Source organism: Bufo bufo, chromosome 2, assembly GCF_905171765.1.
Source record: "Bufo bufo chromosome 2, aBufBuf1.1, whole genome shotgun sequence".
NCBI classification, from domain to species: Eukaryota; Metazoa; Chordata; class Amphibia; order Anura; family Bufonidae; genus Bufo; species Bufo bufo.
The window spans coordinates 16,114,108-16,186,196 of NC_053390.1; the positions used below are offsets into that span (position 1 = coordinate 16,114,108).

The following is a 72,089-nucleotide window of genomic DNA, read 5'->3' on the forward strand; positions in this document are numbered from 1 at the left end:
TCAGGCACTTTTAAAAGCTCTCAACCCAGTTTTGGAAGAATTGTCAGAAATCAAAAGAGAGATGAGACAGATTGGCTATAGAGTGGAAGCATTAGAGACCACCCAAGCCGCCATAACAAGCTATACAAAACAGGCCGCAGACACATTGGCTATTTATAAGAAGCATATTAACCATTTATAAGATTATATTGAGGACCAAGATAACTGTCACGGATGATGTTGCAGATAGCTGGAACTTATGAATAAACGTCTGACTGGCTTGATCCCAAACTAAGGAGCATATAGGTGAGCCCTATAAAACCCTAAGAGCTCTCCCTGACTGCTATGCCCATGCAAGGGTTTCAATGGTAGTCGATTGCATGCCCACGTACCTAAGACTGTGTGACACAGTGAAAACCCTATAATAGTGAGGGGACACGACCACCGGCTCCCTGCACTTAATACGGAAGGAGTCAGGGTCACCTAGAATCAAGCCAGCAAGGAAACACAATACATGAAAAGACTTATCTGAGTAAACAGCAGCAGCAGCCTCCAGCAGTGAACACTTCATCCAGGAAGTAGTATAAACCGCAAAGTGAGGCAGTATGGGAGGGAATATAAAGGGAGACGATTAGTCTAAATAGGTGACACCTGGGAGAAGGAAAGGAGATGACAAAGGGAAACCAAAACAAAGAACATCATGCAAGAGGTAGAGAAGGACGTCTGCCAGACCTTCTCACAGAACTGGCGGTGACAATAACAGAGGAAGGAGAAACAATATCCCTGAATCAGTGGCATCTGACGTGATACCTAAAGCAATGTCTGTAATCTGTCAATCACTACTGGGAGAAGATTTCACTGACCCTATTATTATCAAAAGAGCCCACAGAACTTTACAGCCCAAGCCCAATGACCCACCAAGAGATATAATATGCAAACTCCTCAATTCTGCACAAAAAGAACATGTGATGAAGAAAGCCAGAGAATGTACTCCAATTGGATACGAAGGCTCTCCTATTTGACTCTTTCAAGACCTTGAACCTGCTACCTTAAATAAGAGACTCTTCCATAAACCACTGACAGACTACCTAAGGCATAAACGTTTCCCTTTGGGATGCTGATCACATGGAAAGAACAGAAGTACATCATCAGATCTCCCAAGGATCTCCCGGACATCTTCGCTGCATTGAAGATTAGAGGCTGTGGATATTCCAGACTGGTCAGCAACGAATGATGTATGCATCCCTTCTAAAATTTCTCCATCAACACCTTGGGAAATGGTCGTCTCTGGTAAAGCACAGAGAGTCAAGAAGAAACAAGAAAGACTGACTCTTTGCCGCATTATCACGGAAGAAGATTGAGGGCTCCCTTTGGTCTATTGTTTTAGTCTTTTTCACAGAGGCTCTGGTGCGGACGGTTATCCCGTGGCACCACAGTTGCATTAGGTCATCTTGGTCTACTGGGGTGTATCTGTGTCCTACCTCATCTACCAGTACCTTGGTGGTTGATGCCTAAGGTGGTTTATTTCTTGGTGGGAGGTCATGGATGCACATTAAACTATGTTTTCAGTGTTGGCCATTAATTATTATCTGCAGTTCGGCCTAGAATAATTAGCCTATTGTGCTTTGTTACATATATGACACTACCCCTTCCTAGGATACTATGTACATGAAGCTTACTGAATCTCTAGTGTGCTGCCAACTTCTGTCTCATTACAGAAGTTTTGACCAGACTGGTCTCATATAGGGTTTAAAGAACTCCCTATGGTTATTCTGTTTTGGAGGTTTATTTGCAATAATGTTAATATGTGTTTTTGTTTTATATGTCTTAGCGCTTCTCCTCCCCCGCTTTCCCTTCCATGTTTCACTGGGTCCAAGCATCAAGCATCTCCACTCGTCTGTAGGGTAGACATACTGTAAAAGGACAAACCAGGAGAAGGTATGAAGGCGATACTCCTTACTTTCCTGACTATATGTCATGGCTGAAATTAGAATAGCAACTTATAATGTAAGAGGCTTTAAGACCCCTGCAAAGAGGAGCCAAATACTTCAGCAGTTACATAAAGAAAAGGTCCACATTTTAAACACAACCAAATTCCAAATCTCTCACGCTCCCTTTATAACCTTTGGTTTCATAGCTCTTCAGGTTGGGGGTGAGTGTGGGTATCCACAAACATACTGACTTTACGTTGGTTGATGTACAAACTGATAGAGATGGACGCTTTATACTGGTGAAAGGGAGAATCAATACACAACTGTATACCTTTGTTAATGTATACGCCCCAAATGTAGCACATAAACAGGGGTTTGAGGAATTTTGGCAACAAATGGAGGAGTTCAGAGAGGGACTAGTTATCCTAGCAGGAGATTTTTATGTGTCATTAAACCCTAGTGTAGACGCCTCCTCTGGTAGATCTGATATTCCCAAGAAAACACTAAACTGTATAAAAAAAATGAATGCATAAAAATCGCTCTTATTGATGTTTGGCGCACACTTAATCCAAATATCAGAGACTATACACATTTTTATCCCCCAATATAACTCTTACCACAGAGTAGACTATGTTCTTTCCTCAGCGGCACAAATACACCTATGCAGAGAGGCGCGAATTGGCTCAATAATCCATTCAGATCATTCACCCAGTATACGTTACATACTGTCCTCCGGACTCTTCTCCCAAGACCTACATCTGGCGTTTGAGACACTATTAGATAGAACAGATATAAGAGAAAAAGTAGAAAGAAGGCTGAAGGAATTGTTCTCCACTAATGAGACAGGCGATATATAACCTCATATATTATGGGAAGCCCATAAATCGGCTATAAGATGGGAGTTTCTCTCTGTAGCCTCTCATCTCAATAAAGAACGACGTGTGAAGATAGCACTATTATATGACAAGATTTCTAGACTGGAATGTGCCCACAAACACACTCGGAATAGGAACAGGTTAGAGAAATTATCAGCGGCAAGAGCTGAACTTCAAAAGATCCTGAATGCGCAGTCTGCAAAATTATATTTATCTTTCAAACATAAGTTCTTTGCCCATGGGAACAAATCCACATAATTCATGTTAGCAATGTTGCGACAGAGCAAACGCAAGTCAAGAATCCTGCTATTAAACACACAAACAACCTGCTACTAAGAGATGATGTTAGTATAGAGGCAGCCTTCCAAAGTTTCTACTCTGAACTTTATAATATCAATGAGACAGATATTGAGAATCTTACGGCTAAAAAAACTTGAATTAATGTAAGAATTCTTAAAAAAGATACACCTACCTTCTATAACTACTGACCAAGCTTCTAAATTATGCACACCTTTCACAATAAAATAAATAACCTCAACACTGAAACAAATGGCCAAAGGGAAGTGCCCGGGACCAGATGGTCTACCACTTCTATATTATTCTACCTTAAAGATATTCTGTCGCAGTTTAGGCTTCAGACATTTGATTTGGCCTTAATAGGCTCTCCCTTTCCACCTCAAACTTTAAACACCCACATTACACTGATCCATAAACCTCGTAATGTACCAGCTAAATACCCATCTTCTTGCTGAATTTAGATCTCAAAATATATGCCAGAATACATCTTCCAGAATATTTACATCCCGATCAGACAGGGTTCGTACCAGGCCGAGAAGGCAAAGTCAACACATATAAAATAGTGAACTCCATTGCTCTGATAAAGAGGAGAAATAGCTCTATGGTCTTATTGGGAACAGATGCAGAAAAGGACTTTGACAGAGTGGCTTGGCCCTTCATTAACTGTACTTTGGCTAGGATGGGATTCCCTGAGATGTTTATCAGAGCAGTTTTCACAATGTAACACCCAAGCGCCTATATCAAAGTAAATGATGTTCTCTCCCAAGCTGTTAGAATTAACAATACAACTAGACAGGGATGTCCTCTATCACCTATCCTTTTCATATTGACAGTAGAACCCCTTCTGCAGCACATTAGCCAGTCCCAAGAGATTAGAGGAATAACCTGTGGCGGATTAGAATTCAAACAAGCAACTTATGCGGATGACCTACAGTATTATTGATGGTCACTAATCCCGCTCAAGCCTTCCCGACCATTGTTGAGATATTTCAGTCCTTTGGCTATATCTCCAACTTTAAAATTAATATGTCCAAATCCCAAGTGATGGGAATAAACCTATCATCTATAGAATTAAAGAAGCTACGCACAGATTCTCCTTTTGACTGGACGACCGCGTCATCGAAATTTCTAGGTATCAACATCTATCCAGATCCCAATATGTTATATGATCTTAACTATCTACCACTACTAAAGTCCATTCCAGAGTTACTTAAGGCCTCTTTCACACGGACATCGCATGTGAGGGCCGGATAGGATGCGGGTGCGTCACAGGAAAATCGTGCGATGTTATAAGGGAGAATTATACAGTGAATAGGGGTTGCGCATCCCTATCATCTCCTAGAAACCATGCATGAAAAAAATCGCACCGCATCCGCACTTGCTTGCGATTTTCACGCATCCCCATTCATTTCTATGGTGCCTGCGTTGCGTGAAAACCGCAAAATATAGAGCATGCTGTGATTTTCACGCAACGCACAAGTGATTTGTGAAAATCACCGCTCCTGTGCACAGCCCCATTGAAATTAATGGGTCCGGATTCAATGCGTTCACGTCACCCCAAAATCACATACTTATTACAAGTATTGCCAATAAAAAACTCCCCTGCCGTTTCTTTGACTCCTTCCTCAAAATATGCTCCTCTTATGTCTGGGGTCCCACTAAACCTAGGATCTCTAACTAGATCCTCCTGCTCCCGTTTAATAAGGGAGGAATCGGCTTCTCATCCATAAAAAGGTATTGCAGAGCAGTTCACCTTGGTGGGGTGGTTGACTGGATTAGAAGGCCTGCCTATAAACACTGGGTGTTATTAGAGGAAAGCTTAGCAAAGAATCCATTGAGAGCCCTTGTGTTTTCTCTCCCACAGATCCCTAAAGACAACTCTCTCTTCCAGGCAACCTTCTTGATCTGGAAACTTCCTGAGATAAGAGAGCTGTGCTCTAAAGACCCCTCACCCCTTCTAACCATAGGAGACTGTCTACCGCCCTCGGAGAGTGGCTACTCCTCCCTACCTCCTCAAATAAGAGACTCCAAGGCTCCACCACAGGAACTACTAGACCAGGATGGGGTTATCATAGACGCATCAGATCTAAGTTTCAGCTTACACATCTGAATGATTTACAATATGCCATTATTCGATCATCCCTTAAGAAAGCTTTAATCCAGACAAATCCATGGCGCACACACATTTGGTTTGAGAAACTGCTAGCTCAATCACAACACCCTAATAAACTAATCTCTAACGTTTCCCAAAACCTAATTTCAAAAGAAACTCCAGCTTTTCTTTACTACTTGAGAGAATGGGAAAGGGACCTAGGAGTGAAATTCTCAGATACAGACACCCAATCTATTTTAACAGCAGCCAAACTTGCATCGCGCTGCACCACCATACAGGAGAATACTTATAAAGTTATATCCAGATGGTATTTGACACCTGCTAAGCTAAAAATGATGTCTTCAGAAGAATTATGTTGGAGATGCACTACCAAGAAAGGCACCTTTCTCCATATATGGTGGTCCTGCTCGAAGTTAGAGATCTTCTGGAAACAGATCTTTGACTGCATAAATAGCATTTTCAAGCAGGGTAACACCAAATGACCACTTTGTCCCAAAATTGCGCTACTCAATTTAATACCCGATATGCTTACAAAGCCAAAAAAAAGTTTGTTGGTAGCAGCAGCAAGACTTATGATTGCTTCCCATTGGAAATCTTAGGCAGTTCCTTCTATTGCTCTATGGCTGGATAAGGTTGAATCCATTTCTAGATTAGAAGAACTTTCACACTGGGAACAAAGATCACATCATAAATATACTAATATATGGAAGCTGTGGACAGATTGGAGAACCAATGGATAGACTTTGGTGGTCTTCACTCCTTCCCTCGTTTGCGTTGGCTGCGCCCACATTCACTTTCTTAACAGCCTGTAGTGGTTAGCCCCCACAATGATGTACTAGAGAGAGGCTGACCAGCGGTAAATAGATACGACCTACAGACTTTCAGATTTCTCTCCCACCTTCATTAGGGAAGCTTCACATACTCGAGCTGCTTACAAGACCCCCCCCCTCAACCTTCCCCTCAAACTCTCCCTTGTCACCCCCCCGTCTTTGTTGTCTGTTTGTATGCCCAAGTTACTTCTTAGCTAATTTGCGAAACTACAGTCAAAAGAATGGTCAGAGAACACCCCAGTTTTCTTTGATTGGAGGGACAGCTACAAGTCCTCGTTCCGCACACTGACCTCCGACTAAAAGTAACTGTTTCAGATATACCAACTGTATTAGAAACCTTTGATTATTTGCAGATGTACCAATATGCGTTTAACATTGTTTGTTCATCTTTGGAAATTATTAAAAAGATTAAAAAAAGAAAAAAAAAAAAGAGTAACCATGGGCGTGGGAAGAGCAACCATCTCAGCAAGTTTAGAGCAACCATCTCAGCAAGGTTTAATGAAAGAAATGACTGGGACATAACCATACCAGGGTACTCTTTATACAGAAGAGACAGAGAAGGCAAGAAAGGAGGAGGAGTGGCCCTGTATGTGAAAGATAGCATTAAATCTAACCTAATACAAGTTGGTGAGGCCAACATAGAGTCAGTTTGGGTTACGTTGCAGTTTGCTAACCATGCAGTAACTCGTGTAGGTGTGATATATAGACCACCTGGTCAAGTTAAAGAACTAGATGATCTACTAGTTGAAGAAATAGCTAAAATGACAATGAAAGGAGAAGTTATCATTATGGGAGATTTCAATCTTCCAGATATAAACTGGAAAACCAAAATAGCAAGTTCTACCAGGAGTACAGATATTCTAAATTCCCTACTGGGGTTATCTCTACAACAAGTGGTTGAGGAGCCAACCCGGAGGGAGGCCATTTTGGATTTGGTATTCACAAACGGGGATTCGGTATATGATGTCATTGTAGGCGAAACCTTGGGATCTAGTGATCACCAGTCAGTGTGGTTTAATATAAGAACTGTGAAAGAGTCCCACCACACAAAAACAAAAGTTTTAGATTTTAGAAAAACAGACTTTTCAAAAATGAAATTAGTCATAAATGAGTCCTTATCAGACTGGAACGGATTACATGGAGTCCAGGAGAAATGGGACTACTTAAAAGGTGCATTATTGAAGGCAACAGAAAATTGCATTAGACTTGTCAGTAAAAGCAAAAAAAGGAAGAGACCACTGTGGTACTCAGCAGAAGTGGCCCAAATCATTAAAAATAAAAAGCTAGCATTTTGTAATTATAAAAAAACCCAGAGCAATGAAGATAAGGAAATCTACAAGATTAGGCAGAGAGAGGCCAACCAAGTTATAAGAACTTCTAAAGCGCAGGCAGAAGAAAAACTAGCTCAGTCTATGAAAAAAGGGGATAAGACATTCTTCAGATATATAAATGAAAAAAGGAAATTAAAACAAGGAATAACTAAATTAAAAACAAAGGACGGAAGGTATGTAGAAGAGAATAAAGGGCTAGCCGACTGCCTTAATGAATACTTCTGTTCAGTTTTTACAAAAGAAAAAGGAGAAGGACCTCCACTAGAAAGAATGACTAATAAATCGTTTGATGCATGTATCTTTACAGAGGAAGATGTTCTAAGTTTGCTGTCTAAGGTGAAGACAAATAAGTCACAGGGGCCTGATGAGATACACCCAAAATTATTAAAAGAGCTTAGTGGTGAGCTGGCAAAACCGTTAACAGATTTATTTAACCAATCATTAGTAACAGGAGTCGTCCCGGAAGATTGGAAATTGGCAAATGTCGTGCCCATTCACAAGAAAGGTAGTAGGGAGGAATCGAGCAACTATAGACCAGTGAGTCTGACATCAATAGTAGGCAAATTAATGGAAACCCTATTAAAGGATAGGATTGTGGAACATCTAAAATCCCATGGATTGCAAGATGAAAAACAACATGGGTTTACTTCAGGGAGATCATGTCAAACAAATCTTATAGATTTTTTTGACTGGGTGAATAAAATAATAGACGGTGGAGGTGCAGTAGACATCGCATATCTAGATTTTAGTAAGGCTTTTGACACTGTCCCACATAGAAGACTTATCAATAAACTGCAGTCATTGAGCATGGACTCCCATATTGTTGAGTGGATTAGGCAGTGGCTGAGTGACAGACAACAGAGGGTTGTAGTCAATGGAGAACATTCAAAACAAGGTCATGTTACCAGTGGGGTTCCACAGGGATCTGTACTGGGACCGATTTTGTTTAATATCTTCATAAGTGATATTGCAAAAGGCCTCGCTGGTAAGGTTTGTCTTTTTGCTGATGACACAAAGATATGTAACAGGGTTGATGTTCCTGGAGGGAAACGCCAAATGGAAAAGGATTTAGGAAAACTAGAAGAATGGTCAGAACTCTGGAAACTGAAATTTAATGTGGATAAGTGCAAGATAATGCACCTGGGGCGTAAAAACCCAAGGGCAGAATATAGAATATTTGACACAGTCCTGACCTCAGTATCTGAGGAAAGGGATTTAGGAGTAATTATTTCAGAAGACTTAAAGGTGGGAAGACAATGTAATAGAGCAGCACGAAATGCCAGCAGAATGCTTGGATGTATAGGGAGAGGTATAAGCAGTAGAAAGAGTGAAGTGCTTATGCCGCTGTACAGAACACTGGTGAGACCTCACTTGGAGTATTGTGCGCAGTACTGGAGGCCATATCTCCAGAAGGATATAGATACTCTAGAGAGAGTTCAGAGAAGAGCTACTAAACTAGTACATGAATTGCAGGATAAAACTTACCAGGAAAGGTTAAAGGACCTTAATATGTATAGCTTGGAAGAAAGAAGAGACAGAGGGGATATGATAGAAACTTTTAAATACATAAAGGGAATCAACTCGGTAAAGGAAGAGAGCATATTTAAAAGAAGAAAAACTACCACAAGAGGACACAGTTTTAAATTAGAGGGGCAAAGGTTTAAAAGTAATATAAGGAAGTATTACTTTACTGAGAGAGTAGAGGATGCATGGAATAGCCTTCCTGCAGAAGTCGTAGCTGCAAATACAGTGAAGGGGTTTAAGCATGCATGGGATAGGCATAAGGCCATCCTTCATATAAGATAGGGCCGGGGGCTATCCATAGTATTCAGTATATTGGGCAGACTAGATGGGCCAAATGGTTCTTATCTGCCGACACATTCTATGTTTCTATGTTTCTATGTTTCTATGTTAAGTTTAGGGCCAACGTGTGATGTGCAGACAACTGGGTCAGATCATCTCCACAGTGGCCGGTCTTATGGGGTGTTGTGGGTATGTAGCGGTTATTACCTAACAAAAGTGGCCCAAGGAAGGACAACTGGTTATCTGGAGACAGGGCCATGTGTCCAAGGCTGACTGATGTGTGGGGGGTGAAGACTATCTGGTCCAATAAATGGCAATTGTACTACCGGAGCCAAGACCGTAAACACAGAACCCCCGAGGGGAGTGGAGAAAGGGAGCTAAAACGTAACCTTTACTTCTAATCGCTAAAACATGATAAAAGCACCAAAGTAAATAAACAATCTGCATAAACACAAAACCCCCCAGTGAAGGAAAATTATTTAAGAAATGAATCGGAACGTCCTTGCCAGTTCAGACGTACCCCGTACACGACAGACCAGGCAATAGTTCAAGCTCAGAAAGTCTTGTCAGATACTGTGATGATGTAGCCGGGTTTCTTTATGCATAGACAAAGCAGGGAACAAATATCCCTATTCAACCCTGGGTATGGGGGAAGGGGTTGCTAGTGTGACCCTGCCTGTCTATACAGAGCACCCGCCCCGAAACTGGCGACCCCGTTCCGGATACCGAACCCTAGGATCGGGCGGTATCCCTGGATCGGGGATTCTGTGTTTACTATCTGGTCCGATCCCACAGAATAGCTACTGTACAGAAAAGAGCTGACAACATCACTGCTGGTGATGATAGAAAGGTGTTAGGAGACACAGGACATCACTTGTAGTGTAGCCGCAGAAGGGTCACAGTATCCACGATGGCCCCTGTCCACCAAAAGTGTGCGCCTGAGCATCAAAAATGGAGTAACTGAAGAACACAGCCTGGTCTAATGAATCAGGTTACATCATGTGGACAGCCAGGAGATTTTGCGTCACTTACCTGGGGAAGAGATGGCACCTGTCATGCCCCACTCTGACGATGTGCGGAGGTCGGCCAGGATTGCAGCACGAGTTTAGTGTTTGTTTTGGAGTCGTGCTGGATCCGCCCCTCATCAGGTGCACTGGGTGGAGTCATTAGTTTAAATAGCAACTCAGCTCAGTGCCCTGAGCGGATTATACTGTTCATTATTGTCTGGGAAGTTTGGAAGGAAGGTTGGCTGTTTGTTCCTGCTCTCAGCAGATAAGTGTCTTTTCTTGTTTGGTTGTTTATGTCATCTTACCCATCCAGGTTCTGTGCGAGCAGGCTGCTCCTTTCTCCCCACTTCACCATCTCAGGGAGTTCAGGGTTCTGTTAGTATAGGCTGGTGGACACAGCAAATCTACCATCAAGGTTTGTCTGTGGGCTGAGCATTGCAGGGAAAGAGGTCAGGGATAAATTAGGAGGTGACCCTTCCCCTGCCTCTCGTCCAGAGCCTGGTTGGTGTGTTATCTGTTTAACTGTGCACGTCCGCCGTGACAGCACCAGGTTCACTATGGGAAGAAGACAAACCTATGTGACATGTACCACCAAGTACCACCATTCATGGATGCCTCCTAATGGCAGTGCCCTCTTTCAGCAGGATAATGTCTGGCCACACTGCAAAAACTGTAGGACTGAGGAACATGACATAGAGATCAGGATGTAGACTTGTCTCCAGATTCCCAGATCTCAGTCCGTTTGTCATCTGTGGGATGTGCTGGAAAACACGTCCCATCCATGGAGGCCTCACCGAGCAACTTACAGAACTTGCCTTAGAAGCTGATCTCCCCTTGTCTGTAGACATAGGCTATGGTCACTGAATGAACGTGAGGAGAATCGCTCTAAACTCTCTCCCATGGTGAGAATCCTCCTCCTGAGCCGTATTCTACCTCCCCTGAAGTGGGAAAGATGCAGGTAGCTCCCATCCTGATGGACTTGTATCTGAGGCAGTTACTATGGGATCCCTTTTACCCATCGCTCTCCGTCATCTGCTCAGCTTGAATCTGTCCACCTTCTGTTCTGTCTATTACACCTTTTGTTATGTCCTGTACGCCATAATGTTTCTTCACTGTGAGGGGCGCTGATGGCGCTTGTGCAGGGGAAGGAGTCACAACATTTGGAACGTGACAGCACATAACGGACCTACACTATTCGTGTGAGGAGTTTATAAAAGGGTCTGTTTTGGCTCCATTGGGTGTGGAGTGTCATAGACAGAGTGGGGGGATGTATTAAGATTGACGCTTCTTACACCAGTCTAAATAGTGAACCCCGCTGGTGTACGATACGCCCGAATTATTAACAGGTAATAAGTCTGGAGCATCTTCTGAGGTTCTGTCTGGCAGAAAATCTACAGCTGCTCGGGAGCTGGAGAGGATTTCTGGTCTACTGTGCACATGCTGTTAAAGGAGTCGGGCCGCAGAGACGTTAGTGCAGGAGAAACACAGGAGGCGCCACTGACTGACTGCAGGTCTGAGACAGGATGGACAGTAAGGACCATAAGGGCGTTACAAAACTGTGGCTAAATAGCAACACACAGTTCAGCTCTGTACGCCACCCGCACCGATATCCCTACCTACTGGCATGATCCACCCTGACTAACAGCCCACAACTCAGCAACGGTCCCTAACTTGACTAACTGCAGGAGCCTAAACCTAGTGGGGTAAAAGAGTAGTAAGACAGAAAGAGGTCAAAACCAGACAGTCAAAACAAGGACTGGATCAGAATCCAAAAGTAAGTTAAAATCAGTCCAAACCGGAGAGATACGTCACAGCACAAACAAGATACAAACACAGAGTCAAATACCAGATGTGGTCAGAGCCAGCAGATAACCTCAGAGGAAATATTCAGCAATCAGATGCAAGGTCAGGGACAATCTAAAAATCAGAATGCCAGGGATCTAGACAGTAGTACAACACACGCCAGTGAGGCTTAGGGGAGCAATCACAGGCACCTGTTGCCAGCAACCGACTGTTAAAATGGCCCACCTTTATGTCAGGCAACACATTCCCGTCTCTTCCCACTAAATTCCCTGATACACGGATTTCATGGTTAGAGTATGAACAACTAAAATCCTTTGTTTTGTCTTGGGGAGCGCAGTGTTCCTTCGGGACCACACTAACCGAGATTGAAAAGCTGTTCACTACATCCTCTCCAGCGACTCGCAGTTGTATCAGATTCTATTGACTGGTTCATGCAAAGACAATCCAAATTTTATCGCTGATGGGAATTGGAATTAGGAATTACCATAGAAAGAGCGGATCTACAAAAAGCATTTCTATTTTCCTATAAGCTTTCTATGGCTTGTGCCGCGCAAGAAAAAAACTATAGGATCTTATCCCGTTGATACCCAGTGAGACGACATAGAATCTTTCCCTCGGTATCAGATTTATGCTGGCGCTGCAACAAGGAAAGAGGTTCAATGCTTCACGTTTGGTGGGGGTGCGACTTAATCAAGCCCTTTTGGGACTCTAGATTTAAAGCTTTCAACAAAATCTCACGAAGAACAGTTGATAATTCCCCGCAAATAGCGCTCCGCTCCATCCTTCCGGGCTCTATTTTATCCCAAAAAGGGAACCTGCGGAGATTCTTTATTACGGCCACTAGAGCAGTAATTCCTAGACACCATGTGCCCACCATGAGAGAGTTGTTCCAGGAAATGCAGCAGATAGCTAGGAAGGAGGAAATTGCTGCGGAAGCCTCAGACCTGTCCTCCAAATCCCACAAGACTTCATGGTTGGATAGATGCGCAGGTATCCCCCGACTTCCTTTCTTTATTGGAGGTCTAATCTGATCTCAGTTGAGCCGAGATATCAAAATATAATATATGATACCCAATTAAGACTTACTTCTTCCCCCCTCCTTCTCCCTCTTCCCTCCCTCGCTGCGCTTCCCCCCCCCCCCTTATCATCCCTCTTTCCTATTTCTTCTCTTTCTTTCCACTCACTACTTTGTTCCTTTCTTCTTCGTTTTCAATATTAATGGTTTGAAGGCAAATTGGTTCACTGGGTTACATTGAGATTTGATAAAGCATGTTGTTTTATGCTATTTACTGTGGTACAATGTTACCTTAATTCTCACTGATAGAGCAGTTCTTATACACTTGCTAAAAATGTGTTTAATTGCCTTATTGTACTTTGTCTTTCTGAAAAAGTTCAATACTGACAACAACCTTAGATTCTGACCCACTGCAGGAAGATGAAGTCCACAGCTCCAGGGTGGAAGACCCAGCACATTACAGGAAGGCACCTTTGGAAGAGACAGACGATGGATCCTCCTATCCTCCTTCCCTAGTAACTGGTCCTCCATTACATGTCACTGCACACACGTGTATACACTGCACATGACGGCTCTTACCTTGTGATATAAGAGGCTGGTGCTCCTCCATTACATGTCACTGCACACACGTGTATACACTGCACATGACGGGTCTCACCTTGTGATATAAGAGGCTGGTGCTCCTCCATTACATGTCACTGCACACACGTGTATACACTGCACATGACGGCCCTTACCCTGTGATATAAGAGGCTGGTGCTCCTCCATTACAGGTCACTGCACACACGTGTATACACTGCACATGACGGCTCTCACCTTGTGATATAAGAGGCTGGTGCTCTTCCATTACATGTCACTGCACACACGTGTACACACTGCACATGACGGCTCTTACCTTGTGATATAAGAGGCTGGTGCTCCGCCATTACATGTCACTGCACACAAGTGTACACACTGCACATGACGGCTCTTACCTTGTGATATAAGAGGCTGGTGCTCCTCCATTACATGTCACTGCACACACGTGTATACACTGCACATGACGGGTCTTACCTTGTGATATAAGAGGCTGGTGATCCTCCATTACATGTCACTGCACACACGTGTATACACTGCACATGACGGCTCTTACCTTGTGATATAAGAGGCTGGTGCTCCTCCATTACAGGTCACTGCACACACGTGTATACACTGCACATGACGGCTCTTACCTTGTGATATAAGAGGCTGGTGCTCCTCCATTACATGTCACTGCACACACGTGTATACACTGCACATGACGGCTCTTACCTTGTGATATAAGAGGCTGGTGCTCCTCCATTACATGTCACTGCACACACGTGTATACACTGCACATAACAGCTCTTACCTTGTGATATAAGAGGCTGGTGCTCCTCCATCATGGCCTCCTTGTACAGATCCTTGTGTCCTTCTATATACTCCCACTCCTCCATGGAGAAATAGACAGTGACATCCTGACACCTTACAGGAACCTGACAACACAATGACACCGTCATCACCCAGACCCCTCCAGTGCTGTTACTGGAGAATTTCCCAGCATTCCCAGCAGTGTCACCTCTCCAGTCAGCAGCTCCATCATCTTGTTGGTGAGTTCTAGGATCTTCTGCTCATGTATCAGGGGGTGAGGGGGAGGCTCTGTGATGGGGGGAGGGGTCCTGCTCCGCCCTCCTGACTCCTGGAGATGGATGATGGGAGTCACACAGTCCCCCGATGTCTTCTTCACTATTGTGTACTCCTGTGGATGGAGAGAGACACTTAGGGAATAAACCCTTCAGGGGCCATGTGCTATCCTCCGGCCCTCTCCTCCTAGTACAACGTGCCTACTTACCTTCTCATGGCTCCTACAATATGACTATTGGTCACTGGTCACATGACACATCACTCACCATATTGGGGCCTGATCTTCAGGTTCTCCATCACTTGGAAGGTCTGGAGGCTGTTCTCCAGGACCCTGGACTCTTCCTATCACTTCCTATGATGGATTCTCCTTCCCGATTTCTGACTTGTTACAGAATACAATAAAGAGGAGAGAAATCTAGAAAAGTTTACCTCTCCGCTCAGCAGGGAGATGATTTCCAAGGTGAGGTCTAATATTCTTCTGCTGATCTCCTTCCTGTCCATCCTTGGTGGTCATTCAGGAGAAGAGGAGAGAACTGGAGGAGCTGGAGGCTTCTAGTACTGCAGGCGCCTTTATGAGAAGAGGAGAGAACTGTAGGAGCTGGAGGTTTCCGGTATTCTAGGACCTGTGGTGATGTCACTGTCATCTGATCCATTTTGCTGAGCCCCGCCCCCTACTGTGATCACGTGATAGTGATGTCATCACAGGACCTTCACCTTCTAATCCCTCCACTATTGAGCCCCGCCCCCTGCACTGATCACATGATGCTGACATCATTCCCACGTCTTTCTACACCTAATATCTTCTTCACTGCTCAGCCCCGCCCCCTGCACTGATCACATGATGGTGACGTCACACCAGGTCCTTCACCTCTGGCAGTGCAGCAGATACTGGGCAGGTCCTGGTCTCTTCTCTAGTAATTCTGGAAGGTTGTGACTGAATCCTATACTCCGTAAGGACCTTCTCCTCACCAGTGATAGGAGATGGCCGACTCTACAGGAGTAGGGATGAGCGAACCCGAACTGTATAGTTCGGGTTCGTACCGAATTTTGGGGTGTCCGTGACACGGACCCGAACCAGAACATTTTCGTAAAAGTCTGGGTTCGAGTTCGGTGTTCAAGTCTAATTCTGTGATTAAAGGTATATCTGTCACACAGCGCGTAAAAAATAGGCCTGACATTTATATTCAACCAAATCTGTCATTACTTGTGTGCCTGTATTAGTGTAATACGGTACCTAAATAGATAGCCAGACAATGTTAGGTGTCTGTAAAAAAAGGCCTGAATTTTAATTCAATACATTGGCCCGAATAATATTTTTCTTATTGTGGTGAAACGGTAACAATGAGGAAAACAACTAGTAAGGGACGCCGACGTGGACATGGTCGTGGTGGTGTTAGTGGACCCTCTGGTGCTGGGAGAGGACGTGGCCGTTCTGCCACAGCCACACGTCCTAGTGTACCAACTACCTCAGGTCCCAGTAGCCGCCAGAATTTACAGCCATATTTGGTGGGGCCCAATGCCATTCTAAGGATGGTAAGGCCTGAGCAGGTACAGGCATTAGTCAATTGGGTGGCCGACAGTGCATCCAGCACGTTCACATTATCTCCCACCCAGTCTTCTGCAGAAAGCGCAGAGATGGCGCATGAAAACCAAGCCCATCAGTCTGTCACATCACCCCCATGCATATCAAGGAAACTGTCTGAGCCTCAAGTTATGCAGCAGTCTCTTATGCTGTTTGAAGACTCTGCTGCCAGGGTTTCCCAAGGGCATCCACCTAGCCTTTCCCCAGGGGTGGAAGAGATAGAATGCACTAACGCACAACCACTTATGTTTCCTGATGATGAGGACATGGGAATACCACCTCAGCACGTTTTTGATGATGACGAAACACAGGTGCCAACTGCTGCGTCTTTCTGCAGTGTGCAGACTGAACAGGAGGTCAGGGATCAAGACTGTGTGGAAGACGATGCGGGGGACGATGAGGTCCTAGACCCCACATGGAATGAAGGTCGTGCCACTGACTTTCACAGTTCGGAGGAAGAGGCAGTGGTGAGACCGAGCCAACAGCGTAGCAAAAGAGGGAGCAGTGGGCAAAATCAGAACACCCGCCGCCAAGAGACTCCGCCTGCTACTGACTGCCGCCATCTGGGACCGAGCACCCCAAAGGCAGCTTCAAGGAGTTCCCTGGCATGGCACTTCTTCAAACAATGTGCTGACGACAAGACCCGAGTGGTTTGCACGCTGTGCCATCAGAGCCTGAAGCGAGGCATTAACGTTCTGAACCTTAGCACAACCTGCATGACCAGGCACCTGCATGCAAAGCATGAACTGCAGTGGAGTAAACACCTTAAAAACAAGGAAGTCACTCAGGCTCCCCCTGCTACCTCTTCTGCTGCTGCCGCCTCGGCCTCTTCTGCTGCTGCCGCCGCCTCGGCCTCTTCCTCCGCCTCTGGAGGAACGTTGGCACCTGCCGCCCAGCAAACATGGGATGTACCACCAACACCACCACCTGCGTCACCAAGCATCTCAACCATGTCACACGGCAGCGTTCAGCTCTCCATCTCACAAACATTTGAGAGAAAGCGTAAATTCCCACCTTACCACCCTCGATCCCTGGCACTTTCTAAACTACTGGCCTATGAAATGCTGTCATTTAGGCTGGTGGACACACACAGCTTCAAACAGCTCATGTCGCTTGCTGTCCCTCAGTATGTTGTTCCCAGCTGGCACTACTTCTCCAAGAGAGCCGTGCCTTCCCTGCACAACCAAGTGTCCGATAAAATCAAGTGTGCACTGCGCAACGCCATCTGTGGCAAGGTCCACCTAACCACAGATACGTGGACCAGTAAGCACGGCCAGGGACGCTATATCTCCCTAACTGCACACTAGGTAAATGTAGTGGCGGCTGGGCCCCAGGCGGAGAGCTGTTTGGCGCACGTCCTTCCGCCGCCAAGGATCGCAGGGCAACATTCTTTGCCTCCTGTCTCCTCCTCCTCCTACTCAGCTTCCTCCTCCGGGGCCTAAATGTGTGACAGTGGCCTGTTCCAGTGGTGGGTGACGTGAAGCCTGATTCTCTGCTATGACATGAAGACTGATTCTGTGCTGACATAAGGCCAGATTCTCTGTTACGGGCCTGGGCCTAAATATGTGACAGTGGCCTGTTCCAGTGGTGGGTGACGTGAAGCCTGATTCTCTGCTATGACATGAAGACTGATTCTGTGCTGACATAAGGCCAGATTCTCTGTTACGGGACCTCTCTCCTCTGTCTGGGTGCCGGGGCCTAAATATGTGACAGTGGCCTGTTCCAGTGGTGGGTGACGTGAAGCCTGATTCTCTGCTATGACATGAAGACTGATTCTGTGCTGACATAAGGCCTGATTCTCTGTTACGGGACCTCTCTCCTCTGTCTGGGTGCCGGGGCCTAAATGTGTGACAGTGGCCTGTTCCAGTGGTGGGTGACGTGAAGCCTGATTCTCTGCTATTACATGAAGACTGATTCTGCGCTGACATAAGGCCTGATTCTCTGTTACGGGACCTCTCTCCTCTGTCTGGGTGCCGGGGCCTAAATGTGTGACAGTGGCCTGTTCCAGTGGTGGGTGACATGAAGCCTGATTCTCTGCTATGACATGAAGACTGATTCTGTGCTGACATAAGGCCAGATTCTCTGTTACGGGACCTCTCTCCTCTGTCTGGGTGCCGGGGCCTTAATATGTGACAGTGGCCTGTTCCAGTGGTGGGTGACGTGAAGCCTGATTCTCTGCTATGACATGAAGACTGATTCTGTGCTGACATAAGGCCAGATTCTCTGTTACGGGACCTCTCTCCTCTGTCTGGGTGCCGGGGCCTAAATGTGTGACAGTGGCCTGTTCCAGTGGTGGGTGACGTGAAGCCTGATTCTCTGCTATGACATGAAGACTGATTCTGTGCTGACATAAGGCCAGATTCTCTGTTACGGGACCTCTCTCCTCTGTCTGGGTGCCGGGGCCTAAATATGTGACAGTGGCCTGTTCCAGTGGTGGGTGACGTGAAGCCTGATTCTCTGCTATGACATGAAGACTGATTCTGCGCTGACATAAGGCCTGATTCTCTGTTACGGGACCTCTCTCCTCTGTCTGGGTGCCGGGGCCTAAATGTGTGACAGTGGCCTGTTCCAGTGGTGGGTGACGTGAAGCCTGATTCTCTGCTATGACATGAAGACTGATTCTGCGCTGACATAAGGCCTGATTCTCTGTTACGGGACCTCTCTCCTCTGTCTGGGTGCCGGGGCCTAAATGTGTGACAGTGGCCTGTTCCAGTGGTGGGTGACGTGAAGCCTGATTCTCTGCTATGACATGAAGACTGATTCTGCGCTGACATAAGGCCAGATTCTCTGTTACGGGACCTCTCTCCTCTGTCTGGGTGCCGGGGCCTAAATGTGTGACAGTGGCCTGTTCCAGTGGTGGGTGACGTGAAGCCTGATTCTCTGCTATGACATGAAGACTGATTCTGTGCTGACATAAGGCCAGATTCTCTGTTACGGGACCTCTCTCCTCTGCCTGGGTGCCTGGGCCTAAATATGTGACAGTGGCCTGTTCCAGTGGTGGGTGACGTGAAGCCTGATTCTCTGCTATGACATGAAGACTGATTCTGTGCTGACATAAGGCCAGATTCTCTGTTACAGGACCTCTCTCCTCTGTCTGGGTGCCGGGGCCTAATTATGTGACAGTGGCCTGTTCCAGTGGTGGGTGTCGTGAAGCCTGATTCTCTGCTATGACATGAAGACTGATTCTGTGCTGACATAAGGCCAGATTCTCTGTTACGGGACCTCTCTCCTCTGTCTGGGTGCCGGGGCCTAAATGTGTGACAGTGGCCTGTTCCAGTGGTGGGTGACGTGAAGCCTGATTCTCTGCTATGACATGAAGACTGATTCTGTGCTGACATGAAGCCAGATTCTCTGCTATGGCATGAAGAGACTGATTCTCTGCTGACATGAAGCCAGATTCTTTGCTATGGCATGAAGAGACTGATTCTCTGCTGACGTGAAGCCAGATTCTCTGCTATGGGACCTCTGTCCAATTGATATTGGTTAATTTTTATTTTTTTAATTTTTATTTTAATTCATTTCCCTATTCACATTTGTTTGCAGGGGATTTACCTACATGTTGCTGCCTTTTTCAGACCTCTAGCTCTTTCCTGGGCTGTTTTACAGCCTTTTTAGTGCCCAAAAGTTCGGGTCCCCATTGACTTCAATGGGGTTCGGGACGAAGTTCGGGTCGGGTTCGGATCCCGAACCCGAACATTTCCGGGAAGTTCGGCCGAACTTCTCGAACCCGAACATCCAGGTGTTCGCTCAACTCTATACAGGAACTGTCTATGTCCCATCATCTGTAGGGACCTCTTCTTCTGCCTCGTTGATCTGGTTACTGAACTGTGTTAGGATTTAGTTGCTTCTCAATGACTCGGCTAAATCCCCTTGTCTTTTGGGACCTGCTAATTAAACATAGTAACATAGTACATAAGGTCGAAAAAAGACATTTGTCCATCCAGTTTGGCCTGTTATCCTGCAAGTTGATCCAGAGGAAGGCAAAAAAAAACCTGTAAGGTAGAAGCCAATTATCCCCACTTAAGGGGGGAAAAATTCCTTCCCGACTCCAATCAGGCAATCAGAATAACTCCCTAGATCAACGACCCCTCTCTAGTAGCTATAGCCTGTAATATTATTACACTCCAGAAATACATCCAGGCCCCTTTTGAATTCCTTTATTGTACTCCCCATCACCACCTCCCCAGGCAGAGAGTTCCATAGTCTCACTGCTCTGACCGTAAAGAATCCTCTTCTATGTTTGTGTACAAACCTTCTTTCCTCCAGATGCAGAGGATGTCCCCTCGTCACAGTAACAGTCCTGGGGATAAATAGATGATGGGAGAGATCTCTGTACTGACCCCTGATATATTTATACATAGTAATTAGATCTCCCCTCAGTCGTCTTTTTTCTAAAGTGAATAACCCTAATTTTGATAATCTTTCAGGGTACTGTAGTTGCCCCATTCCAGTTATTACTTAAGTTGCCCTTCTCTGGACCCTCTCCAGCTCTGCTATGTCTGCCTTGTTCACTGGAGCCCAGAACTGTACACAGTACTCCATGTGTGGTCTGACTAGCGATTTGTAAAGTGGTAGGACTATGTTCTTATCACGGGCATCTATGCCCCTTCTGATGCAACCCATTATCTTATTAGCCTTGGCAGCAGCTGCCTGACACTGGTTTTTACTGCTTAGTTTGCTGTTTATTAAAATTCCTAGATCCTTTTCCATGTCAGTGTTACCGAGTGTTTTATCATTTAGTATGTACGGGTGACTTGCATTATTCCTTCCCATGTGCATAACTTTACATTTGTCAGTGTTAAACCTCATCTGCCACTTATCTGCCCAAGCCTCCAATCTATCCAGATCCCTCTGTAGTATACTGTCCTCTTCAGTGTAAATTACTTTACACAGTTTAGTGTGATCTGCGAAAATTGATACTTTACTATGCAAGCCTTCTACAAGATCATTAATAAATATATTGAAGAGAATAGGGCCCAATAAGGACCCCTGAGGTATTCCACTAGTGACAGTGACCCAATCTGAGTGTATACCGTTAATAACCACCCTCTGTTTTCTATCATTGAGCCAGTTACTTACCCACATACAAATGTTTTCTCCCAGTCCGAGCATTCTCATTTTATATACTAACCTTTTATGTGGTACAGTGTCAAATGCTTTGGAGAAGTCCAGATATACGACATCCATTGATTCGCCGCTGTCAAGTCTAGAACTTACCTCCTCATAGAAACTGATTAAATTAGTTTGGCATGACCGATCCCTCATGAAACCATGCTGATATGGCGTTATTTGCTTATTTCCGTTTAGATGCTCTAAGATAACATCTCTCAGAAAACCTTCAAACAGTTTACCCACAACAGATGTTAAACTTACCGGCCTATAGTTTCCAGGCTCTGTTTTTGGACCCTTTTTGAATATTGGCAACACATTTGCCATGCGCCAATCCTGTGGGACATTGCCTGTCAGTATAGAGTCCGCAAATATCAGAAATAAGGGTCTGGCTATGACATTACTTAATTCCCTTAGGATACAGGGGTGTATGCCATCTGGTCCTGGCGATTTGTCTATTTTAATCTTTTTAAGTCGCTGTTGTACTTCTTCCTGGGTCAGACAGGACACTTTTAATGGGGAATTTATTTTTACATTCTGCATGTCATCTGACAGTTTATTTTCCTCAGTTCTATACCCTGCCACAACTCCTGCGCGGTGTGGGGCCTGTCCCCCAAACACATCAGTTTTCAGAACGGCCTGCTGACATTTACCCCTGGCTGTGCTGAAGTTGGTGGTGAAGGTCTGTCGCTGACCGGATGAGGAGGTGGTAGAAGAGGAGGAGGAAGCCGAGTAGGAAGAGGAGACAACAGGAGGCAAAGAATGATGCCCTGCTATCCTTGGCGGCGGAAGGACGTGCGCCAAACAGCTCTCCGCCTGGGGTCCAGCCGTCACTACATTTACCCAGTGTGCAGTTAGGGAGATATAGCGTCCCTGGCCTTGCTTACTGCTCTACTTATCTGTGGTTAGGTGGACCTTGCCACAGATGGCGTTGCGCAGTGCACACTTGATTTTATCCGATACTTGGTTGTGCAGGGAGGGCACGGCTCTCCTGGAGAAGTAGTGGCGGCTGGGAACGACGTACTGTGGGACAGCAAGCGACATGAGCTGTTTGAAGCTGTCCGTCTCCACCAGCCTAAATGACAGCATTTCAAAGGCCAGTAGTTTAGAAATGCTGGCATTCAGGGCCAGGGATCGAGGGTGGCTAGGTGGGAATTTACGCTTTCTCTCAAAGGTTTGTGAGATGGAGAGCTGAACGCTTCCATGTGACATGGTGGAGATGCTTGGTGACGGAGGTGGTGGTGTTGGTGGCACATCCTCTGTTTGCTGGGCGGCAGGTGCCAACGATCGTCCAGAGGCGGAGGAAGAGGCCGAGGCAGCAGCAGAAGAGGGAGCAGGAGGGGCCTGAGCCCTTTCTTGGTTTTGAAGGTGCTTACTCCACTGCAGCCCGTGTCTCGCATGTAGATGCCTGGTCATGCAGGTTGTTCTAAGGTTCAGAATGTTAATGCCTCGCTTCAGGCTCTGATGGCACAGCGTGCAAACCACTTGGGTCTTGTCGTCAGCACATTGTGTGAAGAAGTGCCATGCCAGGGAACTCCTTGAAGCTGCCTTTGGGGTGCTCGGTCCCTGGTGACGGTGGCCAGTAGCAGGCGAACTGTTTTGGCGACGGCTGCTATGCTTTTGCACCCTGCTTTTGCTACGCTGTTGGCTCGGTCTCACCACTGCCTCTTCCTCCGAACTCTGAAAGTCAGTGGCATGACCTTCATTCCATGTGGGGTCTAGGACCTCATCGTCCCTTGCATCGTGTTCCACCCAGTCTTCCTCCCTGATCTCCTTTTCGGTCTGCACACTGCAGAAAGACGCAGCAGTTGGCACCTGTGTTTCGTCATCATCAGAGTCGTGCTGAGGTGGTATTCCCATGTCTTCATCAGGAAACATAAGTGGTTGTGCGTCAGTGCATTCTATGTCTTCCACCCCTGGGGAAGGGCTAGGTGTATGCCCTTGGGAAACCCTGTCAGCAGAGTCTTCAAACAGCATAAAAGACTGCTGCATGACTTGAGGCTCAGACAGGTTCCCCGATATGCACGGGGGTGATGTGACAGACTGATGGGCATGGGTTTCAGGCGCCACCTGTGCACTTTCTGCAGAAGACTGGGTGGGAGATAATGCGAACGTGCTGGATCTACTGTCGGCCACCCAATTGACTAGCGCCTGTACTTTCTCAGGCCATACCATCCTTAGAACGGCATTAGGCCCGACCAAATATCGCTGTAGATTCTGGCGGCTACTGGGACCTGAGGTAGTAGGTTCAGTAGGACGTGTAGCTGTGGCAGAACGGCCACGTCCTCTCCCTGCACCAGAGGCTCCACCAACACCACCACTACAACCATGACTGCGTCCCTTATTAGATGTTTGCCTCATAGTTAGCGTTCACAAAGCAAAGTAAAAAGTGGTTAAGTCTGTTAAAAATAATTAACCGCCAATAAAAACCCTGATGTAGGGTATTGCACTAATTTTTTATTTTAATCTCTATATGACAGCGGTATTTGTGGCCTAAATTTCACAGTCACTTATGCACGTCTAATCCCAGATGTGCAGTATATCAGAGGGTTTTTTCACCCCAGTAAGCACAAAGATGTATTTCTGGCCTAAATGTGACAGTCACTTATGCACGTCTAATCCCAGATGTGCACTATATGAAACAGATTTATTTTTTTCACCCGAGTAAGCACAAAGCCGTATTTCTGGCCTAAATATGACACTCACTTATGCTTGTCTAATCCCAGATGTGCAGTATATTACAGGGTTTTTCACCCCAGTAACCAAAAAGCCGTATTTCTGGCCTAAATGTGACAGTGACTTATGCACGTGTAATCCCAGATGTGCACTATATTTAACAGATGTATTTTTTTAACCCCAGTAAGCAAAAAGCAGTATTTCTGGACTTGCAGACATGCAGATATCCTGTGCTGGTGCACTATCATTGCATAAAATGGCTGCCGATTATGTATTGATATTGACTAACTGAAGGAAAAAAAGTTTGTTTTCAGCAGTAGTTGGCTCAGGGCAGGCTTAAAAAAATTGTGCACTGCACCCACAAAACACTTTTTCTGTAGATCGCTGAGTAAAGAAGCAGTTCTTCATAAGATTCCTCCCTGATCTCTCCCTCACAGCAGCTGCAACCTCTCCCTACACTAATCCGAGCAGAGTGACGGGCGGCGCTACGTGACTCCAGCTTAAATAGAGGCTGGGTCACATGCTGCAGTTGGCCAATCACAACCATGCCAATAGTAGGCATGGCTGTGATGGCCTTTTGGGGCAAGTAGTACGACGCTGGTTGATTGGCCGAACCCCGAACCCGAACTTTTACGTAAATGTTCGGGTCTGGGGCCCGAAAACCCTAAAGTTCGGTACGAACCCGAACTTTACAGTTCGGGTTCGCTGAACTCTAATTGCAATATATTTGGGCATATATTTTTCAATACATTGATTTCAAATATATATTTATGCATGCATTGTGAAATATGCTGTCAATATATAATAGAATATATATTACATGCATTTATAAATACATTTAGTAATATATTACTGTGGCCATAAATATACGGTATATGAAAATGTATTTTGGAATGCATTGTGAAATATGCTGTGAATATGTTCTGGATTATTATGTTAAATGTACTTCTGAATGCAAAATATGTGCGGGAGAAATATAAAAAAAAAAAAACACTACTATTATATTCTGAAATGCATTTGTAATGTATTTTATACATCATAGGCCTATAAAATTGTCAACTATTTGGCCCCTTCCACACGGACGAGAATTCTGCGCAGGTGCAATGCGTGAGTTGAACGCATTGCACCCGCACTGAATCTGGACCCATTCACTTCAATGGGGCTGTGCAGGTGAGCAGTGATTTTCACGTATCACTTGTGCGTTGCGTGAAAATCATTTTTCACGCAACGCAGGCCCCATAGAAAAGGATGGGGCTGCGTGAAAAATCGCATAGCATCTGCAAGCAAGTTCGGATGCAATGCGATTTTCACGCATGGTTGCTAAGGAGATGAAAGATGAGTGACCCAGGACCCGATTTACTTTATTTTTCCCTTATAACATGGTTATAAAGGAAAATAATCAGAATGCTTACCAAAATGTGCCTTGAGGGGTTAAAAAAAAAATTAACTCACCTCATCCAATTGTTTGCGCAGCTGTGATCCTCTTCTTTGTTCTTCTTGAAGGACCTGCTAAAGGACCTTTGATGACATAATCGTGGTGATGTCAGTGCAGGTCCTGCTGAATGAAGATAGAAGGACCTTACATCATCAAAAGGTCCTTTTGAAGGTCCTCAAAGAAGAAGAAAGAAGACAATGCCTGGCTGCGCGATCAAATGGATGAGGTGAGTTAATAAAAAAAAAATTTAAACCCCTCAAGGATCATTTTACTAAGCATTCTGTATTAAGAATGTTATACCCATGTTATAAGGGAAAATAATAAAATCTACACAACACCGAACCCAAACCCGAACTTCAGTGAAGAAGTTCGGGTCCGGGTACCACATTCAGTTTTTTCTCACACGCGTGCAAAATGCATTGCACTCGCGCGGAAAAAACTAAACAACGCAATCGCAGTCAAAACTGACTGAAATTGTGTACTCACTCGCGCGGGTTTCCCGCGATGCACAGAGGACGCATCCGGAGCAAATTCGGAACACCCGTGTGATAGAGGCCTTTCTGGTAGTAATTATAATATACCGTTTTTCCAATGCATTTCATATACTCCACTAAGTTAAAAACTGTATAGTATTCAAGACAAAAAACAGTACAATAAACAAATCTTGTATTATTATTATAATAATATCATGTACAACATGTACAAAATCCAATAGAAAAACAATTGTGCAACACTCTTAAAATTTTTGAAACTTAATTGCATTATAAAAATTATTTCTGTAAATCTGCTGAGGTCTTCACCGTTTCCTTCAGTCGAAATTTTAATTCTGCAATTTTCCTGTTGACGGCATCACTTATGACACCTTTTGAAGTCCCCGGAAATTTTTCTAAAGTTGCAGCTTTAAAAAGTAAATGGAAAATAATAAACTTATTAGATGTTCAAAAGCTCTGTAACAGATGCAAGAGTAACGTAAACTAACAATTAGGGATGCACCGATACCACTGGTTCCAGACCAAGTACGAGATACTTTACGATGCCAATTACTAATACCTTTTATATTTTTGTTTAAACAATGCAGACTAATGATTTTGGAACAGTTATGGAGCACCAGGGCCCAGTCCTAGCTGCAAATGTTGCACCACTAGTAGTTTGCCACTGACTCCAAGCTGTAGGGGGACTACAAATCCCAGCAATGCTTTATACACTAATGCAGAGTAATATGAAGCTCCAAACTATGTGCTCCAGGATGCTTGCCTGATATCCCAGGAGGCTAGGTTTCAGGAGGGCTCTGTGGGATCTTAGTGGGCTGTGCAGGGTCTCCGGAGCAAGGGTGCTGAATTTATACCATCCAAAATCAGGTTGTCTTTTCTATATTTAGCCCTGCTGCGGACTAGCAAGCAGCAGCCAACACTATTCCCCGCCCATCATCACCACCACTTTCAAGGTTCATGCTCATCTGTAGGACCCGGGAGCATGGCAAACATTTCAGGATGGAGAGCGGCGGGCAGAGCAGAGAATGTATGATCTCCTTGCTGATCTCTGCGATCCCAGTGCCAACTGTCGCAAACTGTACAGGAGATTGAGCTCAGTAATGAGCTTGATCTTCTATGTTGGAGGGCAGATTCTATAAAGATAACCTGTCAACTCCAAACACTATCATGTAGGGGCATGTTAGCCTCTATATGATAGCAATAAACTAAATAAAAAACTAAACAATAATCAAAGTAAAAAAATGTTTAAAAGTTAAAAACATGTAAAAAAAATAAGAAAAAAATTAAACCAACCTCCCCACCCCCACCATCGTGATTTGATTAAGCAGTGTTCTCTATCACGTATAATGCAAATTTAAGGGTAACTTCACTTTTCTTAAGGCATTTTGGAAAATTGAAAAAAACAGCTCAAATCTAGCCCTTCTCCCCATCCCCCCTTCCCCAGTGCTAATACCTTTCAGTGAACTGTCCTCTCTACTGCCATGGATGTACTATTTGTACCGCATACAGTGCAGCACAGTCAGGTGGCCATGGTGACCAATGAGAAGTGCTTTCTGAACTGTCCCAATAAGGTTTTACTTTAAATACATTTTTATATATCAGGACAAGTAGTTTGGGCCCCTGCTTTAAGTATTTAAATGTCCACACCCATGCAGGAGGCTGTGTGGGGTCTATGGTGAGCTTTGCAGGTTTTATGCTGGGCTGCTCAGACTCTTATTGGATTATGGGGGTCTATGGTGGGCTATATGGCATCTCAGTTGGCTGTGTAGGTTCTTTGGTGGGCTGTGCAGACTCTCAGGTAGGCTTTGCAGGTTTATGTTGGACTGTTCGTGCTTTCAGGTGGGCTGTTTAGGGTCTATGGTGGACTGTAAGGACAGTCTGTGCAGGGTAAATGGTGGGCTGTGTGGACACTCATGTGGGCTGTGCAGGGTAAATGGTGGGCTGTGTGGCTCTCAGGTGGTCTTTGCAGGTTCTGTGGTAGGCTGTGTGGACTCTCAGGTGGCTATGGTCTGCTGGGCTGTGCAGGTACTGTGGTGGGCTGTGTAGACTCTCAGGTGGTCTTTGCAGGTTTTGTGGTAGGCTGTGTGGACTCTCAGGTGGCTATGGTCTGCTGGGCTGTGCAGGGTAAATGGTGGGCTGTGTAGACTCTCAGGTGGTCTTTGCAGGTTTTGTGGTAGGCTGTGTGGACTCTTAGGTGGCTATGTTCTGCTGGGCTGTGCAGGGTAAATGATGGGCTGTGTAGACTCTCAGGTGGTCTTTGCAGGTGCTGTAGTAGGATGTGTGGACTCTCAGGTGGCTATGGTCTGCTGGGCTGTGCAGGTACTGTGGTGGGCTGTGTAGACTCTCAGGTGGTCTTTGCAGGTTCTGCAGTAGGCTGTGTGGACTCTCAGGTGGCTATGGTCTGCTGGGCTGTGCAGGTACTGTGGTGGGCTGTCAGGTACGGAGGTAGCAGGGTTAACGCTAATGCTTTATGAGACGTGTTATCTAAACGAAATGCCGCTAAATGCGTTAAGCAATTGCTTTTCAATGGCTTTCGTTCCAAGATAACCCGATGAGTTAAGAAATTTAAGAGAGTGTGTGTTACCCCTGCTACATCTGTAGTTGTGCGAGCTCTATGCAGGGCAGAAGGGGCAGGCTCTGCAGCCCTATGCTGTGCTAGGAGGTCTCACTTGTGCTCCCGATATTGGTGTATCCCTACTAACAATATTAGGCATGCATATAAACAACAAAATACTGTAGATCTTTAAAGGGGTTGTCCGGGTTCAGAGCTGAATGCGGACATTCCTCCATTTCCATCCCTGCAGCCCCTCTGATAGGAGCATCGGAGCAGTTTATGCTCCGATGCTCTTTTGCCCTGCGCTAGATCGCGCAAGGCAAAGGCTCTTTTGTTTACCATAACACACTGCCGGGCAGAAGCTTCCGCCCGGCAGTGTGTTCGGTGACGTCACCGGCTCTGATGGGCGGGCTTTAGCGCTGTCCTAGCCGTTTTACTGACTAAAGCAGCGCTAAAGCCCGCCCATCAGAGCCGGTGACGTCACCAGGGTTCCTGGCAGCCCCATGGAGAACTCGGTGCGTCAACGGAACTACAGAAAATGCCTTTGCCCTACGCAATTTACCACAGGGCAAACTGCTCCGATCAGGAGGGCTGCCGGGGTGAAAATGGGGGTATGTCCGAGTTCAGCTCTGAACCCCTTTAATAATCAGTCTGAATTGAACATAGTCTAGTTACAGTCATAATGGTTCCCGGTCTACCTGTCAGAGCTGATGTTTTCACAGGGTCTAATGGCACCCGTTTCTCTCCATCTGTCAGACGCTTGGAGGCACCACCTTTGAAATTGCTTTTTAGTAATGTGTCAGTGTCAAATAAACACATGATAACCGCTCTAACAAATGCAGACGCTGTACTACATTGCTGAGCGGCCGCCCACTGCGGCGCAGACAAATACACCCTGGTACCAGGATGAAGCTCCATCTGCAACAAGATAAATGCCGGATTAAGAATTAGATATTAAGCAGAAGAATTTAAATAAAAACATTTTTCTGAAAAAAAAAGTTGAATGCTGTGTTAGCAATTGTAACTAATAGATCTCTGTATGTTTCTGTAAAATATGTAGTCAGATATATTAATCTGAGCCCTGAGCCGAGTTAGGCTACTTTCACCACTCTCACACTCGCGAGATCCCTTTCAAGGCTCTCAAATGGATCAGTTTAGCCCAACACATTCTGAATGGATCCGTTGGTTGGGCTCCATACCGCTTCCGTTCCGTTTTGGAGGGGGGACACTAAAATTCTGCAAGCAGTGTCCGCATGGCAATGCGGAGCCAAACAGATCTGTCCTGACTTACAATGCAAGTCAATGGGGACGTATCCGTTGGCATTGACACAAAATGGTGCAATTGCAGACGGAGGCGTCCAGCCCATTGACTTTCAATGGGGGTCAAAACAGATCTGACTTAGACATTTTAGAATACAAACAGATCCATTCTGAACAAGTACAGGACGGTTCCGCACAGAAGGCCTTAGACTGAAAATGAAGACTAACAAGACGGTGTCTTCATACAATGCCGCAGGTTTCTTATTGAATGCTGCAGGCTTCTTATTGAATGCTGCAGGTTTCTTATTGAATGCCGCAGGTTTCTTATTGAATGCTGCAGGCTTCTTATTGAATGCTGCAGGTTTCTTATTGAATGCTGCAGGTTTATTATTGAATGCTGCAGGTTTCTTATTGAATACGTTGAAGTGACCTGAAACTTGCTAATTCTGTCCTGTGTGAATTTGTTATGTGCAAGGAAATTTAGGTGTAGGAAAAAAGCAAACCAACCCGTTTAGGCTTAGAGGATGCGGCTTGATTTTGAGAGGAGTGCAACTCTTGAGATGAGATGGATTCTGATGAAGAGGATGGACCCAAACAACTGCCCCCATCATTCTTCAGTGCTATCAGCTGCTCTGTTGTTGTTTTCAAAGTATCTAAAATACCAGGCAAGTCTGCGGAAAATAAAATCCCAGTTAGTTACACAACCTTTTAGAGGTCGGGCCTGAGAAATGTACCTAGACACAATAGAAGGGTTTATTCACGTCTGCCGCTGGCCGCTCACTACTTCAAAAATATTTCAGCAGAATTTTAGATTCGGTAAAAGTGAGGCCGTCCCACAAAACAAACAAGCAAGCTTACTTGTGTATATAATCAGTGGACTTAACCTGTGTAACCTCAGAACCCACATTTGTCCTTGGTCATTAAGTAGTGACCCACGTCACGCCGCACTGGAACACATGGAAATGCCATACCCCTCATTCCAGTGAGTGCAATTGAACTGCGGTTGGGAGGTGCGTTTGGGTGCGCCATATGTAACACGCCGTCCCTACCAGAATGCGCGTTAGGTGGGATTGCATGGTAAGGTTCATTAATCTCACTGGACTGTGCGACCTCTCAAAAACACTGACAGATACACTCAACCACAGACACAATTTCGCACAGTCTCACTCTCAGACACATGCCCTAAAACCAGCCAAATATTGGTTCTTTTTTAAAATCTAACAAGTCTCCCTATTTTAGGAGGACTGGAGTGGATCCTCATTCTGGGCTCCAGTGTGGGTTTCTGTGCTATGACTAAACTCCATCAATATGTGCATTGCTGGTACAGCGCTCCCTTGCTGGGAGCCAGAATGTGACCTCAGTCCAGGCACCTCCACAGGACATGTGAGGGATCTGGAAGCAATGCAGATATGGATGGTGCTTCCATGTGGCCATACTGCCAGCCAACCTCACCTCAACTTGGAACGCAGGGACTGGCAGCATATTTTGAATGGCTGCTCGGTGCGAGAACTGACAGTGCTGCACTAGGGGGAGGCAGAGGAGTAGCTCACCTAGAAAAGTGGAAGGCATGAGGCGACCCACTGAACGTGGGGTTTGAGAACCAAGGCTATAATCGATGTAGTATCCAGATAATGCCAAGTTTGTGTACTATTGCTAATCTTTCTCTTAGTCGAATATTATTTCCACACAGAAAATATTCCAATACGTGGTATTGTGTGGCAATCCCACAGTGGAATTTAGTGGTTTGATTACCTAGGACTCTCAGCCAGATAGACTGTGGTTTTCTGGATTTTGCTGGGAATCTGGGTTCCAGGAGATTTCAAAGAGAGTTGGAGAGATGAGATCTCCATTCCTGGGTCCATGTCTTGGTAGTGGCAAGCACTTGATGATTGCACAGGTGTGCACAACACTTAAGGAAAGGGTGCTGGCTAGGGGAATTAGCCCCTGCTTGGAAATAGGAACAGACGTCATTCAGGGATCAAGAGGACTCCTCCGGGAGTCAGAAAGAAGTCAAGAGACACACAAAGACAGCCACGTAAGCTGGGGGAACTGGTGAGGAGCTACCAGCACAAGTGTTGGACAGGACTACAGAGTGGACCTGGGAGTAAAAATTATTACTGTTAAAGAGGACCTTTCATCAGTTTTGACATAGGCTAACTGTCAAAACCTTGTAGTGCAGTCCCCACTGATGCGATGTGTGTGTGTTTTTTTTAAACCCCCCCACCCCCCCTGTTCGTCTGCTGTGGAGGCCTGTTCTGTATTGTACCGACCTGTAAACTCGCAACAGGGCGAAGACGCCATCTTCCGCTGTGGGCGTCTTCTTTTCCTTGGCTTTGATCACGATACAATCGGAGCGGACCACTCAAACCAGAGTGAAAGCCAGAAGGCTATACCTGTATGGTTTTGAAAGCAGTGTATGGACGCCATACTGAACAACCCCTGCGAGAGGTTCTTAAAGCTCTCTACACGTGCTAATATCCCCAAACATCAGAAGTGGAATTAAAAAAAATTGGATTGAGATCTGTTTCAAAGGTTTAAAACTATACTGGAACAAGCAAGTAAAGGGTGTAGACTAGCCGGGGGCGAGGAGAAAATACAAGATCACACAAAGATGACCTTACAACAAATCAAAAACACCGGAAATATAAAGAGCAAGTGCTCACTTCTTGACCTGCCAAGCTTTCTGAAATGTAACTACGTGAGCTGAATGATTGGTCAGATTGACTTGCCTGTAACAATCAACTGCCTCAGTTGTTTGTTCTCTTCTTCTAATTTCCTAATACGGCCTTCCATTCTTCGGCGTGTTTCTGGAGCTTCATCATCACCTTGGTTGTCCTTCACACCATTAACTAACTGCTTAGCAGCAACTATTTCTGCCTCTTTGCGTATTGTTTTCCGTGATTTAGCCTACAAAATTTTGCAAATAGTCACTAACACAAAGGAACAGGTCACATTCTAAACTTAAATTCAGGATTAATAAAATTATCAGTAACAAATCTGTAATCTATCCCCACAAAATTCCACTGGAACGACATGTTCTTAGTGCCAGACTCATTACATTATTACTAATGGCAACAACCTTAGATTCGCACAAACAATAATTAGGATAGTTTTGGGATACATTAAAGGGGTTGTTCGGGCTTTTTTTTTTTTTTGATGACCTATCCTGAGCATAGGTCATCAATAAAAAAATCACGGACAACCCCTTTAATAGACAGGTTTGGCTGCCTGGGTTTTTCATGATTCTGGACTATAATTCTTCCAGTGTGACATAAAAGTATTTAGGGTAAAGATCATTATCATCCCTACATTCATGATAGAGGCTCTACCTGAACATCTTCAGCAGCAGATTCGTCCTCTGATGCTAATAATTGTTCAAACCTTCTTTTTGAAAATCTTTTTGTGCCCAAGTTTGTTTCTTTTTCAGCAACAAGCATGTTTATTTTATTTTTTAAAGAAAGTTCTCGTTCTAAAAATAAAAAGCATATATTCTCATCAGAATCTTGACTTTCAATTTCAATATCTTCATTTAATAAAAATTGTATATAGTTTAATGCTCACAGCATACAGTATATTTGCACCAGCTGACAATTTTTTATTTATTTTTGTGTAGTGCTACCCCCAAAGGAGCTGCTGTAACATGCCCAGTTCATCATCAACTAGTCTCTCTAGAATACTGCATTACTTTTATTGAGCATCTTCACACTAGAGAGAGAGGGTATATGATCCTAAGCTTAAAGGTTGTAACAGACATAGACTCCAGACTCACCAGATCTTTTAAGCATCTCAGTGTAGATCCACTTGTGATATAGTGGATAGTAACTGAAGTAGCAGACAAGCATAAATCCTTAGCAAGAGAGACACCAGTTATGCCCCTGAAGTCTTTTGAGTTCCAGGTAACTTCAAGAGCCATCCATTGTTCTGTCTCTCCTATGGAGGCAGGAGACTCTGAGCTCCCTGTTTATCTAAAAAGTAGGGTTCTCCCCTGTGTTGTAAGGGTATTTTACATACATAATGAAGTACTGATTTGTTCTGTCTCCTTTTATTCTTATATTACCTTCTATATCTCTTATGTATATAAAAATGAGTTTCTGTCTGTCTGTCTGTCTAGACGTTCTTTATGCGCGACCAGACGACTGGACCGATCTTCACCAAATTTGGCACACAGTTACATTAGGTGTCCGGGAAGGTTTTAGACCGGGTCTCAGCTCTCTAGGACGTACCGTTCCTGAGATATTCCCAAAAAATCCCCCCCCAATACAAGCCTTTCCCTTCAAATCCCAACTGCCATAAACACAGTTTTACTCCAGGTTTCCATAACGACACAGCCATTTTTCTTTACTGCTTAAAGGGGCGGGTACTGTGGAGGTCACTGTTTTTAAAGGGGCGGGCACAGTGAATGTCACAGTTATTAAAGGGGCGGGCACAGTGGAGGTCACTGTTTTTAAAGGGGCGAGCTCTATGAAGGTCCCTGTTAAAGGGGCGGTCACGGTGAAAGTCACTGTTAAAGGGGCGGTCACTGTTAAAGGGGCTGTCACTTTGAAAGTCACTGTTAAAGGGGCGGCCACTGTGAAAGTCAAATGATCAAATTCACATTAAAACATTCCCTTACAATGAGTAGTACAGACACCTGTATATCACGGCACACACATGTATACACTGCACATGACGGGTCTTACCTTGTAATATAAGAGGCTGGTGCTCCTCCATTACATGTCACTGCACACACGTGTATACACTGCACATGACGGGTCTTACCTTGTGATATAAGAGGCTGGTGCTCCTCCATTACATGTCACTGCACACACGTGTATACACTGCACATGACGTATCTCACCTTGTGATATAAGAGGCTGGTGCTCCTCCATCATGGCCTCCTTGTACAGATCCTTGTGTCCTTCTATATACTCCCACTCCTCCATGGAGAAATAGACAGTGACATCCTGACACCTTATAGGAACCTGACAACACAATGACACCGTCATCACCCAGACCCCTCCAGTGCGGTTACTGGAGAATTTCTCAGCATTCCCAGCAGTGTCACCTCTCCAGTCAGCAGCTCCATCATCTGGTGGGTGAGTTCTAGGATCTTCTGCTCATGTATCAGGGGGTGAGGCTCTGTGATGGGGTGAGGGGTTCTGCTCTGCCCGCCTGACTCCTGGAGATAAATGATGGGAGTCACACAGTCCCCCAATGTCTTCTTCACTATTGTGTACTCCTGTGGATTGAGAGAGACACTTAAATGAACAACTGGATGACAGTTACTGGTAATTTTATTTTCATGAGTCCTCCACGGCAGCTCTATGCCGATGAGGCCCTCCTCCAACCTGGCAGGAACAGGAAGAATAGATGTGACCCTCCTCTGGTTCCTTCATTGTAGAAGGGTCAGTGATGACTTTTGGAAGTTGATCATCCAACCCAACTTCTGTAGCGTCTTCAATACAAACTGCAACTGCCTATGAAAGTCCTGTTTGGCATTCTCTAAAATCAATAGGTCATCTAACTATGGACTTATCATAACAGAACGCAATCAGATCTGACATCACCTTTGCGAAGAGCATCGGGGAGGATGAAAACCCAAAAGGACAGGCATGTTAATTGCTAGTGTAGTATCCTTCCCTTGTTTTTCATTGCAAAATCTTGAAATCTTTTAGTGGTCTGGATGATTTGGGATATCACAGTACTCATACTTCAAATCTAATGTCACCATCATTGCCTCCTCGTGTATCATTGAAATGGCTGATCTTATTGTTTCTATTAAAATATTTTTAAAAAGTCCAATGCGGTGAGCGGCATAACAAAAAAAATTTTTTTCGATTCGCCATTTTTTTTGTCACCTTGTCCCCCCAAAAAATAGGATCGGACTGTTCTATTATGGGCCGGACATTCCATAAAATGCGGATGCTAAAAGGATTATCCTTCGGCGCAAGGACGAATCGGCCAATCATTAAATATTTATTGGTTCACTACGCGTTTCGGGGATAGCCATTCGCGATTCTTCAGGTGAATACAATAGTATTTATGTCAGCAAGTTTATATACGGAGCCGTAACACTGATTGTCTAATACCGGCGAGGGTCACATGATTGTGGGGGGAGTCACGTTACTGAGGAAACGGACGCCGGACCTGCCTGTGCCTGCGACATGCAAAGTCTCCACACTGTCTACTGGGTATGGCCTTGGGAAGGGACAGTGGGAGGGAGAAAGCCTCCCAAAGTCTGGACAGAGCGGGGAGCCACATGACCACATACAGCCGACCACGTGACAAGCTACAGGAAGGCTCCGGAGCTGGGGCGTTGTGGCTCCCAGGGTGACGTACAGTACAGACCAAAAGTTTGGACACACCTTCTCATTCAAAGAGTTTTCTTTATTTTCATGACTATGAAGGCATCAAAACTATGAATTAACACATGTGGAATTATATACATAACAAGTGTGAAACGTCCTTGTGGAAAACAAGGATAACACTTATAACCCAGTTGTTGGGTTTTGTTTTGCGCTACCCCCATCTCCTCTTGTTTTTCTCTTCTTTCTTTCTTTATTTTTTTTTGTTACCATTCTGTCATTTATTATTTATTTTTTTCTATTGATTTGTTGCGGGTGGGCAGAAAGCTAGCAAGGAGGAAGGAAGGTGAGGGAGATAAGGGGAATCCAAAATGCCACCCAAGAAAGGCCCTACCGGCGGCAGTAGCAGGAGATCAGTAACAGGGCTAGAGAGTGGGCCCAAACAGCTGGGTTTAAATAAATTTTTAGCTCCTAACTCGACAGGTTTTAGATCCCCACAGAAGGAGAGAACGATAGAACCGGGGTCCCATGGTTTGGTGCAGGATAATGGGACTGTGGGGGAAGGGGGGGAGAGGGGAATGGTAGTGACATTTACAGAAATTGATGCAAAGATGATGAAAGACATATTTTGCACTGTCTCGAGGATGGAGAATGCAATGGGGAATATAGTGACCCAGATCGGGGCAGTGCAAACGGATGTTAGTGTAATACGGGACGAGATGGAGAAAATAAGGCAGCGCCTACATGAGATGGAGGAAAAGGTCCCTGCCTTAGAACACTCGGTGCAGAAATTAAAGAAAGAGGTGGTCTCGTTAAGGGAAATGAATATTAGGATGGAACAAAGGTTAATAAGGATGATAGATCAAGGAGATCCAATATAAGATGTGTAGGGATCCCAGAGCGCGCAGAGGGCGATAATTGTACTGAATACATGGAGAGATGGATAAGGGAGAATTGTAAGGAGGGCATTCTTTCCCCATTTTTTACTATCGAAAGAGCACATAGGGTCCCTACAAAAAAGCGGGTTCCAGGGGAATCTCCCAGACAGATATTGGTTAAATGTTTATTGACTAAGGATCGTGACATAATAATATCTGATGCAAGGATCTCCGAAAAATATCAGATACAGGGTGTAAAGATAAGGTTATTCCCAGACTATTCAGCTCATACTAATGCCCACAGGAAAGAGTATATTGCCGTTAAAAAGAGACTGAGGGAAGCAGGTCTAAAGTATAGTTTACTGTTCCCGGCAAAATTAAGGGTGGAATATAAAGGCAGGACTGTTTTTTTTCAGACCCCGGAGGAGGTTAGCGACTGGAGAGGGCCTTTGAGGCTGGGGGTTGCGGAGGGGAACAGAGTTAGTATGCTAAGATATGGAGCCGCCCTGACTGCTGGCTAGCAGGGGGGGGGCTATATAAGGTGGGTGGGTATTCGTGGGTTGGGGGAGGGGGAGAGGGAGACGTGTTTTTTTTTTCCCTCTGCTAGATGGTCAGGATTGTTTCATTGAATGTTAGAGGTCTACGTGAGAGAGTAAAGAGACATGCTATCCTTGAGTGGATGAAGAGGTTCCTGCCAGCCATCATCTGCCTACAGGAGACACATTTAGATAAGGAATCTTTAAGATGGTTGGAGAAGAGATGGATAGGGGAAAGTTATCATTCCGTATATACTACTTACTCAAGAGGGGTCTTAATTCTGATTCACAATAAAATTAAATCTGAGTGTCTGGTATACGAGGCCGATGATTATGGCAGGTTCCTCTTTCTATATTGTAATATAGAAGGGGTTAAAATGGTAATTGCAAACATATATATTCCTCCACCATATAAGTCAGATGTTTTGTATCAACTGTATAGATTTATGCTGAACAGACAGGAATCCATAATGATAGCGATAGGAGATTATAATGCGGTAATGGATCCACTCAGGGATAGAACCTCTAGCGGAGGGGGAAGAATTCAAAAAGTAGATATTTATAAAGTAGCCCATGAATTTAATTGGGTTGACGTTTGGCGCTTCCAGAACCCGGATGAAACCATGTATTCCTGTTATTCTAAAACACATCAAACTTGGTCCAGAATAGATATGGTCCTGGGAAATAAAAATGTAATGTCTTACAATAGGATTAAAATAAAGTACTTGCCCATGGCCCTATCAGATCATAATGCGGTAGTAATGGAATTAGATTTGAATAAAAAGAAGGATTTACCATTGTTTAAGTTCAACCCCCATTGGTTATCAATGATTTCAGATAAAGAGAGTATAATTGAAGAATTACATTTTTTTTTTAGGGAGAATAATCATTCCGCGAGTAGGTTAATCGTTTGGGACACTGCCAAAGCATACTTGAGAGGACTGCTTTTTAAAAAAGTGAACTACTGGGAAAAAAAACACTAGGGAAAGTGGGACCGTATTGGAAAAAAAAAGTTCAAGAAGCAGGAATAACATGCGTAAAATACCCTACTGAACATAATAAGAAAATATGGGAGAAAGAACAGGAAAAGTTAAAGGTATATCAAATGGAGAGAAGCAGGAAAGAATTACTTTTCCAAGGGATTCGGTTAGCCTCAGAGGGAGAAAAAGTTGGCAAAGTTTTGGCAAGCATAGTGAGAAATCAAAGAGGGAAATCTTGGATAGGGGCGATTAAAGATAAAATGGGCATAATAATGAATACACCAGAAGGAATTAAAGAAGTGTTCCTGGAATATTTCCAGGAGTTATATAAGTCCAAGGCACAATATTCAATACAAGATCTAGAGTTATACCTAGATCAGATTCCCCTCAGAGAGATATCCCAGGCCCAAAAACAATTTTTAGAAAAATAAATATCGATGGCGGAAATAAATGAGGTTTTGGGGCAGGTAAAATCTGAAAAAGCACCAGGATGTGATGGGCTTCCTTTTGAAATATATAAAACTTTCTCCCAGGTGCTAGTACCTGAATTAAAAACAACATTGGACGAGGCTAAAAAAAATTGGGGATCTACCAGATTCTATGAAAGAAGCAATTATTACATTAATTCCAAAAAAGGGTAAAGAACAATTAGACCCTGGAGCATATAGGCCAATATCTCTCTTAAACACGGATGTTAAAACTTTGGCAAAAGTTTTGGCCGATAGGTTATCAAAAGTGGTTAAAGGTGTAATAAATGAAGATCAAACTGGTTTTATACCTGGTAGAACGATACATTCAAATATAAGAAGGCTGTTTCTAAATATTGAAGACAATAGATCAGAAGTAGGAGAGAAAGCGGTACTTTCACTAGACGCCCAAAAGGCATTTGACTGTATTGAATGGGAATATTTATGGGTAGTACTAAAAAGGGTTGGTATAGGGGAGGGATTTATAAGGTGGATACAGTTAATATATCACAATCCTAGGGCTAGAGTGATGGTGGACGGGAGCCTGTCCCTGCCCCTTGCCCTATACCGGGGCACTAGGCAGGGATGCCCTCTCTCTCCACTATTATTCGCTATTGCAATTGAACCTTTGGCATGCATAATAAGAAGTGATAGGGAGATTAAAAGGTTTTCAGTATGAGGGTGGGGAGGAAAAATTGCTAATGTATGCAGATAACATTATGTTATTTATGCACAATACTGGGGATCAGTTCAATAGAGTTATAGATATAATAGATAATTTTTTTTTTTTTTCAGGATTAAATATTAATTGGGGGAAATCACATATGCTGATGTTGGGAGATGCACAACCACAGGGGAGTTTAAAGGTGCAGGTGCTTGGTAAACAGGAAAACTTTAAATATTTAGGGATACAAATTTCTGGAAATGTTGAAGAATATGAAAATTTAAATGTACTCCCCCTTCTAAAAGAACTTAGGGCCAAAATACATATCTGGCGAAGACTACCGATGTCAATACAGGGTCGTGTAAATTTAACAAAAATGGTTTTCCTCCCTAAAATACTCTATGTCCTTCAAAATGCCCCAGTTAGGTTGCCGCAGGGTACTTTTAGACTATTTGATAGTTTAATAGGAGATTTTCTTTGGAAAGGTACGATCCCCAGAATTAAGAGAGAGATACTCCAGCTTCCAGTGAGCGAAGGTGGATTAGCTGTTCTGAATTGTTTTTTTTATTATTTAATTACACAATATAGTCATGTAAAAGCTAGTTTAAATGGTTTAGTGGGTAGGCAGGTACTAAATAGATTGGGGTGGAAAGAAGAATGGAATTATTTAGAGGTTTCGGAATCAGGTACACTTGATAGAAATAATATCGGAAATAGAGTTTTAAACTTATTGGAATATATTTGGGTGGAAATTAAAAAAATATTAGAAATTAAAGGGTTTTTGCACTATACACCTATTTGGAAAAATATTTATCTTAAGGAACTGCAAGGGAATAAGGCGTATATAGACTGGGAAAGAAATGGGGTTAAATACTTAAACCAGATATTTGAACAGGGTACACTGAAAGACTTCAATACAATGGTTAGAGAGTTTGGTATACCGCAAAAGAACATATATAAATATTTCCAGCTTAGGAATGCATTGCGTACAGTTATGCAAGAGGATAAATATAAGATGGAAAGATCTGATATATTGCACAATTTCACTAACGTGGGTGAAAGAGGAGGAGCAATGGCTAAAAGATACAGGATATTGATGAAGGGAAAAAAGAAACTGATTATAATACCTGCCAGCAAAAAATGGGAAAATGAAATCCAATCTTTTATGGAAGAAAAATGGAACGATGCTCTAAAAAGCTACGCGGGAGTTTCCAATAGGGGCTCACATAGGATCTCACAATTTTTCGTAGTTCATAGGCTGCATCGATCCCCACGGATATTGAAAAGAATGGGTGTTAGAGTTTTGGATAACTGTACAAAATGTGGGGGAGAGAATGCTGATTTAATACACTGTTTTTGGAGATGCCCAAGACTGTTCAGGTATTGGACAGAAATAACAGATACTGTATACCTAATTTTGAAGGTTCAAATATCAGAAGATCCCATGACTTGTATCTTGGGGGCAACCGAACATCTGAGGCTAAATAGAGACACACGAATGGTCTTGAGTAAGGTGCTATTTCAAGCTAGACTCCTTATACTTAAGAAATGGGTAGGGGCGGACCCTCCAACAGTGGTACAGTGGAGAAAAGCAGTGGATAACCTGATTAAAGAAGAACGAGCGATGGAGGGCCATAGTAGAAAAGTAAAAAGTGTCGATGAAATATGGAAAAACTGGTTACTCTAGGGCTGGATAGAGTTTTTTTTTTTCTTTTTTTCTTCTTATCACGCGTCTCCCTCTACCCTTCCCCATAAGGGTGGTAGGTGGGTGGGTGTCACAACCAGACAGCTGAGAAGCTCTGACAGGAGTCTTTCAGATCCTCCTCCTTGAGTTTCTTTGTTTTGGTTTCAGTTCCTCATCTCGTTAGTCTATCTCAGCTGTCATGCAGTTGGACTGATTGCTTCCCTTTAAGTTCCTCCCCATAATGCAGTAGTGTGCGGCTTATACAACTTCCTGGAGTGTGTGTGCGCATGCTGTTCCCATTTCCCAGTCCTCGGCAAGATAAGTGCTGTTCCTTTATTTGTGATTTTCTGTCTGCTGGATTTCAGGAGACCCTGACTCCCTCCGTGTCTAGTGTAGGGAGCCGGTGGTCGTGTCCCCTCACTATTGCAGGGTCTTCAGGTATTAGATAGCCGAGGTACGTGGATATTCGCCCATCCACCTTTGGGGTGTTCGCATAGGCTGAGCAGTCAGGGAGAGTGGCAGGTCTCATGCAGGGGTCTCCCTTTTGTGCCTTAGTTGTGGATCCAGTGAGTCATTGATATTATTGCATTGTCTTGTTTCCTGTACACCATCCGTGACATTATAAGCCGCCAAAACCGTCTCAAGCATGGATCCGGTTTCACTTTTGGCTGAACGCTTCCAGGGTCTTTCATTGTAGGTAGCTGATCTCCGTAAGACTTTTTCTCAGTTTCAAGTGACCGGTTCAGCTTGCGTTCATGGAGTTTGTTCTGAGCCTAAGATCTCGCTCCCGGATACGTTCTCCGGGGGTAGTGAGTATTTTGTGCGTTTTAGAGAGGCTTGCAAACTCCATTTTCGCCTTCTTCCCCATTCCTCTGGTGATGAGGAATGGAGGGTGGGGATCATTATATCGCTGCTCAGGGGTAACGCTCAGTCCTGGGCCTTTTCGATGCCGGAGGGGGCACGGCCCCTCCGTTCAGTGGATGAATTCTTTTTAGCCCTGGGTCAGATATATGATGATCCGGATCGTATTGCTCTGGCTGAGTCTAGACTACGTCTGTTATGCCAGGGTAAACAATCCGCAGAGATATACTGCTCAGAATTTCGGAGATGGGCAGCTGATACTGGTTGGAATGATGCTGCACTCCGAAGTCAATTTTGCCATGGTCTTTCAGAGGGTTTGAAAGATGCATTTGCCTTTCATGAGAGACTTACCTCCTTGGATTTTGCTATGTCTCAGGCCGTTCGTATTGACAGGCATCTTAGAGAGAGAGGAGAGATCTCTTCTTCCTGTCATACTCAGTCCCGGGACAGTGCAGCGGTCTCATTCTGTACGCAGGGGTCTCAGTCGCTGTCAGCCCCTTCTGAGCAGGAGCCCATGCAGCTGGGGTTGATTACCTCTGACAATAGAAGATTCAGCCCGCATGGGAGGGTTTGTTTTTGTTGTGGAGGTATAAATCATTTGGCAAATGTTTGTCCCTCTAGGAGATTCAGGCAGTCTTCTGGGAGTAATAAAGAAACAAAAAAGAAAAAATCTTTTAAAAATGTTCCGTCTGTTACTATTGGCAGGGTTGAGGCGGAAATTGAAGGTTTTCCGTTTGCTTGTAGTTCCCGTTTTGTCCTGCCTGCTAGGGGGGCGCTAGAGAGCAAGAGCATTTTTTGTGAGATTTTTTTGGATAGTGGAGCAGCTGTCAATCTCATTGATAATTAATTTGCAATAACTCATGGTTTCCAGGTATGCACTTTGGGAAAGGATATTCCTGTTTTTGCTATTGATTCCGCTCCACTTTCTCAGAAATCATTAAAGGGCATAGTTCACAATATCCGTTTTATTGTGAGTGATGCTCATGTTGAGGATGTGTCATGTTTCGTCCTTAACGGTTTGCCTACTCCTCTAGTGTTGGGGCTACCCTGGCTCACTAAACATAGCCCCACCATTGATTGGCAAGCGAGGCAAATAAATGGTTGGAGTGACTTTTGCAGAGAGAATTGCCTCATGACATCTGTTTCTGAGGTTTCTACTAAGACTGTACCACCTTTCCTCTCTGAATTTTCGGATGTCTTCTCTGAGAGTGGAGTTCAGGATTTGCCTCCGCACAGGGAGTACGATTGCCCTATTAATCTCATCCCAGGCGCCAAGCTGCCTAAATCTCGTTTATACAATCTTTCCCAACCTGAGAGGGTCGCTATGCGTGCTTATATCTCTGAGAGTCTGAGAAAAGGACACATACGACCCTCGAAGTCACCTGTTGCCGCTGGTTTTTTCTTTGTTAAGAAAAAAGATGGTTCTTTAAGACCTTGTCTGGATTTCAGGGAGCTGAACAGTATCACTATTCGTGACCCTTATCCGCTTCCTCTGATCCCGGACCTGTTTAACCAGGTTGTTGGGGCTAAAGTCTTTTCCAAATTAGACCTAAGAGGGGCATACAACCTGGTCAGGGTCAGAGAAGGAGACGAATGGAAGACGGCTTTCAATACCCCTGAGGGCATTTTGAGAATTTGGTTATGCCTTTTGGTTTGATGAATGCCCCAGCCGTTTTTCAGCATTTCGTGAACAGCATTTTTTATCATTTAATGGGAAAATTTGTATTAGTGTATTTGGATGACATTTTGATTTTTTCTCCTGATTTCAAGACTCATAAGGAACACTTACGTCAGGTCTTGCTCATCCTGCGGGAGAATAAATTATACGCGAAACTGGAAAAATGTGTGTTTGCGGTTCCAGAAATTCAATTTCTGGGGTTTCTTCTCTCCGCTTCTGGTTTTCGCATGGACCCCGAGAAGGTCCGCGCTGTGCTTGAGTGGGAGCTTCCTGAGAATCAGAAGGCGTTGATGCGTTTTTTGGGCTTTGCCAATTATTACAGGAAATTTATTTTGAATTATTCCTCTGTTGTTAAACCACTCACTGATATGACCAGAAAGGGGGTAGATTTTTCTTCCTGGTCGGTAGAGGCGCGTAAGGCCTTTTCTAATATCAAGGAGAGTTTTGCTTCCGCCCCCATCCTGGTACAACCTGATATTTCGTTACCCTTCATAGTTGAGGTTGATGCTTCTGAGGTAGGGGTGGGTGCGGTCTTGTCTCAGGGTTCCTCTCCTGCCAAATGGCAACCGTGTGCCTTTTTCTCGAAGAAACTCTCCTCCGCAGAGAGAAATTATGATGTGGGAGATAGGGAATTGTTGGCCATCAAGTTGGCTTTTGAGGAATGGCGCCATTGGCTAGAGGGAGCCAGACACCCTATTACCGTGTTTACTAACCATAAAAATCTGGCCTACTTGGAGTCAGCCAAGCGTCTGAACCCGAGACAGGCCAGATGGTCTTTGTTCTTTTCAAGGTTTAATTTTGTTGTCACGTTCCGCCCTGGGGTTAAGAATGTGAAGGCAGATGCCCTGTCACGTTGTTTTCCGGGAGGTGGGAATTTTGAAGACCCGGGTCCCATTTTGGCTGAAGGTGTGGTGGTCTCTGCTCTTTTTCCTGAATTGGAGGCAGAGGTCCAGGCGGCCCAGTCAGAGGCTCCTGATCTGTGTCCTCCTGGGAGGTTGTTTGTGCCTCTCGCTTTGAGACACAAGATTTTTAAGGAACACCACGATACGGTCCTTGCTGGGCACCCGGGGGCAAGAGCCACACTGGATCTCATTGCTCGGAGATTCTGGTGGACTGCGCTTCGTAAGTCGGTTGAGGGTTTTGTGGCAGCTTGCGAGACTTGCGCTCGTGCCAAAGTCCCTCATTCACGGCCATCAGGTCCTCTCCTTCCCTTACCCATTCCTTCCCGTCCTTAGACACATCTGTCCATGGACTTCATAACGGACTTGCCTCGTTCCTCGGGGAAGACTGTGATTCTGGTGGTGGTGGACCGTTTTAGCAAAATGGTGCATTTTATCCCTTTTCCTGGTTTGCCCAATGCTAAGACGCTGGCGCAGGCATTTATTGACCACATTGTCAAATTGCATGGTATTCCTTCAGACATAGTCTCTGATAGGGGCACGCAGTTTGTTTCCAGATTCTGGAAGGCTTTCTGTTCTCGCTTGGGGGTTCGGTTGTCATTCTCTTCTGCTTTCCACCCGCAGTCGAATGGCCAGACAGAGCGCGTCAATCAGAATCTGGAGACATATCTGCGCTGTTTTGTGGCGGAGAATCAGGAGGATTGGTGTTCTTTTTTGTCCCTTGCTGAGTTTGCTTTAAATAACCGTCGTCAGGAGTCCTTTTTGGTGCATATGGGTTTCATCCGCAGTTTGGGACTTTCTCGGGAGAGGGGTCTTCTGGTTTACCTGATGAGGACAGATTCTCCTCGTCTTTGTCATCTATTTGGCAAAAGATTCAGGATAATCTAAAGAGCATGAGTGAGAGATATAAGCGTGTGGCAGATAAGAGACGTGTGCCTGGTCCGGACCTGAATGTTGGTGATCTGGTGTGGTTGTCTACCAAAAATATCAAATTGAAGGTTCCCTCCTGGAAGTTGGGTCCTAGGTTTATTGGGCCTTACAAGATCCTGTCTGTCATCAATCCTGTTGCCTACCGTCTTGATCTTCCTCAGACTTGGAAGATCCATAATGTTTTTTATAAGTCCTTATTGAAACCTTATGTTCAACCTATTGTACCCTCGCCTTTGCCTCCTCCTCCGATTATGGTTGATGGAAATCTTGAATTTCAGGTCTCTAGGATTGTGGATTCTCGTCTTGTCCGCGGTTCCCTACAGTACCTCGTTCATTGGGAGGGTTATGGTCCTGAGGAGAGGATGTGGGTCCCAGTGACGGACATTAAGGCCACTCGTCTCATCAGGGCTTTCCATAGGTCCCATCCTGAGAAGGTGGGCTCTGAGTGTCCGGAGTCCACTCATAGAGGGAGGGGTACTGTCACAACCAGACAGCTGAGAAGCTCTGACAGGAGTCTTTCAGATCCTCCTCCTTGAGTTTCTTTGTTTTGGTTTCAGTTCCTCATCTCGTTAGTCTATCTCAGCTGTCATGCAGTTGGACTGATTGCTTCCCTTTAAGTTCCTCCCCATAATGCAGTAGTGTGCGGCTTATACAACTTCCTGGAGTTTGTGTGCGCATGCTGTTCCCATTTCCCAGTCCTCTGCAAGATAAGTGCTGTTCCTTTATTTGTGATTTTCTGTCTGCTGGATTTCAGGAGACCCTGACTCCCTCCGTGTCTAGTGTAGGGAGCCGGTGGTCGTGTCCCCTCACTATTGTAGGGTCTTCAGGTATTAGATAGCCGAGGTACGTGGATATGCGCCCATCCACCTTTGGGGTGTTCGCATAGGCTGAGCAGTCAGGGAGAGTGGCAGGTCTCATGCAGGGGTCTCCCTTTTGTTCCTTAGTTGTGGATCCAGTGAGTCATTGATATTATTGCATTGTCTTGTTTCCTGTACACCATCCGTGACAGTGGGTAAATGGGGAATGAAGATATTTGTTTATGTATAGGAAAAACTGGTATGTTTTGGATATACTAAAAATGTAATTTTTTAATGTTGAAACTTTTTCTATTCTGTTGAGAGGATGTTAAATAAAGAAATTTAATAAAAATAAAAAAAACAAGTGTGAAACAACTGAAAATATGTCATATTCTAGGTTCTTCAAAGTAGCCACCTTTTGCTTTGATTAATGCTTTGCACACTCTTGGCATTCTCTTGCCTATCAAATAGTTTAAAAGAATTTAAAATAATTAAGGAATAAATCAAATAGATGTTACTGAATTTAATATAGGCGAATCAAAGCACAGGGTGCTGGAATCTTTTATTTTACCTTATTTCGCATCAGTGGGTATTAAAGAAAAGCCCTATAGTGCAATTTTTTACCTGTCTAATTAATGGCCTTGGATGCTAACCAAAGGGATCCTGCGCTTTCCTGGGCTGGAACAGTAAAGAGATAGAGAGCCTTATTGGTGGTACATAATATTGTGAAGGTGTCCCAGCACCACTATGCTTCATTTCAAACGCTTCGTTAAGACCACTGGGATTTAGGCAATTTAGCTTAAAAATCCAGAACATTTCGCGTCTTTTCAAGGTTTGGCTAATATTCCGACAGTCTTTTCAATCTTTGCAGGTTTTAAAGTAACACCTATTGAAAAGGTCCCCTTGTGGTGCTCTGCGGCATGTCGAGAGACACTATGCTGAAGACTTTCTTCTTTATATTTGACCTGTGCTTATTAAGTCTATTTCTCAATGTCTGTATAGTGCGGCCCACATACTGCAACCCACATGGGCATTCCAATAGATAGACAACGTTTTGAGACCTGCAATCAAGATGGTCCCTGATCGTGGATCGGGAAATAGAGTGGAGAGACACGTACCAATGGGTCACCTTGGATGTCACAGCGTTGTACTCCAACATTTCTCATGAATTGGGTATCGATTGTATAAAGTGGTACCTTGATAATGATCCTGAGATACCAGAGGAACAAAAGTTGTTTGTACTTGATTAGATTCATCCTTACACAGAACGTGTTTACTTCTGAGGACAAACTCTATTTACAGAAGAGGGGTACCGCAATGGGGACGAAATTTGCGCCAAGTCTGGCTAATCTATTCATGGGGCGTTTTGAAGATAATTGCATTTATGGATCCAAAAGCTTGACAGAAAACTTTATTTTTTATCGAAGGTATATCGATGATTTGATATTCATATGGACGGGTGAAGACACCACTATCACCTCTTTCATCGAAGACCTAAATAAGACTTATTGGGGAATCCACTTATCCGGCACTTATAGTACGCAAACTATAGAATACTTGGAACTTGAATTAAGTTCAAAGCATCGTGAAATAACAACCCGGACCTTCTTCAAGACAGTAGACAGCAATAGCTACCTGAACTACTCCAGCACACATTATAAAAAATGGAAGATAAACATTCCATTCAGCCAGTTTAAAAGAATTAGGCGTAATTGCACCTCGGACGAGGACTTTGTAGCTCAGAGTGAAATCATCCGAACTAGGTTTCTCCAAAAGGTAGTAGAGGCTGCGTATACGAAAGCGAGTAGCTTAACCCAGGATGAGTGCCTCGGTAAAACCAACAGAAGTCAAGCAAATGCCAAGGAAAGGAACTTTAAAATGAATTTCGTGGCAACATATGGTAATAACCACAATATCATTAGAGGTATACTATCAAAGTATTGGCATATATTGGCTAAAGACCCCCATTTGAAGAAGACCATACCAGCCCGACTACCCCTGACATTTAGAAGGGTTAAAATCCTAAAAACTATTCTGGCACCCAGGAAATTAAAATCAACTAATAAATGCATCAAAACAGGGGCTGTGAGGGAAAGTAAAATCCGTGAAACTGGAGGCAGCTTCAGATGTAATTTACCCAGATGCCTTTGTTGTTCCACCATAAGCCGATCCTCCACCTTCTGTAGTAATCCCACCAGAGTCTCCTGCCCGATCAGGGACCATCTTGATTGCGGGTCTCAAAACATTGTCTATCTATTGGAATGCCCATGTGGGTTGCAGTATGTGGGCCGCACTATACAGACATTGAGCAATAGACTTAATAAGCACAGGTCAAATATAAAGAAGAAATTCCTTCAGCATAGTGTCTCTCGACATGCCGCAGAGCACCACAAGGGGATCTTTTCAATAGGTGTTACTTTAAAACCTGCAAACCTTGAAAAGAAGTGAAATGTTCTGGATTTTAAAGCTATATTGCCTAAATCCCAGTGGTCTTAGCGAAGCGTTTGAAATGAACCTGTAAAAATTCAATCTGTCATAGTGGTGCTGGGACACCTTCACAATATTATGTACCACCCATAGGGCTCTCTATCTCTTTACTGTTCCAGCTCAGGAAACCTCGGGATCCCTTTGGTTAGCATCCAAGGGCATTAATTAGACAAGTAAAAAATGGCACTATAGGGCTTTTCTTTAATACCAACCGATGCGAAATAAGGTAAAATAAGATTCCAGCACCCTGTGCTTTGATTTGCCTATATTTAATTCAGTAACATCTATTCAATTATTCCTTAATTATTTTAAATTTTGATGGGCAATCTTAGTAGATTCCTTATGGTCCCAATTGTACGGCAAAAAGCTCTCACAAGAAAATAAGGTTTTTAACACCATCCGTTTGGCACAACTTCTACACTTATGTATTTTGCATTATTTATATAAATCTATTTTTAAGAATTTATTTATTATATGTTTTTAGCATAGGTGTGAATAGGGAAATTATTCAGGTTTTATAAAATTATACGAATTCTTATTAATATTAATAGTTTATTAATGTATGATCTACCAACTTATATTTTATTTATTATTCTTGTCTTATGGAACCAACTAATGATCACATTTTTTTTTTTTTTAAGTATTCCCTCTTATGTAGTTACCTAATTCCATAATCTAAATTACCCTGAGTAGCTCTCTGGTCGGCTGGCGTTCTAATCACCCAGGCAACCTCTGGCTTCCACTCGCTTGGATAGGGTCATGTGACCGACACCCGCGGCAACATGACGACCTGTCCCGCCCTCTACATACGTCACCCTGGGAGCCATAACACCCTAGCACCGTAGCCTTCCCGGAGCTTGTCACGTGGTCGGCTGTATGCGGTCACGTGGCTCCCCGCTCTGTCCAGACTCCCGGAGGCTTACTCCCTCCCAAGCCTGAATATGCGAATTACATAAAATGCGGAACGCAAGCGGCTTTTTTTGGTGTTTTATTTTTTTCACGTGGTATCGAATGGTATCTCGTATCGCAATACTTTTTTATGGTATAGAAACCGAATCAAAAATTTGGTATCAAAACAACCCTAAACTATGTATAAATATATCAGGGGTCAATACAGAGATTTCTCCCATCATCTATTTATCCCCAGGACTGTGACGAAGGGACATCCTCTGCATCTGGAGGAAGGAAGGTTTGTACACAAACATAGAAGAAGATTCTTTACGGTAAGAGCAGTGAGACTATGGAACTCTCTGCCTGAGGAGGTGGTGATGGTGAGTTCACTAAAAGAGTTCAGGAGGGGCCTGGATGCATTTCTGGTGTGTAGTAATATTACAGGTTATAGCTACAGTACTAGAGAGGGGTCGTTGATCCAGGGAGTTACTCTGATTGCCTGAATGGAGTCAGGAAGCAATTTTTCCCCCTAAAGTGAGGAAAATTGGCTTCTACCTCACATTTTATTTTTCCTTCCTCTGGATCATCTTGCAGGATAACAGGCCGAACTGGATGGACAGAGGGCTTTTTTTTAGCCTTATAAACTATGTTCTTTGGATACTGGACAGACTGCATCTAAAGTCTTCTACTCCGCTCCTCATATTGCTCTGCAGGTGAGAGGGGGATTTGTGATAAAGAACTTTCTTGGTGGAGAAGAGAGGAATTCAGTTCTGTAACCTTCCTCTAATACCTTTAATACCAACTCTGAAGCTGCGATTTTCCTCTATTCTTCCAAGCAGTGTGAAAGTCTCCCCCTACAGTTCTGGTATCATTGTTTTGGAGTAGAGGTTCTGTCAATAGGAGGTTTAACAAGAAACGGCTTACCTCTGCCCCCATTTTTATGGCTCCATCGACCCAGATTCCCTTTATCTTTCTTATTCCTGTTGTCCAGATATGTGAACCTTTTTTGCCTGGGTCTATCCTTCTTACGAGACTCCACCTCAAGAAAGCCTCTCTTTTTATCTGAGGCTTTTTCAAGAACTTTATCTAAGTCAGGGCCAAATAAAAATTCTCCATGAGAAGGGACAGAAGTCGGTTTACAATTAGAAGCCAAATCTCCCTGCCAAGATTTTAACCATAACACTCTTCTACAGGAACTAGACAAGACCGGTGTTCTAGTCCACCGGGATGGACTCCAAACCGATTTTTATTATGAACCTCTAATTGTGTAAGCCACAAATGAAGGCTTCTGGCCAGAGAAGTAGAAGAGACATTTGGTCTTTTTTAAATACTCTCTCGGGCCTCGGAGAACACTAGAGACAAAACAGCATTTGAACATTGTACCGTGACAAGGATATTGCGGTACGCCCTCTCACAACTTTATTGCCTACTTAATTCTCCATCTAATCAGTTATCTCCCTCATATTAATCGAGAAAGGGATTTTGGAATGACTTTCACAACAGAACAGAAAGATCGCATCTTTACCCATCAAGTCTCCATTGCTGGTAGAACTCAGGTTTCAAGGTTCTGTCCATAGGGTAATTGTTCACATTTTTGGCAGTGTCCTGGTGTTAGCCAGTTTTTGGTCATAGGCAGATAACCTCTCACACTCTGCCTAATACACTGGCTTTCTTCCTGCTTCACCGTGGTGAGATCCCTTTGTCTACGTCTGTGGCGCACCACTGGGTTAACACTGCGCGAGGATGTATTTATTCCCTGTTTATGGAAACAGACCGCCTCTCCCTCTATAGCTCTTTGGTTTAGTAAGATACATGAGGTCATGAGAACGGAGGACAGATCTCTGCTGGCCTCATAGAAATAGAGTTCTCCCTCCACCTCTGTTTGTTCTCTTCGCCCCCTTCTCTTTCCTTTCCATCTCATTCCCGCTCTCTTTTCTTTCCTCCTCCTTAGGGCTCATTCACACGACTTTTGTTGTTTTGCGGTCCGTTTTTCACTGATCCGTTGTTCCGTATCTGAGTTTTTTTTCTCTCTGATTTAAGTCCTCTTCTGTTCCATTATTGCACAAAATAGGACGTATGGTTTCCGTATTTGATACGTTTTTTACGGATCATATACAGAAACAGTAACTTATTAATCACCAAACACATGAGCAATATGGGCTGGGCATAGCATTTCTACAGTATGGATCCGCAAAACTCAGATTAAATACAGATGACATACGGATATGTGCCGTATGCGTTCCAGACCCATTGACTTGAATGGGGCCTCGGACCGTGATTTGCAGACAATAATAGGACATGTGCTACTTTTTTGCGGAGCGGCCATGCGGACAAACAAAAACGTAATGCACACGGAGTAACTTCTGTATTTTCTACAGCCCCATTGAAGTGAATGGTTCCGCAAACAGTCCGCAAAAAACCCGGAATGGAAGCGGAAAGAAAATACGTTTGTGTGCATGAGCCCTTAAGCTGCCTTCTTCTTTTAGGCTTTTCCAGATGAGGCTTGTTAAGGGACAGGAAAAACACGGAGGACGGGAAGGAGTTTTACCTTCTCTGGATGTGGTTTCCCGAGCGGAGGAGCGATCTCCGGTGAGCTGCTGAGGAGTCGACTGGGAGAAAAGAACTATTTGGGATGTGTAATGGTAGGCCTTGTATGATATATAAGACCTGGGGGAGTACAAGGCCAGAGAGCACATGGTTCTTACCTAAATGTAAGGCATAACTAAGACTGTGTGAAGGAAATCATACCTCCTCCATTTTGCTCCTCTCTCCTCACAGTGGGCTCTTCCCCTCCTTCTTTCTCATACTCCATTATTCTCCTGCTGACATTTTTACATTATCGTTAGATTAGAATGTTCTAAACCCAAGGCTGAGAATTTTGTCTTTACTTCTGTGAGAACTTCTGCAATAATTTCACTCCTTTTTGGTCTAAAGCCATTATGATATGCTCCTGGTATATAGACAAGAGTGTATGTGTGTGTGTGTATGTCCGCTAAAGGAATCCGCACCGTCGCATTTACAATCACGAAATTTGGCACACAGGTACATCAGGCATCCGGGAAGGTTTTAGACCGGTTCTCAGCTCTCTAGGACGTACCGTTCCTGAGATATTCCCCAAAAAAATGCATTAGCCAATAGAAGCTTGGTCACATGACCATTATCAGCCAATAGAAGCTCGCAGATCCTCCAGTCGCCACATACACAGTTTTACTCCAGGTTTCCATAACAACCCAGCACTTTATCTTCACTGCTGTAGGAGAGCTTTAAAGGAAATCTGTCACCAGGATAATTGCTATTGCAGTAAAGCCATGGCCTAAGAGCACTTAGTACCTTATTTCAAGATGTGCCTTTATTCCAGCAATAGATGTTTTTATCCTCTGAAAATCCAGTTTTTTTGCTATGCAAATGAGACAGTAAGGTGCCCAGAGGGACATCACTCTTGCAGGAAGGAGCCCAGACACAACCCCTGCCACAATGTATACCCCCCTCAAAAGACTTAAAACCCCGCCCCCAGGTTAGGCCAAGCACTTTTCCACTCCTGAGCAGAAGGGGTTGGAAAAATGAAGGTAAAAATCAACTTCTGTCAGCTGTAGAGGTGGGTGGGAGGGTGACTTTCTCCCTGCAGCTCACACTCAGACAGTACAGTGCTGCTGTCTTAGAGTGAGCTCTTCAAAAAGACACGCCCCTGATCTGTTTAGGCCACGCCCCCTCCCACTCCTCAGTCGACTGAGACTGAAAAAATAAAGAAAAAATCAATTTATAGGTCCCGCTAAGCCATGCCCCGATCTGGTTAGGCCACGCCCCCTCACACTCCTGAGCCGACGGGGATTGAAAAAATGAGGGTAAAAATCAACTTCTGTCAGCTGCAGGGGTGGGAGGGAGCAGGGCTGGGACAAGGTCCACCACCAACAGAGGCTAAGCTGCCCAATTCCCCCCCTTCTCCCGGGCGTTCCTTGTAATTTTACCCCATCCAGAACCCCATCAGACCTCAGATCAGACGGAAAACAATATTATCTTTATTTAAAAACTATCTTACTTCACTTCAGGGCAGACTCTCACGCTCTATCCCTGCTGGGGCCTGGGCTGGGTCGTGACACAGTGCTGTGCTGCTGCCTGCTGCTGGTCTCCAGAGGGCGCACATGTGACCTGACTGCGTACAGCGCGTCAGGTCAAAGTGCGCGTTGTACGCAGCCAGTTAGGCAAGCGACTGAGCAGAGACCAGAGCAGTAGTTATACCGGATATGTGCCCCTTCACAGTAGCTATGCCAGATATGTGCCCCTCACAGTAGCTATGCCAGATATGTGCCCCTCACAGTACTTATATCTAGATATGTGCCCCTCACAGTAGCTATGCCAGATATGTGGCCCTCACAGTAGTTATACCAGATATGTGCCCCTCACAGTAGTTATACCAGATATGTGCCCCTCACAGTAGTTATACCAGATATGTGCCCCTCACAGTAGTTATACCAGATATGTGCCCCTCACAGTAGTTATGACAAGATATGTGCCCCTTCACAGTAGCTATGCCAGATATGTGCCCCTCACAGTACTTATATCTAGATATGTGCCCCTCACAGTAGTTATGCCCAGATATGTGCCCCTTCACAGTAGCTATGCCAGATATGTGCCCCTCACAGTACTTATATCTAGATATGTGCCCCTCACAGTAGTTATGACAAGATATGTGCCCCTCATAGTACTTATATCTAGATATGTGCCCCTCACAGTAGTTATACCAGGTATGTGCCTCTCACAGTAGTTATACCAGATATGTGCCCCTCACAGTAGTTATGACAAGATATGTGCCCCTTCACAGTAGCTATGCCAGATATGTGCCCCTCACAGTAGTTATACCGGATATGTGCCCCTTCACAGTAGCTATGCCAGATATGTGCCCCTCACAGTAGCTATGCCAGATATGTGCCCCTCACAGTAGCTATGCCAGATATGTGCCCCTCACAGTAGCTATGCCAGATATGTGCCCCTCACAGTAGCTATGCCAGATATGTGCCCCTCACAGTAGCTATGCCAGATATGTGCCCCTCACAGTAGCTATGCCAGATATGTGCCCCTCACAGTAGTTATGACAAGATATGTGCCCCTCACAGTAGCTATGCCCAGTTATGTGCCCCTTCACAGTACTTATATCTAGATATGTGCCCCTCACAGTAGTTATGACAAGATATGTGCCCCTTCACAGTAGCTATGCCAGATATGTGCCCCTTCACAGTAGCTATGCCAGATATGTGCCCCTCACAGTACTTATATCTAGATATGTGCCCCTCACAGTAGTTATGCCCAGATATGTGCCCCTTAACAGTAGCTATGCCCAGTTATGTGCCTCTCACAGTAGCTATGCCCAGTTATGTGCCTCTCACAGTACTTATATCCAGATATCTGCCCCTTCACAGTAGCTATGCCAGTTATGTGCCCCTTCACAGTACTTATATCTAGATATGTGCCCCTCACAGTAGTTATACCGGATATGTGCCCCTTCACAGTAGCTATGCCAGATATGTGCCCCTCACAGTACTTATATCTAGATATGTGCCCCTCACAGTAGCTATGCCAGATATGTGCCCCTCACAGTACTTATATCTAGATATGTGCCCCTCACAGTAGCTATGCCAGATATGTGCCCCTCACAGTAGTTATACCAGATATGTGCCCCTCACAGTAGTTATACCAGATATGTGCCCCTCACAGTAGTTATGCCAGATATGTGCCCCTCACTGTACTTATATCTAGATATGTGCCCCTCACAGTAGTTATGCCCAGATATGTGCCCCTTCACAGTAGCTATGCCAGATATGTGCCCCTCACAGTACTTATATCTAGATATGTGCCCCTCACAGTAGTTATACTAGATATGTGCCCCTTCACAGTAGCTATGCCAGATATGTGCCCCTTCACAGTAGCTATGCCAGATATGTGCCCCTTCACAGTAGCTATGCCAGATATGTGCCCCTCACAGTAGTTATGACAAGATATGTGCCCCTCACAGTAGCTATGCCCAGTTATGTGCCCCTTCACAGTACTTATATCTAGATATGTGCCCCTCACAGTAGTTATGACAAGATATGTGCCCTTTCACAGTAGCTATGCCAGATATGTGCCCCTCACAGTACTTATATCTAGATATGTGCCCCTCACAGTAGTTATACCGGATATGTGCCCCTTCACAGTAGCTATGCCAGATATGTGCCCCTCATAGTAGCTATGCCAGATATGTGCCCCTCACAGTACTTATATCTAGATATGTGCCCCTCACAGTAGTTATGCCCAGATATGTGCCCCTCACAGTAGCTATGCCCAGTTATGTGCCTCTCACAGTACTTATATCCAGATATGTGCCCCTCACAGTACTTATATCTAGATATGTGCCCCTCACAGTAGTTATGCCCAGATATGTGCCCCTTCACAGTAGCTATGACCAGATATGTGCCCCTCACAGTACTTATATCTAGATATGTGCCCCTCACAGTAGTTATGCCCAGATATGTGCCCCTTCACAGTAGCTATGACCAGATATGTGCCCCTTCACAGTAGTTATATCTAGATATGTGCCCCCTAGGGGTGGAAACAGAAAGCAGAGGGCCTGCCCCCCTCCTTCCCCTAGCCCCCCCCCCCCCCCCCCCCCGCAAACACACATACAGAAATAAACATAGGCCATAGGCAAAGATTAATACATAGTGACGTGTGACAGCAGAAGGCACCCCAGATTGTCAGCTCCTCCCGATCCTTCAGGGGGAGGAAGGGGTGATCAAGGGCATCAAAGATGGTGGAGACCGTTCAGATCCTGTGGTCCATATTAATGCCCCCTTAATGCCCTCACACAGTAATTATTGCCCATTTGTGCCAGCACACAGTAGTAATATCCACATTGTGCCCCTCACAGTACTGTGCCCTGATATGTGCCCCCTCACACAGACCCATTGAAATGAATGGGTCTGGATTCAGTCTGGAGGATATGCATTTGCTGCACACATCGCATCCAGTAGGAAAATTCGCTAATGAAAGAGGATTAAATCGGACCTCACACGTGGAGGGACCCCGGTGGATGACATCTGCCGACACCAGACAAAGCAACCATGCCACGCTCAGCAGGTATCGTACGTGGACCCTTCTGATTTGATAATTGTTGGGTGTCGGAAATGTTTTTGCTCTTTCTCCGTGTCTGATCAGAAGAACCTAAGGGGTCATTTATTATCCCGAAATACGCCTATATTTCAGGTGCAGTCGCCGCAATCTGCGACTTTGCCCCGCTCACGCCATGTCTAAATGAGTAGACATGGAAGGGGAGGGGCGACAGGCCCGTCTCATTCACCATTTTCTACGCCTTGTTTAGGGGTAGAAAATGATCTACATCTAGAACTGGAACATCTATAACATGTAGAACTGGTGGAGGATCCACCAAGGGTTACCGTAGCATGCTGCGGTTTTCTCTTTTGCCTGATCAGTCAAAATAACTGAAGACGTCCTGATGCATCCTGAACGGATTACTCTCCATTCAGAATGCATGGGGATAAAACTGATCAGTTCTTTTCCGGTATAGAGCCCCTGTGACGAAAAGAAAAACGGCCTCTCCATAACCCTTGGTGGATCCTCCACCAGTTCTACATGTTCTAGATGTTCCAGTTCTAGATGTAGATCATTTTCTACCCCTAAACCAGGCGTAGAAAATGGTGAATGAGACGGCGAAAAGAGAAACGCAAGTGTGAAAGTACTCTAAAATATTAAGTTTAAATCCCCCTTTCCCAATTTTACATATAAAATATATAAACAATAAATAAACATATTACATAGCGCTGTCCAAACTATTAAATTATTAAAAAATATCTCCTATGCGGTGAGCACTCGCCATTTTTTAGTCACCTTGTCACCCCAAAAAATAGCATAGGACTGTTCTATTATGGGCCGAATGTTTCATAAAATGTGAAATGCACGCGGCTTTTTTTGGTGGTTTTTTTTTCCGCGTGGTATTGAGTATCGCAATACTTTTTTATGGTGACGAAAGCGAATCAAAATTTTGGTTTCAAAACAACCCTACGCCAATCTGATCGGCGTAGCGTTGTCACGATGCCAAAATTTTGATTCGGTTTCGATTTGGCGACTAAAAATTTCAGTTCAGGAGCCAATGGCTACTAGGTATTTTTTTTAGTCTGGAGCACTGCATTGGGGGGGGTTTATGGCTGACATTGGGGGGGTTTATGGCTGACATTGGGGGGGTTTATGGCTGACATTGAAGGGGTTTATGGCTGACATTAGGGCGGTTTATGGCTGACATTGGGGGGGTTTATGGCTGACATTGGGGGGGTTTATGGCTGACATTGAAGGGGTTTATGGCTGACATTGAAGGGGTTTATGGCTGACATTGGGGGGGTTTATGGCTGACATTGGGGGGGGGGTTATGGCTGACATTGGGGGCTGATAGATGGCTAAAGGTTTGGGGGTTGATCTGAGGTCTGATTAACATTGGGGGTCTGATCTGAGGTCTGATTAACATTGGGGGTCTGATCTGAGGTCTGATTAACATTGGGGGTCTGATCTGAGGTCTGATTAACATTGGGGGTCTGATCTGAGGTCTGATTAACATTGGGGGTCTGATCTGAGGTCTGACCTGAGGTGTAATGAAAAATATTTTTTTCCTATTGTTCTCCTCTAAAACCTACGTGCGTCTTATAGGGCGAGAAATACAGTGCAGCAGAGACCAGTGCAGCAGAGACCAGTGCAGCAGAGACCAGTGCAGCAGAGACCAGTGCAGCAGAGACCATAGTCAGTTTATATAGTCGTTATATAGTGTTATATATTTTAATATGCACCTCGTGTTTTGTTATGTGCGTGAATCAGTCAGCCCCGCCCACCCCCTAAACCCCGCCCCTAACCCCCGCCCCCTTCCCCCCCTCCCCAACCTGGTCCCTGGGAAAATTGTCTTGCATGAAACCGGTCCTTGGTGCAAAAAAGGTTGGGGACCACTGATCTAGATGGTACGAAGGGCGTCCGACGGGACAGATGTATTAATGGGGTATTCCCATCACAGACAATGGGGGCATATCGCTAGGACCTGCACCTACAATGAGAACGGAGCGGGGAGAGCAGCGCTCCAGGCTAAAACAAAATATCAAGGAGCCATTGGCTCCTAACCTGAAAAATTTAGGAGCCAAATGATATTTTTAGTCGACAAATGTTAAATACATATAATTACGGTATAATAAATAATAAAAATAAATAAAAAGACGAGTCTTAGTCGCCCATTTGTCTTTCCTTTTGATTAGTTCTTCTAACCCCATCAATCTTGAGGCTCACCGTCCTCCATTACACCCCCTCCCTGTTCCTCCATTACACCCCCCACCTACTCTCACCCACACGGCTTCTGTAGTCTTCCCAAAAAATGGGTTTCTCCATGAAAACATTTATCTTGATGCCGCTGCAGCCAATCACTGACCACAGTGGAGATCTGCTCCCCTTGCATCACATGACCACTTAACATAATGCAAGGGAAGCGGTGGTCAGTTATTGGCTGTAGTGGGTCCAAACAGGAAGTTTTCATGAAGGGACTCAAGACGAGCAACGGGGGCCGGGGAGCAAACGAGCCGGGACCCCGCACTGGGGATCAGGAAAGTATGAGTGTATACAAACCCTTTAAGGAGTTTAATTTTTTTAAGGGGGGTTTTAAACCAATATTCTTCTATATGTGACACAGAATGGGTTAAAATAAACTGTCCCCACTGCACTCCTTAAGAGAGGCGCCACTGCAACCAGTGACCACATCAGCCGGCATCACGTGTGGACGGGACCAGCATGACTTCACCACATGTCTTTAGAGCAGAAAGGAGCAGCTAACCGTCTGCCCATCCCCCACGTGTCAGCGAGGAGCCGCGCACCGACATCGCCGTCCTGTCCTAGGTCCTGCAGGAGCTCCGTCCTGACCTCCCAGCACTGCCGGGGCCGCATAGCATTACAGTGATTTATGGTGCTATGTAACCCTTACAGTTCTGGAATGTATTGGATAACACTGACAGCAATATGTCAGTGTTATCCAGTACACTCCAGACCTCTAAGGGTTACATAGCATCATAAATCACTATAATGCTATGCGACCTGATTAGTGCTGCGCAGGCAAGGACGGGGGATCCCACCGACATACTGTGGTGTGAAACCAGCACAGCCGGTGCTTAAAGATGTTCTAACAGGGTTTACCCGTCTCTCCTTGTGACCTCCTGGGGCCCAGTCCTAGAAAACACACTAATAAATCTGCGCGCCTCGTGTCATCAGCCGCGGGCTGTGCGGGAGCTCTGTGCGTCCCTAGCTGACATCTCTCCAGCAGCTCACTTCCACCGGCTGCTCGCTTCCACCGGCTGATCGCTTCCACCGGCTGCTCACTTCCACCAACAGCTCACTTCCACCGGCTGCTCACTTCCACCGGCTGCTCACTTCCACCGGCTGCTCACTTCCACCGGCTGCTCACTTTTTCACCGGCAGCTCACTTCCACCGGCAGCTCACTTCCACCGGCAGCTCACTTCCACAGCACAGATTCAAACTTGCCGGACCGCTGGAGACGGAGCCCAAGCCACGCCCCCCTGTGCCGGGCGGATCTTTACCCAGCGTGTCTCTGCTGGATGAGAGCCTTTTTTTTCTTAACTCTTTCACCCCTGGAGGTTTTTTTCCCAGAGCCATAACTTTTGTATTTGTCTGTTCACATAGCCATATGAGGCTCGATTTCTGCCGGACAAGTTGTACTTTCCAACGCCACCATTTAATATTGCATATGATATAACGGGAAGCGGGAAAAAAATTCCAAATGGGGTGAAATTGCAAAGGTCAGTACGAATCTGGCGATACCTTATATGTATAGTTTTTCTTGCGTTTTGATAGTGAGCAAAAAATTAAAAAGTGGGAAAAAAAATCAGTTTTATTTTTTTGTCGCCATATTTTTACCCCTATAACTTTTTTGTAATTACGTGTACGGAGTATATGGGGGCTGCTCACTTTTTGCGGGGCGATCTGAACTTTTCATTGATACCATTCTGGGGTGTGTATGACTTTTTGATCACTTTTTATTTAATCTTTTGTAGAAAATGAAACGACCAAAAATGGCGAATCGGCCATTTGGACGCTTTTTTCCGTTTTGCTGTTTGCTGTATGGGGAATATATTTTGTACTATGGGCGTTTTCGCCACATCACGACACCCATGATGTGTATTTTTTTTAAAAAGATATGTTATTTAATTTTTATTTTGGGAAAAGGGGGGTGATTAGAATTTTTATGTTTTTTTAATTTTTAAAAACTTCTTTTTTTTTACACTTCTTATAGATCCCATAGGGAGCCATAAGATGCCGTCATGTGATTGTTATTATCAGGCCCTTGCATTGGAATCTACGATGATGTCACTACTTTCCTATGGAGCCTATTACAGGCACGGGCTCCACAGGAAATACACAAAGACAGGGGCTGCTGCACACAAGCTCCGGCTCCTCCGATCGCCGCACAGGGGAGCCGGAGCACCACCGGAAGTGCGCGCTTTTGGTTTTCAGCGCGCTCAGATGCCGTGGTCAGGATTGACCACGGCATCTGAGGGGTTAAATGTGCGCAATCGGCATTACTGCCGGTTGCGGACATGAGGTGTCTGCTATAAGAAGCAGGCGGGCGCCCGCAGCGCTCAGGAGCGGGCGCCAACTTTAAAGACCCGGCCAGCGCCTTACTATTAAGGTGCTTGTCGGGAAGAGGTTTCAGACCGCTCAGATCAGGTTATAGACTCTTTGACCCTCATTACAATGGTTCCTTTCTTTTCTGTGTCCCTCGTCCAGATCATGGGAAAAAACACTTTTTAAACGTATGCAAATGAGCTTCTGAAGGTGCCCAGGGGCAGCGTTACTGGGCGATGGCTATTACCCCAACTCCCCTGACGAAGCCGCATCGTGGCTAAACATGTCGGGTGGGGTAGTGACAATCTAAAATTTTTAGACAGGTTGCAGTCAAAACTGCTACCTGATATTTTTAAATTACCTTGTAGTATTGGTTCCTTGTAGTATTGGTTCCTTGTAGTATTGGTTCCTTGTAGTATTGGTTCCTTGTAGTATTGGTTTCTCTGAGTATTTTTGCTTTAAAAGTAAATAATAAAGGTTTAGGTTTTAACCTACAGATAGGGCCCCTAAAAGGAGTTTTTGGTCAGGCAACCATGGTTTCATTTTTGTGCCCAGAAAAAAACCACACCTCTTTCAGCCCTTCTGTCCTATTATTACCTCCTCCTCTGCCCCCCTACGTCACGAGCGGCAAGAGCAGAAGTCAAGTTGGGAACTGGCCCACAACTGCGCACTGCCCATAATGGGCAGAGGAACGGCTGTTCATATTGTGCATGCGCCGGCCCGCCGGCCTATGGTGCCGCTCGTGACTTTCGCCGGCTGCGGGCGGAGAAGGTAATAGGACAGAAGGGCGGGCCAGGGGGCTGAAAGAGGTGTGTTTTTCGGGGCACATCGCCCAGTAACGCCCCCTGGGCACCTTCAGAAGCTCATTTGCATACGTTTAAAAAGTGTTTTTTCCCATGATCTGGACGAGGGACACAGAAAAGAAAGGAACCATTGTAATGAGGGTCAAAGAGTCTACAGGGAGTGCAGAATTATTAGGCAAGTTGTATTTTTGAGGATTAATTTTATTATTGAACAACAACCATGTTCTCAATGAACCCAAAAAACTCATTAATATCAAAGCTGAATATTTTTGGAAGTAGTTTTTAGTTTGTTTTTAGTTTTAGCTATTTTAGGGGGATATCTGTGTGTGCAGGTGACTATTACTGTGCATAATTATTAGGCAACTTAACAAAAAACAAATATATACCCATTTCAATTATTTATTTTTACCAGTGAAACCAATATAACATCTCAACATTCACAAATATACATTTCTGACATTCAAAAACAAAACAAAAACAAATCAGTGACCAATATAGCCACCTTTCTTTGCAAGGACACTCAAAAGCCTGCCATCCATGGATTCTGTCAGTGTTTTGATCTGTTCACCATCAACATTGCGTGCAGCAGCAACCACAGCCTCCCAGACACTGTTCAGAGAGGTGTACTGTTTTCCCTCCTTGTAAATCTCACATTTGATGATGGACCACAGGTTCTCAATGGGGTTCAGATCAGGTGAACAAGGAGGCCATGTCATTAGATTTTCTTCTTTTATACCCTTTCTTGCCAGCCACGCTGTGGAGTACTTGGACGCGTGTGATGGAGCATTGTCCTGCATGAAAATCATGTTTTTCTTGAAGGATGCAGACTTCTTCCTGTACCACTGCTTGAAGAAGGTGTCTTCCAGAAACTGGCAGTAGGACTGGGAGTTGAGCTTGACTCCATCCTCAACCCGAAAAGGCCCCACAAGCTCATCTTTGATGATACCAGCCCAAACCAGTACTCCATATAGAATATTTGACACAGTCCTGACCTCAGTATCTGAGGAAAGGGATTTAGGAGTAATTATTTCAGAAGACTTAAAGGTGGGAAGACAATGTAATAGAGCAGCACGAAATGCCAGCAGAATGCTTGGATGTATAGGGAGAGGTATAAGCAGTAGAAAGAGTGAAGTGCTTATGCCGCTGTACAGAACACTGGTGAGACCTCACTTGGAGTATTGTGCGCAGTACTGGAGGCCATATCTCCAGAAGGATATAGATACTCTAGAGAGAGTTCAGAGAAGAGCTACTAAATTAGTACATGGATTGCAGGATAAAACTTACCAGGAAAGGTTAAAGGACCTTAATATGTATAGCTTGGAAGAAAGAAGAGACAGAGGGGATATGATAGAAACTTTTAAATACATAAAGGGAATCAACTCGGTAAAGGAAGAGAGCATATTTAAAAGAAGAAAAACTACCACAAGAGGACACAGTTTTAAATTAGAGGGGCAAAGGTTTAAAAGTAATATAAGGAAGTATTACTTTACTGAGAGAGTAGTGGATGCATGGAATAGCCTTCCTGCAGAAGTGGTAGCTGCAAATACAGTGAAGGGGTTTAAGCATGCATGGGATAGGCATAAGGCCATCCTTTATATAAGATAGGGCCGGGGGCTATTCATAGGATTCAGTATATTGGGCAGACTAGATGGGCCAAATGGTTCTTATCTGCCGACACATTCTATGTTTCTATGTTTCCACCTCCACCTTGCTGGCGTCTGAGTCGGACTGGAGCTCTCTGCCCTTTACCAATCCAGCCACGGGCCCATCCATCTGGGCCATCAAGACTCACTCTCATTTCATCAGTCCATAAAACCTTAGAAAAATCAGTCTTGAGATATTTCTTGGCCCAGTCTTGACGTTTCAGCTTGTGTGTCTTGTTCAGTGGTGGTCGTCTTTCAGCCTTTCTTACCTTGGCCATGTCTCTGAGTATTGCACACCTTGTGCTTTTGGGCACTCCAGTGATGTTGCAGCTCTGAAATATGGCCAAACTGGTGGCAAGTGGCATCTTGGCAGCTGCACGCTTGACTTTTCTCAGTTCATGGGCAGTTATTGCGCCTTGGTTTTTCCACACGCTTCTTGCGACCCTGTTGACTATTTTGAATGAAACGCTTGATTGTTCGATGATCACGCTTCAGAAACTTTGCAATTTTAAGAGTGCTGCATCCCTCTGCAAGATATCTCACTATTTTTGACTTTTCTGAGCCTGTCAAGTCCTTCTTTTGACCCATTTTGCCAAAGGAAAGGAAGTTGCCTAATAATTATGCACACCATATATAGTGTGTTGATGTCATTAGACCACACCCCTTCTCATTACAGAGATGCACATCACCTAATATGCTTAATTGGTAGTAGGCTTTCGAGACTATACAGCTTGGAGTAAGACAACATGCATAAAGAGGATGATGTGGTCAAAATACTCATTTGCCTAATAATTCTGCACACAGTGTATAACCTGATCTGAGCGGTCTGAAACACTCTGATTAGGTGAAAGACTCCCCTTAAAGAGGCAGAGCAGTGGAGGGTCTAGGCGCAAACGGCGACAAGACTGCAAAGTCTTGTCGCCATCTTGCAATTCTAAGTTGCATTGGCGACCATTTTGCTTACAATCTGGAACACTGGAGAGCTATGACTGGAGGATCATGGATTTCCCGGGGTCCGTCCACCACCGAGCGCTGCTCCCATAGATGTGAATGAGAGCGCACACACGGCTCCTACTTACAGTCATTTCTATGGGGGCAGACGTAAATAACCGAGCTAGTGCTCAGCTATTTTCAGCGGCCCCATAGAAATGAATAGAGATTGGCTGCGCAGTGAGCCCTCTGTTCATTTCCCAGCTCTGTTCTCACTGTAGGTGCAGGTCCCAGAGGTGGGACCCGCACCTATCAGACAATGGGGGCCTATCCTAGCAATATACCCCCATTGTCTGTGATGGGAATACCCCTTTAAGGGCCTCGGATTTCTCCTGAAAGCTTCCTCGATTCTTAAAATAAACCCAAAATAATCGGAGAGAAGGAGGCGTAGATCATCAGCAAAAGAGTCAGCCAGGCCGTTCTCCAGGACCCTGGACTCTTCCTATCACCTCCTATGATGGATTCTCCTTCCCGATGTCTGACTTGTTACAGAATACAATACAGAGGAGAGAAATCTAGAAAAGTTTACCTCTCCGCTCAGCAGGGAGATGATCTCCAAGGTGAGGTCTAATATTCTTCTGCTGATCTCCTTCCTGTCCATCCTTGGTGGTCATTCAGGAGAAGAGGAGAGAACTGGAGGAGATGGATAGTTCTAGGACTTCTAGGACCTGTGGTGATGTCACTGTCATCTGATCCATTTTGTTGAGCCCCGCCCCTACAGTGATCACATGATGGTGATGTCATCACAGGTCCTTCACCTTCTGGTTACTCCACTACTGTTTCCCGCCCCCTGCACTGATCACATGATGGTGATGTCACCCCAGGTCCTTCAGCTCTGGCAGTGCAGCATATACTGGGCAGGTCCTGGTCAAATCAAATCAGCTTTATTGGCAGGACTAAATACATTTAAGCATTGCCAAAGCAAGTGGGAAATAATTGGGTAGGGTTGGGGGATGGGGACACATCCAGGGTGGGGATAAAGGAGTCCATGGTATATCAGGCTCCTCTCAGTCTATGGTAGGCAGTAATATATTGTGCTGCTGTGGCCGCTGTGTTCTCCTCTTCCCCCAGCAGTATGGAGAGTCTCTCTTTCTCCTCCATGGAGATGAAGTCTGGGCAGAGATCAGACAGTCTCCTGAATTGAGTCTCCCGCACTGCTAAGTATTTGGGGTACCACAGCAGGAAATGAGCCTCATCCTCCACGGCCTCCTGTTTGAGGTGCTCCTTTGGACCTGGAGAAAGTGTTTGCAGAGTTGTAGGTGGAATAGTTCTGTTGGCCCAGAGTGCCACTTTGCCCGGTCTGGGTATATGTCTGGGCCCCAGACTTCGCTGTCATACAGGAGGATTGGGGCGATGATGGTATCAAGGATTTTAAGCCAGACGATCATTGGTGCTTTAAGGTGATACAGACGCCTTCTGATGGCATAGAAGGTTTTGTTCGCCTTGTCTTTCAGTGTTTCCATGGCTTTCTTAAAACTCCCTGATTGGCTGATTTCTAGACCCAGGTAGGTGTAGCTGTCGGTTTCTGAAAGTGGACAGTTTAGCAGGAAGGGAGGACGCCCGGCTGCTTTTCGGTTTCTTTTCTGGAACACCATGATGTTGGTTTTCTTTGGATTGATGGGCAGTGCCCACGTGTTACTGAACTTCTCCAGTATTTTCAGGTTATCTTGGAGATCTTTCTCAGTTGGCGATAGTAGCAGAAGATCATCTGCATAAAGGAGAAATTTCACCTCGGTGTCATGGAGGGTGAGACCTGGTGCTGAGGAGGACTCCAGAGCCGCCGCCAGCTCATTGATGTAGATGTTAAACAGGGTTGGACTGAGGCTGCAGCCCTGTCTGACTCCTCGGCTCTGCCGGAAATAAGCCATTCTCCTCCCATTTACCTTCACGCTGCATCTGTTCTCAGTGAAGGAACTTCTGATGACATCATATGCTTTTCCTCCTATTCCGCTTTCAAGAAGTTTCAGGAATAGGCCCGGATGCCACACTGAGTCAAAGATCTTCTTAAAGTCCACAAAGCAGGCATAGATCTTTCCATGCTTTGTATTGTGGACATGGCTCTTGATGAGGCTCTGCAGGGTGTAGACGTGGTCCGTGGTGCGGTGGTTTGGTATGAAGCCTGCTTGCTTTCTGCTGAGGACGTTGTGCTGGGTGAGGAAGCTGAGGATCCTCTTATTCAGGATACTGCTGAGGAGTTTTCCCAGGTTGCTGCTGACACATATCCCTCTATAGTTGGCTGGGTCGTACCTGTCTTCGCCCTTGTGTATGGGGGTGATGCCCTGGTTCCAGATCTGGGGGAAGTAGCCGGCACTCAGCACAACATTGTAGAGTTTTACTAATGCGGCCTGAATACCTGGCGGGCTGTATTTGATCATTTCTGGAAGGATCCCATATGAGCCGCTGGCCTTTTTACTCTTTATCACTGAGATCCTCTCTGTTATCTGCTGCAGTGTGATCGGTGTGTCTAGAGGGTTTTGGAAATCTTTGATTTTTTTCCTCCATATCCTTCATCTTTTTCGTGATTTCTTTTTGTTCTGGGCTTTGGTCCTCCCTCGAGATGGCTTTGTACAGATCCTTGAAGTACTGGAGCCAGATGTTGCCGTTTTGGATGTGGAGGTTGGTGTTCTTGCTGGTTTTGTCCATCTGCTTCCATAGTTCCCAGAAGGAGTTGTCCTGGAGAGCATCTTGTGCAATGAGCAGGACACTGGGTCAGTGGGCATGCTATGCAGTGGGTCAGTATATATATGTATAAGTTCTTGACGCCAGTTGCAGCTTGCGCAGGTACTGTAGCAGGGCCCTTTAAGATGGTATAGGCTCATGTACCAGGTGAGGAATGCCAGAGGGGGATATTGTCTCTGTATAGTGTCAACGGTGTCTCCTGCATGTAGTACGGCTGGACTCCTGTATCCCGGCTCACATGCAACAAATTGAGTGCTGTTAATAGGAGTAATGGAGGAATGATGGAATTCCACACAGATAATAGGGTCCAACTTGTCTTTACTTGATGTTATGATATGCAGCTCTTGATCCATACAAGTATACAGCTTTAGTCTAGGATCCCAGCAGGTTTTGGCAATATGTGGCAGGAATTTATATCTATTCTGCATCTGGTACATACGCCTATAGATCTGGCAGGTATCTGTCTTCTGCTCTGTCTGTATTCTGGTTGGTATGGGCCTGACTAGCTGATGAGGTATTTATCTTCTCCTTATCTTGGATCTGTACTTACCGGACTGCTCGCAGGGTATGGTGGTTTCTTCCTGGAGATCTGATAGTTCTGTAGATGGCTGCTTCCTTGTCCACCAGCTGAGGTAAGGCACTCAGGCTGGGAAGGTTGATATTGGGCCTCAGCAGAGGCTTGGATCCTTGGTTGGGGTCCCTGTTTCTGGGAGCTCCTATCAACACAGCCTACCCCAACAGGGGGTGGCTGGTACACTGCCTAGAACTTTCCTTCCTCCCCCTGAAGTAGGATGTGGGAACATTCCACTCCTCCTCAGAAAGGACTAGAATGGGCTATTCCAGTCTAGGTCTATTAACTGGCTATGGTCTGCCTACATATTGCTGCCACCTACTGGTGTACATTGAGAACTACAGCAAATATATAAAATACAGGCATAGAAAATCCATATAATACAAATGCAATGTCAGATTACACAGGATGTTAACACATTTACACCTTAACATCATATAGCAGGGTGACAGAGTTTTAGTGACATACTCTGGGATGTTACACTTGGAGTTGGAGGAGCTTGGTTGAGATGTTGCCTTGCTTTTTCTTTCTGAGGGTATTTTTGTATTGCCTTTGTATGTTGTAGTAGGCTTCCCTCAGACAGGGGTTGTTCGGATCTTGGTGCTTCCTAGCATCTCCTGGATCTCTGCACTGTTTATGGTCTCTATATACTTTGGGGCTGACATCTTGGACCATTTAAAAGATGGAGGTAGCTTAAAGAGGCCGGTCTGCTGAGATGTTTGTGCCGGTAGTTTATTTGTGGATTTTATGTATAGGAGAAGTTGGTTGTGGTCTGACAGGTGTGTCTGTGGGGTGACTATGAAGCCACTAACATTTTTGGGGTCCATATCTGTGATGGCATAGTCTACCACACTGTTGCCTAAATGGGAGTTTAGGGTATATCTACCAAGAGAGTCTCCCTTGGTGCGGCCATTGAGAATATGAAGTCCGAAGCTTCGACATAAGTTCAGCAATGTTCTGCCACTTTTGTTTACTGTGCTGTCATAGCTGTTCCTCTCGGTGTGCACTGAGCTGTCAGAGTCAGTGTCTGCTCCGAATATATAGACATTTCCGTCAGTTGTCAGGTAGTCTCTCTCCCTCCCTGTTCTTGCATTGAGGTTTCCAAAGATGAGAACGTTGCCCAGGGCCTGAAAATGTAGGATCTCAACGCTGTCGGGATTGAAGTATGGAGACTCTGGTGGAGCTATGTATGCTGCACAGAGGTAGACGTCAGCCGGAGAGGTGAGGATGGAGCGGGCTATCCTTACCCAGATGTGGCTGTCTCCTCTCTTTACTGGTCTGATCTGCTCATGGAGCTCCTCTTTATACCAGACTAATATTCCTCCTGAGCTCCGGCCCAGGAGGATCTGTATGTCAATATTTTTTAGTCTTTGGGTAAAGTCTGGATCGTGCGTCTTACATCCGAAGGCTGAAGCGTTCAGGCCCTGAATGTTCCAGCTGCTGACAATAAGAGCTGTCATTTTTTGTCCGTATATCTTGTAATGAGCTGCCCTGTGTAGGACAAGCTGGATTATAGACTGGTGGCCATATTCTAGCAGTTTGGTCCAGTCAGTGTTCTGCACAGAGTGCCGAGCAGGGTCTTTATCTCCTCAATGTCTCTGCTCTGCATTACTCTATGTGAGGCAGGTGGATTCCTCCATGGTTTGTGCCTCTGATGGCCATATTTTGGGTAAAGGTCACCATTTTCAGTTTGTTTAGGAGGGTATGAGGTTTCAGGTCTATTTGTTGTTGGTGACTTTTCCATGGGCTTTTGTCTTGTGTGGGGTCTGGGCCGGGGGTCTCTGTTGAGCACTATGTCTTTGAATTCTTTGGCTAGAAGGCTGCCTATCTATCTCTGCCTATCTATCTCTGCGTATATTTGTCTGCGTATCTATGTCTGCGTATCTATGTCTGCATATCTATCTCTGCGTATCTATCTCTGCCTATCTATCACAACTCTTTCTATATGTATCTTTATCATAATATATCTCCATTACTCTATGTGTATATATATATATATATATATATATATATATATACAGTACAGACCAAAAGTTTGGACACACCTTCTCATTCAAAAAGTTTTCTTTATTTTCATGACTATGAAAATTGTAGATTCACACTGAAGGCATCGAAACTATGAATTAACACATGTGGAATTATATACATAAACAAGTGTGAAACAACTGAAAATATGTCATATTCTAGGTTCTTCAAAGTAGCCACCTTTTGCTTTGATTACTGCTTTGCACACTCTTGGCATTCTCTTGATAAGCTTCAAGAGGTAGTCGCCTGAAATGGTTTTCACTTCACAGGTGTGCCCTGTCAGGTTTAATAAGTGGGATTTCTTGCCTTATAAATGGGGTTGGGACCATCAGTTGCGTTGAGGAGAAGTCAGGTGGATACACAGCTGATAGTCCTACTGAATAGACTGTTAGAATTTGTATTATGGCAAGAAAAAAGCAACTAAGTAATGAAAAACGAGTGGCCATCATTACTTTAAGAAATGAAGGTCAGTCAGTCAGCCGAAAAATTGGGAAAACTTTGAAAGTAAGGGCTATTTGACCATGAAGGAGAGTGATGGGGTGCTGCGCCAGATGACCTGGCCTCCACAGTCACCGGACCTGAACCCAATCGAGATGGTTTGGGGTGAGCTGGACCGCAGAGTGAAAGCAAAAGGGCCAACAAGTGCTAAGCATCTCTGGGAACTCCTTCAAGACTGTTGGAAGACCATTTCAGGTGACTACCTCTTAAAGCTCATCAAGAGAATGCCAAGAGTGTGCAAAGCAGTAATCAAAGCAAAAGGTGGCTACTTTGAAGAACCTAGAATATGACATATTTTCAGTTGTTTCACACTTGTTTGTTATGTATATAATTCCACATGTGTTAATTCATAGCTTTGATGCCTTCATAGTCATGAAAATAAAGAAAACTCTTTGAATGAGAAGGTGTGTCCAAACTTTTAGTCTGTACTGTATGTATATATTTGTGTGTATCTCTATATCTGTTTCTATGTGTATATATATGCCTGTCCGTGAACACATATATATGTAGTTAAGGATGCCGGGCAGCCTGTATTTGTGGGAGGGGCTGAGGCCACTCCCCCTTGGCCTTTATAACCTTTGCTAAACTCTCAGGCGGGACGTGCTGTCACGACTGAGGATGGGGGAAACCCTCAGCCGTGCGATATTCTGAAGATGTCCGGTCGCTACTTGGCCAGGACGACTGAATTAGGGAGCAGGTCACCTCCTAATGCGTCCCTAACACTGACCCTGTCTCCTAGCCATATGAGCCGACCCCGATGGTAGGAGGGCTCATACTCTGGAACCTAATAGTCCCTAGAAGCCCTCAGGCTGGCCCTGAACTAGGAGGAGGGTAAGACTACCTATTCCTCTTAGGCACGGAGGAACAGGAGTCTCACTGGCCAAGCAGCAAGGAGAAGGGGAACAAGAACAGACCTATGAATATGACAGGTGAACCAAACAGTTCCACACTAACCTGCCACAGCCTTGCTGACTGGAACCTGTGCTCAGAAACGCTGTCCACACAAACATTAGACAAACAGCACACACATAAGCACACAGAGGAACCAGGACATCCATAGCTGCAATAAAAACCAAAAGCATAGGACATCAACTAAACATCAGGGATTTGGATTTATGACCGGAAGGGTGGCCCTTACTGGAAGGATGGTAACAGGATACCAGGAGGACGACTCCAGCAACATGCCTGGAGTACCCCTCAAGCTTCTGCCATCCAGCAGGAAGATAAATAACCCAAGCGGCCACACCCACACGCACACTAGGAAAGGAGCTTAACCCTTCCATCACCAAACCAGGTAAGTGTCACTTAAAGGGGAAGTGTACAGACATCAAACTCCCTTTCACCAAACATAAAAAGTGAACACTAAAACCACACGTTGCCAGAGGCAACCGCATGCCATGACAGCGAGCGACTAGCAACCGCTCAGGTCGCTCCACTGCCAACAACCTTAAGTTGCCAGCGG

General features: G+C 44.9%; 1 protein-coding gene across 2 annotated transcripts; it reads right to left on the reverse strand.

Annotated features, from left to right (window-relative positions):
• Nucleotides 1-26,170: 26,170 nt before the first annotated feature.
• Nucleotides 26,171-34,618, reverse strand: LOC120992047. Of its 2 annotated transcripts, none has more exons than XM_040420809.1 (6): nt 34,570-34,618; nt 33,062-33,201; nt 32,462-32,639; nt 30,240-30,403; nt 29,171-29,390; nt 26,171-26,325 (listed from the first exon to the last, which is right to left on the reverse strand). In XM_040420809.1, the coding sequence occupies exons 1-6, from the start codon at nt 34,601-34,603 to the stop codon at nt 26,198-26,200; spliced, it is 864 nt and encodes a 287-aa protein (XP_040276743.1). In that variant the 5' UTR covers nt 34,604-34,618; the 3' UTR covers nt 26,171-26,197. The 2 variants fall into 2 exon arrangements, with proteins under 2 accessions (XP_040276743.1, XP_040276741.1); XM_040420807.1 differs by lacking the exon at nt 34,570-34,618 and adding an exon at nt 33,502-33,777.
• Nucleotides 34,619-72,089: the final 37,471 nt, after the last annotated feature.

Coding starts and splice junctions, on each gene's coding strand:
- LOC120992047 (XM_040420807.1), bottom strand. CDS start 33,574: ATGCTTGTCTGCTACTTCAGTTACTATCCACTATATCACAAGTGGATC. Junction 33,202..33,501: donor TGAGATGCTTAAAAGATCTG/GTGAGTCTGGAG, acceptor TTTTATTTTTAG/AACGAGAACTTTCTTTAAAA. Junction 29,391..30,239: donor CATCCTCTAAGCCTAAACGG/GTTGGTTTGCTT, acceptor ATCTTGTTGCAG/ATGGAGCTTCATCCTGGTAC.